Source organism: Pieris rapae, chromosome 24 (genome assembly GCF_905147795.1).
Source record: "Pieris rapae chromosome 24, ilPieRapa1.1, whole genome shotgun sequence".
NCBI classification, from domain to species: Eukaryota; Metazoa; Arthropoda; class Insecta; order Lepidoptera; family Pieridae; genus Pieris; species Pieris rapae.
In genome coordinates this window covers 4,258,221-4,319,477 of record NC_059532.1, presented here as the reverse complement: position 1 = coordinate 4,319,477, position 61,257 = coordinate 4,258,221, and the positions used below count along the sequence as shown (strand labels likewise).

Sequence of the window (61,257 nt, the reverse complement as noted above, 5' to 3'; positions counted from 1 at the left end):
CGGACTTGGTTTCTATGTCTTATTATTCTAAGCTGTGGCTATACGCTCTGCGTAAAGCTAACAAAAAAACCGTCTTGATTGTCAAATGTCAAGTTCTTTCAGGGCTCTAAGCAAACATTTCTATACTCATTACTAAGACATCGATAGTTTGCTTTGTTTGAATAATCAAACAAACGACGAAAACTAAAACGTGAAAAGATAATATAATGTGTGTTTTTAATAAAAATAAGGCGCTATGGATGCTCAAAGAATTGAGATAGGTTATTTGAAATTTGTCGTCTCAGGTGTCACCTCGCCTATTATTTTGGACAATGGTTAATTTCTAGAAAAATCTCATTCTTCAATGGCGTCTGCTACTTTTTTTATTCTGCAAAGAATTTATCCTGTAGTTGGTTTAAGGTACGATGTTTTACTCACGCTAATTTGGAGCATAATACTATACTAAGTATGTTAGTCTTGAATTATTCAAACATTCTCGCAATGTCTTATCTTGTTACACAGCGTCTGCAGTCATTTGTTAAACTTGCAGGTTAACAATCATGTGTGACAATTTAAGTTGGACCAAAAGTCGTTTTCATTTTAAACATTATTCAGGATGACAAATTAAAATATGAACTCTCAAGTGTTGTTAAATGTTTTCTTAGTGGCTTATGGATGATAGGGTGCAAGTTGTATGGGCTGTCTTAGCATTTTGGTGTTCATTTGGCTGGCACATAGTTTTATTGCCCGCAATGCCATAGTGTCCCTTCACCCAACAAGTCTTTGTCGAGTCCTGCATTATGTGTGTTGCTATTATATTTTTGTTTTTGTCTTGAGTCCCTTCACCCAACAGAAAAATAAGTCTGTGTCCAGACCTGTATTATGTGTGTTGTTTTTTTGTCTTGTGTTGACCACTAATGGCACACCCATGATGTTATGAGAGATTATTAACTCAAGTCATAGTTTCTTAGTTCATTTTGTAAATTATACTAAAATTAGAACATAATTAAAATGCTAAATTGCAAAAGAGAATCTGTAAACCCCTTACTTCCCCACACTCTTATAGCTCCATCTGATTTTGCCTAATCTCACAGTAACATGTGAAGGTCTTTTTGCTGCTTGCAGTCTCCTGCGAATGGTTACTATAATCGTGCATTATAAATGTGTAGTGAAAGTGGGTTTTCAACCCTAAAACTTCAAAAAAACTACATGCCTGCCTGCTCTAAAACTGTCTGAAAGTTAGTTTAGTCTCTTGAAAATGAGAATAACTTTATGTAAATTCCAATTTCCTGATATTTCTTTCAGAATGGAAACACAGATTTGATAAAGCTTCTGTGGAAACTAATTTACTTGGGGTATTATGGAGGGGGTTTATAGGTTGACTACCCATATTTGTAACAACATTTTGCAGTTTAAAAAGTTTGTTGATTCAGGGAAAAACAACAATGACCACCCTAAATCCTTTTTTGGTTATTTGTAAGCATACAATTTTGTCCTGTGGGGTCGTTCCAATCCTCAAAGAAGTTTTTATATGGTCCTACTAGGTTTTATCCATTTTAAATTGTCTTTCAAGAACTGTATAAGTGTTCTTTAGTTTTTATTTATTTATACCTAACTGGTGACCTAGCTGTTGAGATTCTTTAACATCTTTTCCCCAACTGTTGTTATATAGTGCACTTGCCCAGCCAGCTTGCAACTAAATCTCTCTAATTTGGAGTTCGGCATCAACAACTGGCTCGGTGTTTATGGAGAAAGTATCCTTCCTGTTTCTACAGAGCTCTGCATTATTACCCCCTAAAACAAAACCTACATCTATCTTCATTAATTGTAGGATGTGTGTTGTTAAATGATTTCAAGTTGGTTATTATGTGTTCAATGTGTTGAGTGAATGTATCCATTGTACTGTGTTTTTGTATTATATTATTTATACATTATATGGATTGATGTTAAATCTGTAGCAGGTTTCCTCGTGTTTATAAATCTTGGGCAATTTCTGGTGAGATGTTGTAAGTCTTGTATTGACGGGCAAATGTTATTGTCATTAATGTGAAATCTATGTACATACGTGTACTCAAAAGAGTATCTTGTGGTGAATTTTGTCATCTGGAAAGTGATAGGACTGGCGTTTACGAATGTACCTATGTCGTTTAGGGTAGGGAAAACGCAAGATCGAATAAAACAAATTCTACGTCATATAGACATTTTGTTCGACTGGGTAGATTCCACTGCCATGAGAACCACTTATTGCATTGGCGGGGACAGCTGCTCAAATCCATGCCTTGGGTATTAGCTGACCCGAGTTGTACCGATTGAGTTTTTTTTGTGGATTGGTGTGCATCAAACTATATTACACTCATTATGCTATGTACAAGTTAGCATGTCGGTTAAGTAATTAGTGATCAGCTTGAATATATTTTTACGGCATTTAATTTGTCGCAGCAGTATACGGCGGGTCACCACGCGTTATCAAATTTAATGTCTAGGGATATTGCAATTACTTGGTGTTTGTTTATTTTGGCTGTTTTAAAAAGGCAATAAAAAAAAGAAAGATAAAAATTAAGATTTATAAAACAAATTTTATGTCCTTTTCATCAATGTTAAATACCAGATCTTTTTACAATAAGTATGGTCATCGTGATTTAGTTCTATAATATCACAATCGCTATCATTTGTATCTTGAATCGTTGGTTGGCCTCTTCCTTATGCAGCAAATGTTTTTGATGCTACTTAGCATAATTGGACAAATCATGCTTTTATTTTTTTTGTTTAAAAACTTATTTTTATCCGTCTAGATCATAATCCGCTTCCTTGTTTCCAAAAGGTTCCATTTTTGAATCAAGTATAAACACCAACAAGAAACTGGTTCGTTATCGTTGGTTATTACACTTAGGCTTTCCGTCGTACTCAAGCCCTTCCTGAAACCGATCTGGGATTTTGCAAGGATATTTTTATTTTCACAAAACCATTCTTAACGATTTTTAAAAGGGTAGAAGACAAAGCAATAGGTCTGTATGAAGAGAAATCTGATGGGTCTTTGCCAGGTGTAAGAAGTGGAATGACGATTTGTCTGTTCCATGAGTCAGGAATCAAATCATTTCGTGTCGTGCTTATGATGTAGATGATTTTGCGCTGTGTATATTCTTAATACATGTTTTAACCACACTCCGCGATAACCTAAACAAGTCAATGCCTAAATAATGGTCATTGTATGTCCGAGCAGCGCGATACAGAACTGAGTTTTTTGCGTAATTAGTATTCATGTGAGGAACATGAAACAAAGGTATGTTTGTACATAATCAGAATTAGCATCTATATTATTTTATTTTATTTATTTATTTACACTTCGTTGCTAAAGAAATACAAATAACACAGTATATATAAATTACAAGGGATGCAACGGGCGGCCTTATCGCTAAACAAGCGATATTAGGTTCAGGATCATAGTCTATAATTTCGTTGTGGTCCACGGGCTCTTTAATCTCTCCTCATTCAAATCTAAATCAATATCTTCGAGAGATTTTCCTTTGTAAGCGTCTGTCTTCCATTTTCCATAAGAATGAGAAGCTTTGATATCTTACCAGTTCACCTGTAAGATTTTGTATGCACTCCATTAGTATGGCCCATGAATGTAGCCAGCTGCTCCATATCATTTTCAGACATGCTAAAACATTGTAATAATGTGGTTCTTAGCCTTGTAGAGGATATTGCTTTAGGCTGTTCGCCCCTGATAAGTATTGTTATAACCGGGATTACCAAACCAAAGATTTTAAGAATTACTGTTTTACAATATTGTATGCGCGGAATAACGTTTACACTACTTTACCTCGTAAGTTATACCACTTTTCGTACTTTTCAACCAATATTAATAGTTGTATGATTTTTTTAAATAAATGGTAACTCGAGTTGAAACGGATACTAACTCGGTTTGCCTTATGCGTCGCGTCGCCTTGTCGTCCGTCCGAATCAAAATATGAGGGGTAGCTCCCCCGCGACGGCCCAAGCCGAGGTTCGAGTCTCACAGGAGACGCCCTTGTGCGAGTCGCGGGAAACCCCCCCTTTCCGGCTGAGCTAATATTCTACTATGGAGTAAGGAATTATTATTTTGGCCTGATTCTATTATTGGTACATTAATTAGAACTAAGGATTTAAATAACAGTACCGCAAATAATGATATTTATCATAATTTAGAAATATCGTAAGTCGATGTGAGACCCTATGACTACGGTGGTCGATATTAGACTCATTATATCTTTAATAAGCTCCTTACATCTAAAGTGCCTTACATCATCAAAAGCTTACAAAGTTAAACACTTGAAGTATTATTAGTATTAATGCTGACAGTGCGTTCTAAGTATGGTGGTGACAATGTAACTAGGTAGACATAATAAACTCGACGGTCAACCAGCAAAAACATAGATGTTCGAATTGGATTTGTTGCTAGATGTGGCATTGATGGCATAGTCTGAATTCATTTTCGTTCTACGTATATAAAGTAACTGTATCTCTGTTAAGTTTTTTCCGTCCACTGCTTGTACAACTGCGAAATTATAAATATAAAGTTGTCTGCTGTAATAGGTTATTTGATCTGGTAGTTTTGGAAGAACCTGTTTTTTTTTTGGCAGTCGAATGATAGTGTGATCATTCCCTCTTTTCTTTGATTTAGTAGTTGGTAAAATTTTTTTGCTTTGCGTTTATGATAGGTCTTTTCTATGAGGAGCCTCCCACTCTTAACCTTATTGGCGGAAGTAACGAGACACAGGAGGAACATCTCCCCCAATCCCCGGCCCCCATGTCTCATGATCTTTCCTGGCTAAATGGCCGCCACTGGGCACTCTCCCATGGCACCCAGCGCCTCTACAACATTCTCCTCAGTGATGCTGTCATCAAGTCAGTCATCGCGCACTTGACGGGCCTCCCCACCTCCGATAGAACCACCCTCAATTTACGGAGCCCTTGGAGGCCCCATGGTGGCCGTGGTCTAATGCCACCAGCGGGGGGCGCAACACAGGCTCAGGGAGCAGCCTGTCCCTAATCCCCGCCAACTTCGTATCAAACATGCCACCCACAGCCCCATCAGGCTCTCCTTTATCCCGTCTAAAAGCCCCTCCATCATTTGACGGAGGGCATCCGACGTGATGGTACTCTCCACCGAGACGGGATCCCTGTGGTCCCCCTTCGATTGCGCAGTGCGCTCATGGAACTCCCTTCCGAGGGCCGCAAGCTCCAGGCCCAGCTCCTTGACCTGGGCCCTATGCTTCTCTCGGCGAGATCCTCTCCGATTTCCTTTGCCGTAACCTTCAGGTCGCGAAGATACATATCTTTTAGGTTTCCCGACTTCGCCGCAATCTCTAATATTTGGCGAACCCGGGAAACCGATCAGTCTTGGATTTCATCAGACTCCTGGGCAGTACCAGGACAACATAAGCACAAAGCTACTCACTCAGCATGTCTCGCACAAGGATTCTCATCCAGCCAGAGGTTCGTTAGATGAGGAAGACGTTTCAGGTGCCTGATCTCAGCCAAATCCTGGATCTCATTCTTCCTAACGGACAGCTCACGTAGGTGACGGCCTACGGATCTTGTTTAAGCTGAAAAATACCAATTTTATTTTAACCTTACTTTCAAACACAAACATATTTGTAATTAATTCTAAGTATTTGTTTTGTGTCCTGTTACCTGCCACATCCGCCTCGCAGATTTCCAATGTCCGACGTCTACAAGTAGACCGCTCTCCTCCCCTTCCGCGGACTCCATTTGGGCATCGCCGCATTCGACACCCTTCGGAGACTTAGACTAAGTCTACCAGCACCATCATCCACATCCCCAGTACCAGTGGGCGCACACCACCCCTCTACAATGGCCACCTCCTCCGCAATCTGGCGGTCAAGTCGGTGAATTGACCAACGGGGGAAACTTCTGACTCTGGGGAGTCTGCCCCAGCACTGCCTACCTCATCACTGCTCACCTCTTACGTCTCCCTCAAGTGGGAGACCGCGCATTAAGGTCTCTCATGAGGATAAGGTGGGCGGAACTGCCCTCTGCACGGCCAGGCCCATGGCGTCCAGGAAACCCTCGAAATGGCCAGACGCTCATTGGGCAAAAAATTCGCTCCGACAAGCGTCCAGTCCCCCCAATCAGCAAGAACAAACCCGGAACCTCTCTCTCTTAGAAAGAGAGGAGGTCCATGCGGCCGAGCAATGACAGCCGCATCGAAGGTCCCCCACCCACGAACTCTACCGCGACACGTAGTAGGGCTCAGTGACAACGGCCACTCCGCCATCGACTGCAGGAACAAGTCCTTAGCCGCAGCGGAGCGACTTAAATTCCATTGAAGGAGGCTAGTGAGGTTATCAGACATGCTATTTGTTTGACAGCTCTACACCAACCTCCATGGGAATGATCCCCACCACCGTGCCGGACGCTTCAGGGGCATGCGGGGCCCTCCCTTGCCTTGGAGGGTTGCAGGCCTTTTCTGCCATCTTGTTGTTCGCCGGCTCGCTCGGCCCCTGCACACACCAAACAATGCAGCTCTTTCAACTGCATTTATAAGCCTTATGGCCCGCAACCCCACATCGGTGGCAAGCCTCCGCTGAGTCACATGTTGCACGCACATGACCCAGCTTTTGGCACTTAAAGCACCTCAAAGGGCGGTGCTCTTGGATTTCCACCCGACAGGAATTCCACCCAATGAGGAGCCTCCCACTCTTAACCTTAGTGGCGGAAGTAACCGGACACGAGGAACATCTCCCCCAATCCCCGGCCCCCATGTCTCATGATCTTTCCTGGCTTAATGGCCGCCACTGTGCACTCTCCCATGGCAGCCACCGCCTCTACAACATTCTCCTCAATGATGCTGTCATCAAGGTCCCAGATGCGGAGGTCCGTGCACTTGACGGGCCTCTCCACCTCCGATAGAACCACCCTGAATTTACGGAGCCCTTGGAGGCCCCATGGTGGCCGCGGTCTAAAGCCACCAGCGGGGGGCGCAACACAGGCTCAGGGAGCAGCCTGTCCCTAATCCCCGCCAACTTCGTATCAAACATGCCACCCACAGCCCCATCAGGCTCTCCTTTATCCCGTCTATTAGCCCCTCCATCATTTGACGGAGGGCATCCGACGTGATGGTACTCTCCACCGAGACGGGATCCCTGTGGTCCCCCTTCAATTGCGCAGTGCGCTCATGGAACTCCCTTCCAAGGGCCGCAAGCTCCAGGCCCAGCACCTTGACCTGGGCCCTATGCATCTCTCGGCGAGATCCTCCACGATCTCTCCGATTTCCTTTGCCGTAACCTTCAGGTCGCGAAGATACATATCTTTTAGGTTTCCCGACTTCGCCGCAATCTCTAATATTTGGCGAACCCGGGAAACCGATCAGTCTTGGATTTCAACAGACTCCTGTGCAGTACCAGGACAACATAAGCACAAAGCTACTCACTCAGCATGTCTCGCACAAGGATTCTCATCCAGCCAGAGGTTCGTTAGATGAAGAAGACGTTTCAGGTGCCTGATCTCAGCCAAATCCTGGATCTCGTTTTTCCTAACGGACAGCTCACGTAGGTGACGGCCTACGGATCTTGTTTAAGCTGAAAAATACCAATTTTATTTTAACGTTACTTTCAAACACAAACATATTTATAGTTAATTCGAAGTTTTTGTTATGTGCCCTGTTATGGCAAAGGCGTCAAAAGTCTCTGCCTTCGCTGTATCAGCTGTTTCCTTGGTCTACCCACCTTCTAAATTTTATAATATTATGCGATTATCGTACCCTGGGCACCACTTTAATACCTCCTCTACTATTCTGTTGTTCCTCTTTATTACATAACACTCGCTATAATAAAGCATTTTCCGAGATGCAAGGCCTAAGCAAATCAGAGGGTCTCTGCGGTAATTGAACAATCAGCGAATTTGCATTAGGAAATAGCCGATTGACGACAATACAATCTTAATTCTAACTTAAATCTCAATTATAATCAATAATTAAAACTAAGATTAATGTCTATCCACTTCGGTGAAAACTTGCAACGCCCACTCGGTGCACCGTATGACGTCCGACCTTCAAATGTCCCCCAGACGACCGACGCCTCACAATGCCGTCCTTGGCACCAAACTTGTAAACAACAAGATGGCGTCGTATATTGTCTAGCGATATAATGATGCATAGACCTATATCTCCGTTTTCCCTGTCCCAATCACAACAATCAGGTATCCAGTGGAATCGCCTGATCACGGCGGAGACGATGGTACCATATTTTGGTAATTAAACCTCCCGCCGAGTTGTAGTGGTTAAAAAACCACCTCCACTTAATAATATTTATGGCCAACTCTGTGAGCTGATTTTAAAACAAAAAGTACTCACATGTACGTGACAATTCACACCACACAAAAACAATGAAAAATTGATATGTAGTCGCGACAAAAACATCGAGACAATTTCCCTCACTTCTTTCTGTTATATATTACAATGTATTTAATATATAATGATAACACAAAATCCGTAGCACACTAGTGCGGTTATTTCGACACACCTCACAGTATTTTCCGGCACCAGAAAGACCCTCAAGGAATTTTAGTACGCGGAGCGCAAACAGGCACTGTTGTCGCTAAGAAGGCTCAACGCGTACCAAAGGAATGTTGGGCGTATTGCCCCTACTATCAATGCACCAGCGCGGGGCGTAGCCAGATCGTCAAACCGCCTTTCAATAAGTATGTTACCAAGGCAACTTCTTGTACGCCAGTATATATAACTTCACACTCTCAAGATTTTAGAGAATATATGTATGTAAATTCTTTAAACCCAATTGTAAGGCAAGTTCTTTTAATCTAGGGCATTACAATGGTTTTGTTAGCATGTCGGCTTACTATAGCTCTGTGGAAACATGTTCTACTTTTGACTGTAAAGTCATACATACAAGTACAATAAATAAAGTAAGTACATTGCTAACACATTATCTAATGAAGAAATGTTTTATGTGCTTAGTACGTTTATGGTCCTCATAGTGTGGATTGAGTGCGAGCTTGACAGTTTATTCATTTTCTAACTTCAATAATGGACTTTCGTTAGTTTCTGTAAGTTGGCGAAGTAGATAATATAACCATAATATTTCTTAAAGAGAGATAGATCAGTTTGAAAGATTTTATTTATTTAAAAAAAAATACAAAACTTTTCACAAGTACTTGTGGAGGCTCCACCTTGCTGATGGCCACCAGCGCCACTCTTTTTCTCTCCAGGAAGAGCCTCAAGAGCACGTAACTCTTCCTCTGCCTCCTTTAAACCTTCCTTGTGGGAAGCCACTTTCTTTGGCAGCTCACCCTTAGAAGGAGGAGACACGTCCTCGTCCCTATTCCTCATAGGGTTTTTAAAAAAGCCCGCTTCCTCGAGTTTGAGCGAGCCCTGGTCGCATTTTCGTCCTCGCTGTTTGAGGCCACCGAAGGCTTTATTCTCCTCTTTCGCATGTTACCCAAGACTCTATTTCTCCTCCCTACAAATATATAAATAAATATATATTGAAGAATAGAGAAACAAAATATTATAATACAAAATACAATCTTAATTCTAACTTAACTTTAAAATATATACAAAAAAGTTAAAGTTACTGTGCAATACCAGGACAACATAAGCACAAAGCTACTCACTCAGCATGTCTCGCACAAGGATTCTCATCCAGCCAGAGGTTCGTTAGATGAAGAAGACGTTTCAGGTGCCTGATCTCAGCCAAATCCTGGATCTCATTCTTCCTAACAGCTCACGTAGGTGATGGCCTACGGATCTTGTTTAAGCTGAAAAATACCAATTTTATTTTAACCTTACTTTCAAACACAAACATATTTATAGTTAATTCAATCAGGTATCCAGTGGAATCGTCTGATCACGGCGGAGACGATGGTACCATATTTTGGTAATTAAACCTCCCGCCGAGTTGTAGTGGTTAAAAAACCACCTCCACTTTGTAAAATATTTATGGCCAACTCTGTGAGCTGATTTTAAAACAAAAAGTACTCACATGTACGTGACAATCCACACCACACAAAAACAATGAAAAATTTTAATGTAGTCGCGACAAAAACATCAAGTCTAATTTCCCTCACTTCTTTCTGTTATATATTACAATGTATTTAATATATAATGATAACATAAAAGCCGTAGCACACTAGTGCGGTTATTTCGACACCCCTCACAGTATTTTCCGGCACCGGAAAGACCCTCAAGGAATTTTAGTACGCGGAGCGCAAACGTGCACTGTTGTCGCTAAGAAGGCTCAACGCGTACCAAAGGAATGTTGGGCGTATTGCCCCTACTATCAATGCACCAGCGCGGGGCGTAGCCAGATCGTCAAACCGCCTTTCAATAAGCATGTCACCAAGGCAACTTCTTGTACGCCAGTTGTATTACTTCACACCCTCAAGATTTTAGAGAATGTATGTATGTAATTCTTTAAACCCAATTGTAAGCCAAGTTCTTTTAATCTAGGGCATTACAATGGTTTTGTTAGCAAGTCGGCTTACTATAGCTCCGTGGAAACATGTTCTACTTTTGACTGTAAAGTCTACATTGCTAGCACATTATCTAATGAAGAAATGTTTTATGTGCTTAGTACGTTTATGGTACTTACAGTGTGGATTTAGTGCGAGCTTGACAGTTTATTCATTTTCTAACTTCAATAATGGACTTTCGTTAGTTTCTGTAAGTTGGCGAAGTAGATAATTTAACCATAATAAATAGGGTTTTTAAAAAAGGCCGCTTCCTCGAGTTTGAGCGAGCCCTGGTCACATCTTCGTCCTCGCTGTTTAAGGCCACCGAAGGCTTTACTCTCCTCTTTCGCATGTTACCCAAGACTATTTCTCCTCCCAACAAATATATAAATAAATATATATTGAAGAATAGAGAAACAAAATATTATAATACAAAATACAATCTTAATTCTAACTTAACTTTAAAATATATTCAAAAAAATTAAAACTACGATTAAAGTCTCAATCCACTTCGGTCCAAACTTGCAACGCCCACTCACTGCGGTGTGAGAGACGTCCAACCTCTAGATGTCCGCCAAACGACCGAAGCTTCACGATGTCGTCCTTGGCACCAAACTTGTAAACAACAAGATGGCGTCGTATATTGTCTAACAATAATAAAAGATGCTTAGACTTATATCTCCGTCCTCCCTGTCCCAATCACAACTATCAGGTATTCAATCGAACTGCCTGATCACGACGAAGACGATGGTACTGATCCTTAAACCTCCCGCCGAGATGTAGTGGTTGAAAAACCACCTCCAGTAAGTAAAATATTTTCAAAAATATGTAATAAGGTTATTATATACGACTCCTTCTCGAAATAAGAACTCAGTTGGGTTTCTGCAATAAAAACAGATTCATTTATTTATTTTCTGTTTACAAGATAAAATTACAAAAGACAGTTAGAAATAGTCTTACCTGCAATAAAAACAGAAAACAACATTAAAAGTTTTTACTCCAGGTGATTTACTTATTATTCCTTATTAAAATTAATAACCTTTAAACCAATAATTGAAATCTTCAATGTTCGATATTTTTAGGTTAGAAAACCGACCATCGAGTATTCATGTTTTACCATCGATAACCCGAGTCTATCACTCTGTGCGAAACGCGGCAAATTCAAACATAAAGTATCATATAAATGAGAGTCGTTATTTTCTTTATAAATATTTATGGCCAATTCTGTGAGCCGATTTTAAAACAAAAAGTACTCACACGTACGTGGCAATCCAGAGAACAAAAATTCAACTTATGTGTCGTCACGACAAAAACAACACAAAATACACCGGGTCAATTTCCCTCACTTCTTTTATATTATATATTTTTTTTTGTCTTTCTATTCACTACGATCTGTCACATACTGGGGGACATTAAGTAGTTGGTAGGTCGGGACTTCATCACTTCAAATCCTACTTTACTTTATTGTTTAAGTATGTCTTGGGGCATTTTCGTTTAAGTCGACGTGATGCGCGAGTTTCATACATCAAGACTTTCGCTAAGCGATTTGGGTGGTTTATAATCCTTTCTTTGTAGGTTTTCGTATGACGCAGAATTTCTTGTTTGACAGTATTGAAGGTCGTGATGCAACTGTTCGTTTGTCACGTACCATGGAGCGTTCCATTCGTAGCATTTTATTCTGGAATCTCTGCACGATTTCAATGTTGGAATGAGAGGCGGTCCCCCACAATTGGATACCATAAGTCCAGATTGGTTTAAGCATAACATTGTACAAAAGAAGTTTGTTGTTCATTGATAGTTGCGAACGGCGACCAATTAACCAATAGTACTTCCCGCTATAACTATTTCTACTCGTATATTGAATATTTCTTATAATATTTAATACTTGATACTGGAATTCAACAATGTCTTCATCTTGGAAGCGTTCCACGCTAGGAGCTATACCTTTAAAAATAGACATCATTCTACTATCGTCATCTTTTTCTAACGATTCCATAAACTTAATCATTTTCTTATCTACAGGGTTTATTTCTTCGGTTTTCTTTCTTTTGGTGACATAATCCACTTCAGATTTTTTTTCTACCGGCAGGTTTAATTCATATTGGGATTTTTTTTTATTCGAGGTGGAAATGCATTTGCGCATCCCCTGCCCTAGAAAGTTGCAGGGGTATGTGGGACTCGACCCACACCAAAATCTCTGCTATTCAGAGACTGGGTGAACAATACCCACTAAAAACACCTCGCCAAATACCTACAAAGCCGCGTTACAGAGGCTCCGGGTTCGCTATCGCATTCTACCGGGACCTCAACGGCATAATTCACTCAAAAAGCTTTGGTGCAATATACTACATAGGAGGTAAGAAATGGGCATATCTTCTCCTATTTCCTCCCCGTCTTCTACCCCTAGGATTCGTCCTAAAGCGCTCCCTTTCTCGTTCTGCTGACTCCTTCTGTAGCATTACATGCTCACAGAAGGATACCACTGCATTCCATACCTCGTCACTGCCGAGCATTTTATTTACAACACAAGGTAAAGCAAGATTATAACCCACCACAGAACAAAGATTATGACGCAACTGAGACCACTGTGGACAATCCTCCAGATTCATATTGGGATGGCCGTGGGGTAATTTTTCAAAAATTTGTATATTATCATAATATTGATATTTATGTACTGGTTTTGCACCTGATGCAGATTTCGATTCACGTATTTTTTTTGTCGAATCTCATCCATGCAGCTCTTATATTCTTCCATTTCTGAGATATTATTTTACCTGAAAAAATAATATTCATTTTATTTCTATAATGTTTTTTCAATTGCAGGTATTTAGCAACCGGAACTTCATTAGCCGATCTTGAATATCGTTTTAGAATGGGAAAATCAACTTTAAACGTAATCATACGAGAAGTATGTTCTTTAATATGGTCTGAACTTCACCCAAAATATAATAGCAAATAAATTCGAAGTATCTGCTAATTTCCCTCATTGTGTCGGTGCTGTAGATGGAAAGCACATCAGAGTAATTAAACCAAATAAAAGTGGATCGATGTTTTTGAACTATAAACATTATTTCTCGATGGTATTGATGGCAGTCGCCGATAGTGGCTACAACTTTATTTATATCAACGTCGGTGATTATGGAAAGGATTGTGATTCAGGTGTATTTAAAAATTATGTTGCTTATTGTTCTCTCGAATGCTTTAAAGTTTGATATCTCCTTTCTAAGGAGCTCCCGAAGTTTCTCGTTGGATTTCGGGGCTTCTGCTTGCTGTAATAATTCATATGTAACATTAGACGATGTTTGCTGTTGACTAGGCTGATCACCTTCATTATACTGTGTTGCTACGTCTGGAGTCACGATGGTTGCTGCTGGCTTATTAGCTGACAGTAGAGAGCCTGTGCGATCCCTTACACCAGAAATAGATGCCTTTACTAATATAGGATGTTGGACAGAACCTCTTACTTGTATCTGCTTGATTAATGCCTTTGTAGATTCATACAAAGTTGTTACCAATTGATAATGTACGGATGCTTTTTGATTTCTTCGTAGGCACAGAACTGTATGTGATTTGCGATCTAACTATATGTACTTATGCTATTTTACAAGGTGTTCGGTTATTTTCCGAACGGTAATTACCTATATTATGATGGGAATAGGAGAACATTAGCGTCTTACATAGAAAATGTAGAAAACGCATTATCACTAATTCATAATGCCGATGATTTAGGTTGTTTATGATTCTTAACGTCGTTTACAAATAACAGCAACAGTCCTAAGTGGGATCCTTGGGGAACACCAGATCGCGGAATGTAGGGAGTAGACTCAGCGCCTCCAACTGACTGAGGCCTGTTATATACTGTAACAATAATGTGTTGTTGATTATTCTTACAACCCATGCCAATACGACAATGTGGAGAAACATTTAATAATGTACATAAAATTAAGACACATAATATACACAATATCGCTACTGTGAATTCACTTTGCGAACATACAAATATATATATATTGTCTGCGACAGCATTTAATAGGCACAACGTCCTGGCCAACGGGGATCTGTGTAACAGACTGGTTCTTGCCTTTGGTATCGCAAATAACATAGGCCCTCGCCGTCACACATATCCCATAAGTACTAAGAAGCCCAGTTCCTGGAGTACACTCTGGTTACACACTATCCCCCCTCAAGACTTTCAGTACGTAGTAGGCTAACTGTAAGTCCCGTCTGGTTTCCAATTTGCTGTACCCCACCATCCCTAACACAAATAATGTTGGGTACATGAAAGGATAGTAAGGATGGACGTCACACAGTGTTATAGAGGTGTCGTGCAAATTTATTCTGTATGCACTCCAACATAAGGCAGTATTTAGCTTTACGCGGAGCCCAAACAGACGAGTTACACTCCAACATACTTCTAACCAGAGCGTTGTGCAAGCTTGAGATGGCTGTAATATTAGTGAACGTTGTTGCCCTTCGAAGCACAAATCCCATCCTTGCGTATGTTTTCTTACAAATGTCCACTACGCACTCCGACGTCTCTTACTGACGTTTCCCGATTCCCTGATACGTTGTACTCATGATGACGAGGCAATTTAAAGGGACTAAATGTCACCATGCAACATTTGTTAATATTTAATCGGAGCTTATTTTTGTTACTCCACTCACATACTCCATCTATATCTGTTTACAAGCGTTCACAGTCGTCCACCCCTTGGATTGACAGGAGTAATTTTAGATCGTCTGCATAGAGAAAGCATCTAGAATGTCTTATTACTTCTGGTAAATCGTTCACCATTATTGCAATCAGAAATTGCCCTAGATAGCTGTCCTGACTCACGCCTGATTTAGTGTAGTACGGTTCCGATTGACACCCTTTGTACTCTATTTAGAGTGATTGATCAGTAGTGTATGTACTGCTGGCGATCTCTCAGATAATTAGCAAAAATATGTAATAGTTTTGGAGTGAATCCAATACTTGCCAACTTTGATAACAGTATGTCATTATCCACGACGTCAAACGCCTTTCTGTAATCAAAGTATGCAGCATAACATAATTGCGTTCAGTAAGTTGCTGCTTGTACTACGCAAGGGTCTAAAGCCGTGCTGGCAGTCTGACAAGTACGGTTCTATTTGTTTAAAAATACTTTGGTGCAGAGCTCCTTCGAATATTTTAGCGGGAGTCGATCCCGCCACCTGTCTGTATTTTCCATCACTTTTAGGTATAGGAATAACTCTTGTGATTTTGTTATGAAGAATTTCAGTAAATTTTCTCCTATTCCATAACCACATAGCTTCTGAATCAGTAAAATTTAGCGACTTTGTCAGTTAAAGGTATTGCTAAAGTCAGTATATATCGCATCAATCTGGCGCCCACGATCTAATCCCACACATGTTTTAGTCACAAAAGACACGGTTAAGGTTCGTTTGAATTGAAAGGCCTCTTCTAAAATCATGTTCCTCATCAATGATACAGCCTACTATCTCTACTAGAAAAGCAACATAAAATACAAATACGGTAATTTTTAAACACGAGACCTTTTCCACTGGGGGCATTCGCCATCGCAGTCACAGTCTCCCGCATCGATCTTGCCGCAGGTGCCTCACCTTCAGACGCAGACAGTTTTGTTGCATCATCCAGGCTGCCTTTGGCTCAACGGACGCAGTTAACCTAGCCGCAACGGTGGACGCTTCCTTGTGCGGTGGTGCTGTTTGTTCCGCCGGAGAGGGTACGGTCCTGGGAGCAGCCTGGTTTGGCTTTACCACAGCCGATTCCCTTTCCTTTGGAGTTTTGGACGCTGCCGAAGGGTGCATCCGTATGTGAGATAGGGGCATCTGAGTGTCGTGCCGCTGGTGACATGCACCGTAGCTCGTCCTGAGACGCAAACCTGGGTTTATTGGTTTGTTTCGCATTCTTGGATGCGGCCTTGTTTTGTTTCAGCTTGTTCTAAAAATTGCCTCTTTATCCATGAGGTTAGAAGAAAAATTTCGCCGTTGGAGCTCTCCACCCGCCACGGAGCCCGCAAGTCGGGGACGTCGCTTGCTCAACAAGCAGACGCCAGAAGTACTCCTCCAAAAGATGTCAATAATGAAAGTATAGTGTTAATCTTTTCATCTATGCCTGTGTTAGCTTTCTCGTTTTGTTGTGTTGAGGATTTAGCCTTCGGGCCTTTAGTTACCTGAGCAAAAGAAACAGTCTTGGAAACTAATTTTGCTCATTTTCACATTTTAGATGAATAATTATTTTCATGTTTTTTCTGAGCTGCTTTTTGAGGACAAAACCTGGATACTAAGTGATCACCTCCAAAGTTAACACACTTTAAAAAATTCAGGTGGTCATTCCTATAAGGAATGCTCACACTTTGAACATACCTGATCGTTTCGACATACTTTCGCACTGTCTAAATCTGGGAGGAATGAAGGTGAAAACTTTGTAACGCCAATTGTCTAAATACACATACTGAGGGAGAACAGTTCCTACAAAGGTAACGCTTATAGTTGTGAGGGGTTCTAGACCATTACCAGTTTTCGACATACTTTCGCACTGTCTAAATCTGGGAGGAATGAAGGTGAAAACTTTGTAACGCCAATTGTCTAAATACACATACTGAGGGAGAACAGTTCCTACAAAGGTAACGCTTATAGTTGTGAGGGGTTCTAGACCATTACCAGTTTTCGACATACTTTCGCACTGTCTAAATCTGGGAGGAATGAAGGTGAAAACTTTGTAACGCCAATTGTCTAAATACACATACTGAGGGAGTACAGTTCCTACAAAGGTAACGCTTATAGTTGTGAGGGGTTCTAGACCATTACCAGTTTTCGACATACTTTCGCACTGTCTAAATCTGGGAGGAATGAAGGTGAAAACTTTGTAACGCCAATTGTCTAAATACACATACTGAGGGAGAACAGTTCCTACAAAGGTAACGCTTATAGTTGTGAGGGGTTCTAGACCATTACCAGTTTTCATAAAACGTCTAACACCAACAATTTCAGAGTCTGCCATGAGTTTGTGGTATAAATCTACGTTACTGCATTCCTTAAGAAAACTAATTTTACCCACTCGCTCCACCGAAGAGGCTGGTACAAAATCTTTCATATGATTGTCACGTAAGCCCATATGACTCAGAAAATGATTGGCAGCTGCAGCTAGTTTGAAAACCAGCATAATTTTTGCCGCATTGACTCGAAGACATTCCTTGATGCCCTTCACGTTTTTGAAAAATTTTGACAAAAGCAAAGGATTTTTATTACCGATCTTATCTTCCGGTTTAATTCCCTGTACGTATTTCTGTTATCCGGGTAGGATCGCTTATACTCGGGTTTAGAGTACGGTTTATACTTATCATCGTTCGATTTTACAATAGCATCTAGTCGCCTCTTTTTCGAGTCTACTGGTGACTTCATCACCATCACTCTCGGAAGACATTTTTCTATTTTAAAATTACTCATCTTGTAATAAACAATTTAATTTAATATAAAATAAAATTTTATTTGAAAAACGCGGCTATCCTTTTCCCGCCAAAAAGGAAGTCAACAGTGACGTGTCAGGGTTGCCAACATAAACTAAAGATGTACTAGTAATAAGAGTTATTAAACTAGGGTTCAATTTTTCTAATTTCAACTAGCCCTTTAAAATAAAAAAATAACCGAACCTAACAGCTAACTAGCGGCACATCGCCTGATCAGACAAAACCAAAGTCTTCCCTCCTATCCGATTATGCTTAAATTTAGTGTAATATTCGTTGTTTGGTTATCTTACCTAGATCTGTTTGCCAATCGGCAAAGGCCTCATCCAACCTTTTCCATTCCTTTCCTTCTTGAGCTACTCTGTTCCATGTGACTCCTGCCACTTGTCTAACATCATCGTTCCACCTTTTCTCTGGTCGGACTCTTTTCCGTTCGCCTTCCCTTGGGTACCACCATCTCACCCTGTTGTTTAATAATAAATCCTTCCCCATATTGGCCTTGCGTCTCCCCTATTTGATATAGTAAATAGTCTGGATGGCAAGTAGTTCTTTCACCCATTATTCTCACTTCGCTCAAACCAATTATGTCCAATTTAATAGATTTTAACGCATATGTCAGTTCCGTAAGATTTTTTTCTTTTCTCAAGGTGAGTACATTGAGAAAAGAAGAGTACGTTCTGATGCCGGAAACGGAAACCTGACTTTATATATAAGTAGTTTGTTATCTAAAGAAAGTCTTGAGTTTCTTCCTAGCATCCAGGGCGCATACATGGGCGCTGTGGGGCAGAATACATTGGTCCAACTTGACAGGTGGGCAGTCTCCTCGTCTCAGGGTAAAGGTCACATGTACTGACTTTGCGGCACTAGTTTTTATTTTCCATTTTTGCAGCCATTCACTAACTTTGTCAAGGCCCTTCTGCAAATCCTCTGTTTCAAGTAGTGGGTCTTTATTGCTTGCTAATATAGCGGTGTCGTCTGCAAATGTTGCTGTAGTTATTCCTGGCAATAGCGGTAGGTCAGCGGTGTACAACATGTAGAGCATGGGTTTGAGAACTGATCCCTGTGGTACCCCAGCACCAACTAATATTTTCAGCCATAATATTTTTTTTTAGAGCCCACATTTTATGTTTATGGTGTCTATCTTCTTCAAATTTCCACCTTTTTTCATTCTCTTTCATTTCTTTCATTTTAAGCTTTAACTCCTCTTCTAAATTTTTTTTTAATTGTTGCTACCTCTAGTTTTGTTCTGCTAATTTTTCAAATGACCTTTTAGGTTTTGATTTACCTAGAAAAAGAAAGAAAAACCATTATGCATTATCTAGTTAGTTCAATTTACCTGCCTCAATGGTGTAGTGGTTGAAGTAGTCGGCTGCGCAACATATGGGTAGGGCAAGATGTCAAAAAAAGGGCTTTTTCTAATCAATGAACTTCCTTCAAACTGTCTGCCCCCTATTATATTAGGAATAATTTATTGAGTTTTTATTCATTGAGAATTTTTATACAAATATGGAAACTTACATAGGGCAGGATGTTTTTTGATCGCAAAGATGTTGGCTTTCACTGTGACCATTTTTTGTCCCTTTCAAAGGACTCGTCAGTCACATTTTCCTTTGTTGGGACTTGGGATGGGTTCAATTGGTTACCGCCTGAAAATTAGTAAGTAATTTCATGATGTTATGTTAGTACCTATATGGCAGATGAAAATATAATACAATGCTACTTACATAGAAAATTGGCAAAAGAAGTAGAGGACGTCAATACAGAAGATGGGAAGACGAACTAAAACTGACAGCAGGTCAAAACTGGAGGAGAGTCGCCTTGGACAGAACACAGTGGAAAGAATAGGAGGCCTTTGCCGAAAGGCACACTGTAATTAGGGATATTTTATAATTTTAATTTATATATACTAACTTTAAAACTTACAGTAATAAAGGCTATTTTATTTATACTTACATAGAGTTTGTCTCGGACAAACTGCTGTTGGGGATTCTGGCAAGACTATGGGATCTCCAAATTGTTGGTGTAGGTCAGTGTGGTCCATACCTAAAAAAAAACAATGTTTAAAAGAGGCCTATAGATACCTTAGATGCACAGCCAGTTCAGTCATTTTTCATCATTATTGATTGGTGCAACGATTTCTTCACTTACTTTAAATGTTTTCTGTGTTATTAGCATTTGTTTCCTCTGTGTCATAATAATATAGTATGTCCGGCTGTGTAGAAACTGCAAATAAACCATAATGTGAGATGAAATTAAATAATTACAATGCAGTTGAAAATGCAGATACATATAATTATTCGATACATGAATACAATTGGCTCTTACAACATGGAATCAAAGTCACTCTTCATACCATCAACAGACAAAAAAATCATGTCTTTAAGTTTAAGCTCAGTGTCTGTGAGTGTTGTATGTTTCAGCACGAATACAAGCTGATTTTTTTCGAGTCTCACTTGAGGCCTTCATATTTTGTTTTTAGGTTTTTTGCAGAACGATAGGTAACTCCACTAGTGCTATTGAACTTAGCTTCAATGGTTTTCCAGCAGGACTTTCTCCTGCCAAGTAACTGCATCACTTTTTTTGTTCTCAAGAACATGTTTATGTTCTTGTATAATGTTTATTAAGAGATCCATTTCATCTCTAGAAAAATTTACACCCCTTTCACGTTTACTTTCTATTTTAGACATGTTTTATTTACTTACACAGTGAACGCATATAAACTTTATTTACGTTATCACAAAAGACAGGAAAACTGAAAACAAACACCCGTTTGACAGTTGACACTCGACACTCGACTAAAACGTTCCATAATCACGCAAAGAGCATTATCATAGATATTTAGGGATGCTTGGTTGCGATAAATAAAACTCCCTAATAACTTGTAGAGAAGATTTGAAGACGGAACTGAATGTATATTCATTTACTAAACTAGGTACGTTTGTGTAGAAAACTTAACCTATGCTTAAAAGTAGTAATAACATGTTGTGTTAAAACGGTTAGCCAATACGCGCAGGGTGTGTACGAAAGGGATCTTTCGCTACCTGACTCGTGTTCTCCTGAAAATACTTCGATATCCTTGTAGCCTATGCGATAACGCTGACAAAACTGTTCTTTTCAGAACACCCTCGTATCATAACGAAAACGTATAAACTGTTCTTTTCAGAATACACTTGTATCTTAGGAAAACGTATAAAACTGTTCTTTTCAGAACACACTTGTATCATAACGAAAACGTATAAACTGTTCTTTTCAGAACAATTTATTCTTGTATCAACGATATAACGTTAACAGCTTATTTAGTCACCTACAGATACATACAATTTTCTGCTATAAAAATGTAAAGATGACATTATTTTACAATACATAATCAAAAAGATTGTATAGCCGATATTAATAAAGATATTATATTATGGTAAAATACTGTTTTTCTACTTAAATTTTCTTCCAAGATTTTTATTTCTAATGATATATTTTCATTACAAAATAGTCCGTGGATCGAAATGTCACAAAGCGACGTTGCCGGATTGACTTCCAACTAATAGCCCAGTCATATTAGGGCTTTCACCTCGGAATGAAAGATAATAAGCTGCAAATTGGTATGAACCTTTGTTTTGTCATTCTAAATGTTGTCTCAAAAGTCACCATCGTTATCGTGTCCGCGTCTCAAGATATTCAAGGTCAAAGGTCACAAAAATCGGTTTTTCGCGAATATCTGGCTTCCTATCGGTTGAATGAGATTTGCATTTATTATAAAAGTTGTAGGCTATAAAATTCCCTACAACTTTTGTATAAACTTTTTTTTCATACGACCAACCGTTTTGAAGGTAGAGCGCGAAGTGCACATCGTACAGTCATATACGGCCTAATGCAAAGTCAAGCGTGAGTTATGGTTATCAGTACGTTATAAAGTCAATTATTTACTTGGAAATTATAATTATTAAACAATGCCTATTATTTATGTACTAACTATTAATTATTTATATTTAATTAAAGTAAGTAACTTGATTATTTATATATAATTATTCATATTTAACTATTTAAGTATAAAATATTATTTATTCTGGATTATATATTTTAGTTTTATTTTAAGTTAAAATGATAGTAAGAGTATATATTTTACACATATTTTTATTTATTATTAAATACGGCATAATATACATTTATCAAAATGTGAGTTCAAATATCAAAAGTATCTTTGTTGATTTTAATTGTAATGAAATTGGAAATGGAAGCTAATTATCTTCTTCTTCTTCGTCTTCTTCTTCTTCTTGTCGCTCAAAAATGTTCGATTCATTGTCATTATCCTCATTATCTGTCATGTTCATCTCCAAACCTTCCAGAATATCGGGATCATATGTATTTTCTTCATCGGGATTACTTGGATACAGTGAAGCGTTGAGGCAAGCTCGTCCGTTGCACTGGCCGCAAGCTAAAGAACATTGTAGCGCTGATTTTCTGCATCCACAGCGGGGGAACCACAACCATTTTTGCAATTGCAAAATATTACGTTTAGTAGTTCGGCTGGTGCTGGAGGTAATAACGTTCGTATGGGCTCCAGGATTTCATTTTCAAGCATCCAGCCCCATTCTTGAGGTTCTAAGTCCTTCCCTAACGTTTGAATCTGGTAGTAGACACGTTTTATGTGTTGATGAGCTGCTACACTTGTTGGTGGAAGTGTTGACAGTTGTACAGGTTTATTTAGTTTTGTAAATTTGATGAATTGCGTGTAGCGGAAATGATCAATGTTGTCCTCAGATTTTGGAGCATTATATAATGCCAACAAGATGCGCACTCCATTTTCTAATAATGTTTGTTTTGGGCAGAATTAATAATATTTTATACTTAAATAGTTAAATATGAATAATTATATATAAATAATCAAGTTACTTACTTTAATTAAATATAAATAATTAATAGTTAGTACATAAATAATAGGCATTGTTTAATAATTATAATTTCCAAGTAAATAATTGACTTTATAACGTACTGATAACCATAACTCACGCTTAACCTTGCATTAGGCCGTATATGACTGTACGATGTGCACTTCGCGCTCTACCTTCAAAACGGTTGGTCGTATGAAAAAAAAGTTTAAACAAAAGTTGTAGGGAATTTTATAGCCTACAACTTTTATAATAAATGCAAATCTCATTCAACCGATAGGAAGCCAGATATTCGCGAAAAACCAATTTTTGTGACCTTTGACCTTGAATATCTTAAGACGCGGACACGATAACGATGGTGACTTTTGAGACAACATTTAGAATGACAAAACAAAGGTTCATACCAATTTGCAGCTTATTATCTTTCATTCCGAGGTTGACCCCTTTTCTTACCTAATATGACTGGGCTATAAAGCCCCGGGGCCCGGGTAACTACGTAACAGGTAAATGTATGAGCATTTTTTTTGTGAAACACAAAAGTATTTAACAGAAGGTTTAATCTCCTTGGTATTTTATTATTAAACGGTTTTATTTTGCTCACCCCGTTTGTTTTATTTATTATTCTTGGGTCAAATTTCACCCTCTTCCTGTCAACCGAGTAATCTGAAATTTTGTATACACTTTGGATTTTGGTGAGATTATGTTTATTCATTATCATAATAAATTCAAGATGGCCGCCGCTACAAAATGGCGGATAATTTATGTTTTATTAATCCCATCAATATGGGTATCAAATGAAAGGGCTCAACAAGCAGAATACAATATACTATTTTTAGCAACCAGAAGTGATAATTAAATAAAAAAAAAACAATTCGAAATAACCTTAATAACCTTAAGAAGCGGTTATTTTATGAACAAACCTAACAAATGTATGAAAACGCGATAATTTCAAAATCACACTAAAATTATCTTAAAACTGACTTATACAAACAAAACAACACCACTTCAGATATTCTAAAGACACAACTGAATAAAAATAACATGGAACCAACCACCACTTTAGTCAACGTCCGGGCAGCGAATGCTAGCGTGTCAATCGTTGCTCTTGTGTATCCGCTCTTCTGTGAGGCGGACAACAGCCAGTTCGGGCTGAGCCCACGCTGGCGGTGTGGTTGTTCGCGTCCTGCCGATGCAGAACGGTACTGGGGCGGGCGTATAGCCCTTGGTGTGGCGGAGACGAGGAGCGTCGGGCTCGACTCGTCTCAATCGTCTTCTTTTGTTTCCTCATCCGTTGTGGGGGGCGTCGGGCAGCGTCGCGGCTCGCTGTCTAGTCCCGCCGAGAGCGGCGAGATGACCTGCGGGTGATGCTGCGTTGACCGTCCGTGCCCCGGTGTCTGCTACGGTGGGGGTACCCGCGCGAATCAGTTCGCGCGGATACGGAAATCTTGTGTCTGGAGGTCTGGAGTGCCACGGCGCGAGTTGCTGCAAGTGCGGGAAGCGGGACGCGTCCGCTTGCTCGAACATGTTCTTCGCCGCCTGTGCTACGAAGTCGTCGATGCTCTCTAGGCGTAGGTCGCGTGCGATGGTGGCGTTTCTCACGTAGCGCTGCGCGTTTACTGCGCGCCGGAGTGTCGTATTCTGCACGGTGCGCAGTCGTTGGCGGCTCGTTTCTGAGGTGAGCGCGAACCATGCTGGCGCCGCGTACGGTAGGTGCGGGCGGATGTACATTTTGTAGAGCTTGGTGCGCAGCGGTAAGTTGCCCGACACTAGCGGGCGAAGCTTCCTCAGCGCCCACTTAGCCCTGCCGGCAGCCATAGAGACGTGTTTTGACATGGTTAGCCTCCGATCTACCTGTACTCCCAGGTAGGTGACCGTGCTCTGCCATGTCAGGTCCTCGTTGAGAAAGCGTAGCGGTGGCGGTGTACGCTTAGCACCGAAGGTTATTGCTTGGGTCTTCCTTGGGTTCGCGGCGAGTCTCCACTTGTCCAGCCATTCAGGGAGCAGGTCGAGTGAACGCTGGACTTTTTTGGCGGCGTGTTGGTGGTTGAGAGACGTCGCTATATACGCCGTGTCGTCGGCGTAGAGCGCGAGTTTGCATCCCTCAGCGCACGGGACGTCGTCGGTGTAGAGGGCGTAGAGGGCCGGCGCGATGACGCTGCCCTGCGGGACGCCCGCCGTTATCTTGCGTTGGCTCGACGTCGCCTTACCGACCGCCACCGTAAAGCGACGGTCCTCGAGGTAGGAGCGGAGCACCGCTACGATGCGGCGAGGCAGTGGAGATTCTGCGAGCTTGAGCACCAGGCCGGCGTGCCAGACGCGGTCGAACGCCTTTTCCATGTCTAGCATGACGGCGACTGCCGCCTCTTTCCTGTTAAGGGCGGTCGCGGTGGTGTAGATGATTCTTGTTAGCTGCTGCGTGGTGCTGTGTTCGCTGCGGAATCCAAATTGTTCGGGCCTCGGCTCTATGTGCTTGTTGTAGTGTCGCAGCAGAAGCCTCTCAAACATTTTAGACTGGGTCGACAGTAGGGTGATGGGCCGGTAGCTCTCCGGCCTGGTGGTGTCTTTGCCTGGTTTGGGGATTGTGATTAGTTTTCCTTCCTTCCAAGAGCTCGGGAAGAGCCCGTGTCGGACGATCCCGGTGAAGAGACGTGCGAGCGCCGCTAGCCAGCGCATCGGGAGGTGGCGGAGTGCTCGGTGAGTGATGCCGTCGGGTCCGGGAGCCTTCTTTAGTGGCAGCGAGGTGATCACTTTCCGTACCTGTGTGGGCGAAAAAAAGATTGCTTCTTCGTCATGCGGCGGCGGCCTCGAGGCTAGCGCACGGGCTGTGCTCTCGACCTCTTCGATGCGGCTAGGAGAGACCGCGGGATTTGGCGAAAACTGGTCCTTGAAGTGGGATGCTACCAGTTCGGCTCGCCCGGCGTCGTCGTAGATGTAGACGCCGTCGCGGTCGCGCAGCGGGCGTATGGGCTCGGGAGTTCTGTAAAGTCTGCGGCAGAGGCCATAGAGTCGCTCTTGCTCCACGGTGGCTTCTCCGAGGATCCTCTCCCAGGTCAGCCTCTGGTGTTTGGTCAGCTCCACCTTGACGTGGTCGGTCGCCTGGTAGAGTTTGGCTTTGATCCTCGGGCAACGGGTGCGCTGCCATTGCCTCCTAAGGGCGCGTTTCGCGCGAATCAGCCGGCTTATGTAGGCTGGCAGCGGCGGTGCGGATGTCGGAGGGTCGCGTTCGCTCGTGGCACTCCGTAGCGCGTTTTGGATGGCGGCCGTGATGGTATCGGCCATCGCGTTCACTTCTGCGGCTGTGGTTGGCGGTCCTGGAGTCGGTGCGCTCTCCATGATGGCGGTGAATGCGTCCCAGTCCGTTACCTGCACCGATGAACGTGCAGGCGGAATGGGTGGCCCCGTGACAATGCAGAGCACCGGCTGGTGGTCAGACTGGAGGTTGTCCATCAGGACCTGCTGTTCGATGTGAGACGCCACTCCCTTGTGCGCGATGAGGTCGATTGTGTCCGGTGTTTGGTTGTCGTCGTAGGGGTAGTGTGTCGGTGAGTCCGGCCCCTCTACCGTGAAACCTAGAGCCTCGGCGTTGTGCGCCAGCCTGTTACCGCGGGAATTGCAAAGATTAGAGTGCCAATCGGTGTGTTTTGCGTTCCAGTCGCCCGCGATAATCGTCGGCTGGTCGTGGTTGAGTAGCGTGCGCAGCGCCTCCGGTGTGAATTTTTCTGCTGGCGGGCAGTAGAGAGCTAAGAGGCGGGTGGGTTGTCCGGCGATTGTCAGCTCCACGCCCAACGTGTGAAACTGTTGGTGGTTGCAGGCTGGTATTGTGCGGTGCGCGATTGAGCGCCGGATGAATATAGCCAGGCCACGGTAGGCTTTACCATCTGTGGGGCACACATTATTTTCCCTATATACTATATACCCCGGTGCGCTCAGACGGTCTGTGGCGCGTAGCATGTGCTCGCTGATGAGTGCCATATCGATGTTATATTCGCGTAGGACGTGGCGTAGTAGGACGACCTTTCGTCTCAGGCCGTCGGCGTTCCAATGTAGAAGGCGTAGGTTCATTGTGTAAACCTTACGCCTTGGCTGCGCGACCTACGTCCCCCGGATGGCTGGGGGTGATCTGCGTTTTTGGTGGCGAGCAGTTGTTTAACTGCTTTGTCCACAACCCTGCTTACTTCTACTCTTACTTGTTGGTGGTGTTGCTGTTGGTGAGCCACGGTTCCGCCGCGTCGGTTTCGCGCCTCATCCTTCAGTACCGGGCACGTGGAGTGGTTAGCAGGATGTGGGCCCTGGCAATTGGCACACTTGGGTGTGCTTCCTTTCGGTAGGAGGCAATCAGCCGCGCGGTGGCCTTCCCCACAGCGGACGCATGCAATGCGTCGGTAGCATTGGTGGGACGAGTGCCGGAAGCCTTGGCAGCGGTAGCACTGCGCGGGGCCCCGCTTGCCTCTCCAGACTTCTATGGTCACCCCCGGCATGCAGAGTAGCTCCTTGACATTATAGATGGCCGGAGTTAGCTCGGGAGTGCGGCGCAGGATTGCGAGGAATATACACCCCGGTCTTCCTTTCGCAGCACGGATGGGCTGCACATGTTCAGGCTCGAAGCCGAGGTTGCGTAGCTCGGCGAGGATCAGCTCTGGGTCGGTGTCCACAGGGATGCCGCGGATAGCGACCTTAAGTTGACGTTCTGCGGGCAGAGAATATGAGAAGTATACGACCTGTACACCTTTTTTCTCTAAGTCTGCCAGATACCGCTGGACGACTCGGTATTCGTCCCCGTCCTCCGGCGAGATTTCGAGGCCCGTTCCGAACGCTCTGGCGTTGATTGTTCGTCCCAGGCGATTCTTCATTTCCTTGACGTGGCTTAGCCAGTCAGGCAGAGACTCAATGATGAATGGCGGGTACTTGGGCGCCTGTGCTGTTGCCGATGTTGTTGCCGTTGTTGGAGGCAGAGGCGCAAGTGTTGGACGCTTTGCCACAGCTGGGGCAGTGGCCATTACAGCGTACGTGGGTGCAACTGAAACAGGCACAGGCATCACAGTCACAGGCGCGGGCGTCACAGGCGCAGGTGTCATCGTCACTGGCGTCGCAGGCGCGGCGGGTTCCGAGGAGGCTGTAGTACACTCTTCGGGTGTTAGCGTCTCCATCAGGCGGCGGCGGCGCGGGTCTCGTTGAGACAGTTGCGCCGGCTGTGGCTGTGAGAGCGGCGGCGTTATGACCGCACACTTGCGCTTGGGGGTCGCCCGGGCTTCGTCTTCGTCCGAGTCGGGTGGCGGTGGCCGACGTAGCGATGGTTGCTGGCTGGCTATAGGCACCGTAATTCGCTCGTCCCTGGAAATAGGTGTCGCTGTTAAAGGTATTCCTTCACTTTGTTTCAGGCTGTGGTGTGTGTGTGCTAGGTAGTAGCACATGGCTTTAGCGAGCCCCGGCGTTACAACTTGATCACGGAGCGTTTTCGTAACGAATATCACGTCGCTCTCGTATCCGGCGCGGGGAGACACTGGCTGTGGTGGCTGTAAGTCACCTTCTAGCCTCGCGAGCAACTCTTCTGGGTTGCAGACGCGGACGAGGTCTACCTGTGAATTATTATTATTATTATTATTACGCGACACTCCTACGACCGTATGTGACACTATAGGCGATGGCAACGGCGGCGCGGCTCGTCCGCGAGAGCGGGAGCGTTCATTGGCACGCGGGCCAGAATCACAAAGTACGGTTTCGGTCGTACATGGCACTACATTAGAAGGCGGCGGTGGCGACGCGACTCGACCGCGAGAGCGGGAGCGAGCAATGGCGCGCGGGTCAGAATCGCGACGTACTCTTTGCTCCATTCGGAGAGCAGAAATCGGGCTAGGCCCAGGCACTTTTATGTTTGCTTGGGTGCAGGCATCCTACATGGCACGAAGGAGCGCAACACAACACAAGCGAACACTAAGCACTGGTACTGGCACTAAAACACTGGAGCGGCGGAGCGGAGACGTCCGCACTGGTCGGCGGTCGGACTGCGAATGCTAGCGTGCCACACTGAGGCCTTTCTTTTATAGTAAGCGGGTGGGGATCGAAACCACCTACTGCCCTCTGTTCAGTTTCTGCTTATACGGCCTCTCCTTACCGTGCACCGTCCTCGGATGCACTGGTGATCTCTTCATCGGGAAAGCTGGTGGAAGGCACGGTGGCACCTTGCTCGCCGTGTTCATATGTGATTCAGATTCAGATGGTCCCCGTGCGTCGCGGACGCCAAGTGCGCCATGGGTGCCGTGTGAGCTGGGCGCGCCAGGTGCGCCATATGCGCCGCGGGCGCCAAATATGCCCTGCGCGCCACGTCCGCCGCCAGCGCCAGGCGCGCCATGTGCGCCGCGACCACCGCGACGTCGACCGCGCGCCTCAGAGGCGCCCATGCCCCGTGCTGCTAGTGCCACGGTGCCAGCGCGCTTGTTGCGCGCCTCCTCCTTCAGCACAGGACATGTGCTGTGGCCGGATGCGCCCCCTTGCAATTGGCGCATCTCGGCGTGGCCCCCTTAGGTAGGGGGCCACGGGTACTCAGCTAGCTAGCTAGCGTGCTAGCGTGGCACACTGAGGCCTTTCTTTTATAGTAAGCGGGTGGGGATCGAAACCACCTACTGCCCTCTGTTCAGTTTCTGCTTATAATACTATCTTGTAATATCAAAACATATACAGTAATACCCCGGAGTTACGCGATAGGTGGGACTGAGCGCTATCCGCGTAAGTCGAATTCGCGTAAGTCGGGGTACAAATTTGCATATAAAGACATACAAAGTATGTTTAATTGGGACTGGAGACTAAATAAAACAATAATTTAGGAAATAATTAGTATCTCATTCTAGATAATATGACAAACTATTTTAATAGAGTGTATAAACGCAATCCGAAGTTAGTTTGATGTAGAAGGTTTCATAAATTGTAATTACAAAGTCGTTTTCTTCTCCCGTATATCTCCTCGTAGCATCCTAGTAATTTTTTAATTCCATGTTTTGTAACAAAAATGCGCTCTTCATTGGAGTCTATGCTTTCCAAAATTGTTAACCCTTTTTCAATCGAACTCAGGGCTTCTGTCAAGTTTCCAACTGTCATTTGATCTTCCAATTGAACTGGATCATGACTTGTTCACGCATTGATATGAGCTCATCATTTGTGACCTCCTCATTGTGTGAATCCACAAGCTCTTGAACATCATCACTATCCTACACAGTTTACATCACTACACGTCTGTGCCTGTTGTAAACTGAACGAATAATAATGCGAGCGGGGGGAGTCATAAACAAACGCCGCCGCTTGACTTTAACTGCGCGGCGTTCAAACAAAAAACGAATAGACGAGAAAATTAAATCGCGTAACTCCGAATTCGCGTAAGTCGAGGTAGCGTAAGTCGGGGTATTACTGTACATTATTTATAAAAGTATCTATGAAGTAAAAAAAAATATTGTAAGTATATGTTTATAAAATTGTGTAAGTTGTAGGATGTTGGTATTCGCTCTGTGGTCGCAATACATTTTACACGTCTAAGAACAAAAAAAAATTAAATTCAATTAATAATTGTATAAATTGACGTGTTTTTATTTTAAATCATAAAAAATCATTTATTTCAGACCAATTAATAAGTCCATATATTGTTAGTATAGTAAAACTAATAACTATGTTAATAGACAGAATGTTCTGATTTTCTTTGTAACTAATCAAAAAAAAATTACTTACCTAGATCGTTCTTTTTTTCTTCGGATTTTTATTAGATAATATTAACACCAATTCTTTCAAAGACCTACGTTTTAAATCCTTTGGGCATATTCAGGTGATTCCCAATACCATATCGCTGGTCTTTTTTTCTATTTGGTCCATAAACAATTCCGTTTAAGACTCTAACATACGCCGATGACTTTGAGGATTTGACCTCTACTACAAACAATAATTTACTAACGCCATCTAGTCTAACAAAATAGTGAATAGTCTAACAAAACTACGTGAATACGAAACCAATTATTAGCTAAATATAAAAATTTATAAATAAATATTGGTCTAGAAAAAATGGTGGCTGCCAATTATTTAACTAGTACATACATGATTTTTTTACATGTTTAATTCGTTCTGAGGTTAAAACTTTTTAATGTCAGTATTGCTAAAATACCGAAACCGAGGCATCATCATCAGCTGACGATGGACTGTGATGGTTGGTACTGGATCTCGAGGATGGTAAGCAGTAGACATACCGTCATTGAGCTTGTTGTAATCAGCTCAGCGAAACGATACTACAAATGTGACTATATGAACCTGATGATGGACTCCGAAGGTGGGTACTCGGTCTCGAGGATGGTAAGCAGTAGACATACCGTCATTGAGCTCGTTGTAATCAGCTCAGCGAGACGATACAAGAAATGTGACTATATGAACCTGATGATGGACTCCGAAGGTGGGTACTGGATCTCGAGGATGGTTAGCAGTAGACATTCCGTCATTGAGCTCGTTGTAATCAGCTCAGCAAGACGATACTAGAAATGTGACTATATGAACCTGATGATGAACTCCGAAGGTGGGTACTGGATCTCGAGGATGGTAAGCAGTAGACATACCGTCATTGAGCTCGTTGTAATCAGCTTAGCGAAACGATACTAGAAATGTGACTATATGAACCTGATGATGGACTCCGAAGGTGGATACTGAGTCTCGAGGATGGTAAACAGTAGACATACCGTCATTGACCTCGTTGTAATCAGCTCAGCGAGACGATACAAGAAATTTTACTATATGAACCTGATAATGGTCTCCGAAGGTGGGGACCGGATCTCGAGGATGGTAAACAGTAGACATACCATCATTGAGCTCGTTGTAATCAGCTCAGCGAGACGATACTAGAAATGTGACTATATGAACTTATTAATATTTATATTAAATAAATATTAGGTAATATTTACTATAATACCACTATATTTCTTTGAGTTTATTGAAAAAATAATCAATCTCAACGATTCGTCTTCCAGTTGAAATTTTAAATATTTTTCTTGGTTCTGAAACCTACGAGTGCAGCATGTTATATCTAAGCCCGAAAATGAAATCAGAGTCAATCAGACCCAGTACCCACCTTCGGAGTCCACCATCAGGTTCATATAACACATTTCTAGTATCGTCTCACTGAGCTGATTACAACGAGCTCAATGACGGCATGTCTACTGCTTACCATCCTCGAGATCCGGTCCCCACCTTCGGAGACCATTATCAGGTTCATATAGTCAAATTTCTTGTATCGTCTCGCTGAGCTGATTACAACGAGCTCAATGACGGTATGTCTACTGTTTACCATCCTCGAGATCCGGTCCCCACCTTCGGAGACCATTATCAGGTTCATATAGTAAAATTTCTTGTATCGTCTCGCTGAGCTGATTACAACGAGCTCAATGACGGTATGTCTACTGTTTACCATCCTCGAGACTCAGTATCCACCTTCGGAGTCCATCATCAGGTTCATATAGTCACATTTCTAGTATCGTCTCGCTGAGCTGATTACAACGAGCTCAATGACGGTATGTTTACTGCTTGCCATCCTCGAGACCCAGTACCCACCTTCGGGGTCCATCATCAGGTTCATTTAGTCACATTTCTAGTATCGTCTCGCTGAGCTGATTACAACGAGCTCAATGACGGTATGTCTACTGCTTACCATCCTCGAGATCCAGTACCCACTTTCAGATTCCATCAGGTATCAGGTTCAGCGACTTATTTTACTTGGTTGTACAAGTTGCACTTGAAACTTGACAACTCTAAATTTGAGTTTTGTTTGGGTAAGTACTTATATACATATACTTATAACATACAATAATTTCCGAAGTTCATGTCCTCGCCTCACTTGATATTTCTTTTTATATTTTGGCATTTCTAAAAAAATCCGCGGGTAAAAACTAAAATACGCAAATATTTAATTATTATTGGCTTCGACACACAAGCGTAGTCCTCCCGTCGCAAAGCGTTGAGGTGGACTGAAGACAAGCCGCATGCAGGGCTCGCGGGTGTGAAATTGCGGAGGGAAGCCCATTGCGCTTGAGTTTATTTACCTTTTATTACTTTCCATGCCCAGGAAACGAATTAATACAATTTTTTTTTTATCAAAATAATAATATATGCTATATCTAATAATACGTGTAAGATTAAAATAAATCGCATAAACCGTTTTGGAGCGAATTTGTAATTTATGTCTAATCTACGGTTCGATGGTAAATTTTTTTTTTTGGGAAATTGGTATTGCTTTTATCTTTTTTGATTTTATCAATCGATGCAGTAGGCTTCAACCCACAATATATATTTTTTTCAAATGCATATGAGCGACAGTTCTTCCAACAATTTAATTTAAACTAGGGCTAGTTGACCGATTTGAGCACTGTTCAAGCCTTAAAAATTAAACGCAACAAGGCGAAGGCGTCACTAGTAATACGCGCGAGTCTAGGGTGCTAGATGCGCGCGATGCTCGTAGAAGCGATGTATTAGCTCCCAGTACTTCGCCAAAGCGCGTATGAAATCGCGCCAAACGATTCGCGGCGAATTCTCCCCTTAACAAGCTTGGTTGACAAGACAAGTTGGACAAGCAAGCAAACCGGTCTTTGTCGAGCTGGTGGTAATTAAATAAAACAACTTCCCTCTCTATAAATTTATTCGCTTAGATATCGGGCTCGACATTACACTGGCTGCAATGCGGGCATCTACGCGTGGGACGGCGTCCGCGACGATTGTTCGTGTCGCGTAGCGGATAGGCACGCGCTTTTGAGCGCGAACGCGATCTGTAAAATAACTGTAACTTAATAGGATCAGTGATTAGATTTATTTATTTATTTATTTAGTACCTACTCCTATAGCTAACATAAATTATATATATAATAATATTCGGGTTTCTAGTAAAATAAGACTTAATTGTGTTTTTCTGTAAGACAAAAAAACAACATTTAATGCCCTTACTTCAGGTATTGATACTATATAAAATCAAAAACATAACCCATTCAATCTTCGCAAACACATTCACCCACTGACAGTTACAATGACATGAGACATACCAACTACATGGCGCCAAACTCAAAATAGAGAATTAGAATAAGAATCAAATTAATTAAGAAAAACAATATCAATAATAGTGGTTTTCTTTACATATATAATTACAAACAAATATACTGAGAATATAGCCAAAGATGGAATACATCATACATTTAACAGCAAAAATATTTAAAAAAGGGAACAAACAAACAAAATTATTTAAAACATTTGACTAATTGTGATTTATTTAACTAAGCCTAAATTAGTTGTGTTGTGTGATAATGTAAAAGTGTGGGTGTGTACGTGATGGTGTGTATGTGGGGTGTGCTCATGATGTGTGTGATTTTGCGCTATGGATATTCTTAATACATTTTTTAACATTCCGCGATAACCTAAACAATTCAAGGCCCAAATAGTGGTCATTGTATGTCCGGGCAGCGCGATACAAAACTGAGTTTTTAGCATAATTAGTATTGATTTGAGGAACGTGAAACAAAGCACGCATTGTATATGCATTTTCGATGTAATTCTCTCAATTTCCGTAGCGCTGATATTAACGCGTGGTACAAAGATTTGACGAAGGCTAGCAATCAATATTGAAAGTTACAGATAGGTGCAGTTTTATTGATCAAAATTTGTGTTACTTTGTTCCTGATTACAATATGAAGACCCAAGCTGATTATTATTACGCCAATTATACAAAAAAAATTACATACATGTGAGATTTTTTTTAAACTGTAGAAAAACTAGATTTGCTTTTTTTTAAAGAACAGAGAGCAAAGGGGCGGTTGCCCCCTGTTCTATAACCTAACCTGATGTTATGTACTAAAACCGCTCCCCATGGACACTCAATACTAGAGGGCTCGCGAGTATGAGGCCTATTAATTTCAAGATTTTAATTTGTTTCACTGACCATCTTATATGTATACTTTATACTCTGTCTGATACCTGTCAACATTGCAATTAAGTAATGCTGTATGAGGAGTTAATGAGATAACCAGTAGGAATAAGGTAGGTCCTTGGAAAGACCAAAAGAAGTACCTACACTTTTACAGCAGGTTTGCAAAAGGAAATTCCTAGTTTGTGTGTGCATTTTTTTCAGTAATCAAGCTGATCCGAAGAAAAACGGTACTAAGTATTATTAATACCGCGTAAATATGGAAAAAAATATTTCAAAAGCCTCACACACCAACCTCACCTAGTTACGAATCCAAAACACCACTATATATATACATCTTCTAAGTAAAAAACGTATTGAACTTGACGCACGGAAGTCATACCGGTGTCTTCTCTGAATCTACACTAATATTATAAAGAGGAAAACTTTGTTTGTTTGATTGTAATGTATAGGCTCATAAACTACTGGACTGATTTTAAAAATTCTTTCACCATTCAAAAGCTACATTATCCACGAGTAATATAGGCTATATTTAATTTTGAACAAAAATAGCGTTCCGTAAGATATTAGGGTTTTTCGGACACAAGGTGTAAAAAATCAACCAAAAAAGTTACTTATTTTGCGTACCCTGCCTAAACTATTAAAGATAGAACCATAAAATGTTCAAAGTAATTGTAGATCTTATAAATATCTACAAAAAAGTCCGCGACACACTATACCTATCTATGTCGAGTGAGGCATAAATGATATACATGGAAAAACGACGTTTGCCAGTTCAGCTAGTCTTACATATAGACACAAGGAACGAAAGACAAAGATCATGTCTGTTTAATTGATTGGTCTTGTTCCAGACACACTGAACTCCAAGTGCCAGTTTCCTGACGATATCTACCTTTAACGTACGAGCGTGTATTTTGGTATTGCGTATAAAACCCGCATGTGCCGGTTTCTATTACAATCGCCATAAAATAAATACCTTGAACGAGACCTGGATAGTGATCTGGACCTTCGCGAGGTAGTCTGCCAGTTTGGCTCATCTCTCATTTTAAACAGCACATCTTTATATTGGTACACGAGGTAAATCAGTGTCAGCAACGCAGCCAACTGAAACATATACACGTCAAATGGTTATGGTTTAAATTCCTAATCTTTAAACTTTATGGAAACTTAAAGAAAACGGTAATATAATAAGGACATATCAAAATCAAATTTGCAGATAGCAATAGAATATAAAAAAATAAAGAACACAGCTTTAAAACCACTCTTTTGTACGTGGGTACTACAGTACCTAACCAAAAAAATTATGGCCGCATTCGTACATGGTTACTACAGTACCCAAAACGAAGAGTTTAAGATAATGACATCTAGTTCAAACTGAGGTTAGAAATAAACGTTTTTATCGACGTAGAACGATAGCTTACGAAATACTTTACCCAACAAACTACAGATGGCAATGAAATATGAAGAGTTCTTTGTAAAAAAAAAATTCCAAAGTCGGTTAAGTGGTGCTTGTGAATTTTGTCAACAATTGTTTCCGAATGTCGGCAATTATGTCGTAAGTTTTATATTATATTTCTTTAATTATCATACACCAAAATAAACTAGAATATTTGTACTTTATGATTATGATAATATTTTATAGTTTTAAATGTGAAATTGAGTTTGATTTCAACTTTAAAATATTGTTGTCTCGGGCATCTCATTATTAAAAAATGTATTTTAATCTATAACAGATGTTACAATAAAATTAAACTAAAGTGGAAATGGATGCGGTACATGGCAAGAGGAACAGAAAAATAGAGCAAAAAACTACTGAACCGGTGCCCAAGGTACACCAAACATAAAATAGGAAGACAAGTTAGAAAATGAATAGACCAAAAGAAAGAAACAGCAGGTACATGGCAGAGAGTGGCACAATGGAGAGAGAAATTTGGATGAGGCCTTTTCCATTGAAGGACACACAGATACAGTTAAATACGATTGAAATAGAAACGTGTTAAAATGTAAATGTGTTTTTTTTAAATACATAAGAACGAGAATTTATAACGTGTACTAATTACACGAAAATGCATGAATTAAGAATATGTGTGATGCGACATAATGGATTATTCATACATACATACATCAGTGGTGCTACAACCACTTTTTAGGTCTTGACCTCAGATTATTTAATCTGTTTCGTGATCATTTTAAATCTAATAGGTGATCAGCCTCCAGTGCCTAACACACGTCGTCGACTTTATGAGTCTAAGACATGTTAGTTTCCTCACGTTGTTTTCCTTCACCGTTCGAGCAAATGCGCACATAGAAAGTCCATTGGTGCACAGCTGGGGATCGAACCTACGACCTCAGGTATGAGAGTCGCACGCTGAAGCCACTAGGCCAACACTACTCTTGGAGTATTCAGCGCTCAAAATATTAAATTATTAGCCCCATATTTATTACCACAAATACACCAAGTATTTATATCAAATTTATTTAAAATTCTTTTAGTTTTAGAGGAAATGGACTTGTAAACTAGTGATTACTAAATGAAATCTAGCAATGGATTGTGTGGGGTTATGTTCCCAACAAAAATGTCTCGACAATGTAAGATTGAGAAATGATACTCCGGTACTATCGGTCCGGTATTATCGGTGGAAAGGAGATATCGAAGGTTATAATGAACTGGTTCATGAGCCAGCAAAAGAGAAACAAATAGGACGTGATGACGGCAGTGGCGGATTGATCTTGGATCCTGAGAAGTGTAGAGCGGGCTGGAGGCCTAATATCAAAAACAGTAAACGTAATTTAAGTATTATAAGATAAAGTCTTACCGCAATGTTGAGCTGACGAACCCTTATAAAATCGTAAATCCCGTTTATTAAGTAATCCATCATCATCAACAAAATATATACGAAATTTCGAAGAGACCACGCTGCATAGTGTTACAAAGAATTTTTTACTTTATAGAAAGGTTGGATTTTTTTAAAAATTTCTATACTTGCAGCTACATTATGAAAATTGACGGTGTCAAACAAACTTTACTTTTTCTGTTAACAGCCAGTTTTTGTAGACTATTTTATTTAGAAAAATCTCTTCGCTGGTTCTTAGTTACAAGTAAGGAATATAAAATATCGTTGCATATTATATTTTTATAAATCCATCGTTGTTAATTTTATTCTTCCTATGTCCCTAAGGTATTTATGGTTTATCTATAGGTGGAGATTTGTAATTAGTAATGTCTTTATTTTATTGTAATCATAATTTTTAAAGTCAAAAATAACTTATTCATATAGGTAACACTTATGAACGTCAAAAAAAGAAATATACATTAAATGCTTCTTATTTTGCACTTACTGCCAGTTCTGAAATCAAGGGCGTAGAACGGAAGAGAAGACCTGGAAAATAATTTTCCACCACTCTTTTTAATCGCCATGTTTTTCTTATACAACGTTTGTAAGGAGCTGCAACCATTACACCATGTTACATATGACATCTTGAGTAATCAAGAATAATAAAATAAAAACAAAGATTTGTCCTCTAACAAGCATGGTGAAATAAGAGCACGCACTTACATACTTTCTTTGTAATCCTATATTTACTCGATGATAAAGCAGAATAGAAGGAAGGTTAAGAATACCTTATTTTCTAAGAACAATTGATTATAAATTAAAGATGATGTTTCCTTTAACAGAGGGGTAATCAGAATAACCAAGTTATATTGAATATTAATAAACGCCTTGTTCTGCTTGTCGTTGATATGACATCTGCTGCGCAGTTGCTATTAAATATTTTCAGGCGCTATGCACCAACACTTGAATTAAAAGTCTTTGAAACGTACCTACGGCTCGCTCATCTGCTACTCTTAAGGGCCCAGTGAACTCATATAACTTGATTACAAACAACGATGAAAATATTATGTTTTACAACAGTCTTTTTTTTTTACTTTTTTTTATAGAACCGGGGGCAAACGGGCAGGAGGCTCACCTGATGTTAAGTGATACCGCCGCCCATGGACACTCAATGCCAGAGGGCTCGCGAGTGCGTTGCCGACCTTTTAAGAATTGGTACGCTCTTACATGGGGAAATGCATTGCGCATACCCTTCCGCGGCGCGACTGCTTGGTAGAGAAAGGTTATGTGGGACTCGCCATTGTGCATACCCACTAAAACCCCAAGGTGCTACCAACAATCGCCTTATGCTGGATGCGGTAACAGCAGAGCCTTATCCGCTTCCCGACATGCGATGCGGCGGTTGCGTCCGCCTCTTCCCGTCCATTGTTGGTTTCTGAGGATGCATGATACAGCAAGCATCTTTCACAGACCGGCCCATACGCATTTACAACATTCTGCCAACTTACCATAACGTTAAATTTCTTTTGAAGTAGACCTATGTTTGTACACTGGCTGAGTTCTCAAGAGTTGCTATATTGTAAGTTATAAGATTTAGGGCCTGATTCACAATGTATGGATAAAGTAGCAAATAGCTATGCAACACATAAATTATCGAAAGATAAAAATTCCAAATAAGATACTTCGCGTTTCATAACGAATAGCGCTATCTGACAGTCGTGAAACACAAAAAAAATACTGTTTATCCTACCAATAAGTAATAAATAGCTTATTTGGAACTTATCCGGACATTGTAAAACAGATAGGCATATAATTTTTTAATGTTTTTTATGTACGATAATGGGTGTGGGTATTATTTTGGCGTTCTATCGAATTAGTAGTAACTGTTAAGGTAAAATAATATAGTGGAATAATAATAATAAGAGTCAAGTAGTAGTCAAGAGACACTTGTGTTGGGTTTGACTCGCTACTTCCCTTATCTAAACAAACTTTAACTAAATCTAAATTAACTTAATCTATGAATGCGTGTTTGTGTGTGTATGTGTGCGTGTGTGTGTATGTGTGCATGTGTGTGCTGTGTGTGATTAATATATAATTGTGGAATAAATAAATAAATTAATAGTTAAGGCAAGAACAATGTGTGTCGGTTCCGTTAGTTTTAAAATAGATAGATCAAATTTAATAAATAAAAAAAATGACTCCTCAGAACAATTTAATCCCTATTATCGATGTTACAGTGGGTGCAGTACTGGCACAGACGACCTGGATGGAGTCCGCGATAACAGTTCTTGTCACATGGATAACGTTTGCAGCAGGAACGAGACCTGAAGTTTCACCCAACGGTTTAAGCGCGTAAAATAAATATCTCCGAGTGACATACTTCTATTTTTATTCTTTTAATAAATAGATTTTTTGATGTGAAACATCTATAGCCGCACGTAAAACCGATTTCTGGCGTGGCGACGCATGCCGTGGCGACGCGTCGCCACGCTATATGATATACAGTCTAAATGCAGTAGTAAATTTTACATTAAAAATATTTAATGAAAATAATGTTTATTCAACAAATAGTCATCGTCATCTGGAAAAAAATCGTAATATTTTATTTTATCATTATGACATATTTAGTTTCTATCACAATCTGTTCTTTTCTGCATATTACATTTACAAAATAATGTCGATGTTTCACATCTGCCAGGCGTGCTGTGACGGCTCACATTTTTTTTATGTAATAGAAGGCTCATCTGATGTTACAGGATACCGCCCATTGTTCATTGCCAGAAGACGCGCGGGTGAGTCTTGAATGAACCTCACGGCCGAACCCAATAGTTAATCCACAATCTGAGATTGAAAGCAATCTGAGATCAGACCGTGACAGTCGATCGAACTCCTACCTGCTTCCCAGTAACTAAACCCTATGAAGAAACCCCAAAAAAAAAGCAAGTCATTAAGCTATGGAGCAGTAAAAAATTATACCTCGAGCGAGACCTGTGTAATGAGTTCTTGCAAACTGGCTGGTCTATCATCGTAACCAGCACATCTTTGTATTGGTACACGAGATAGAGAAAAGTCAGCACTACAGCCACCTGAAGCAAGATAAAAATAGATTAACAAATATTACAAAGAAATAAGATTTAGTTCCAACACACTAATACAAAATTAAGTTTATGAATAATCTAAATCGAAATTAATCTAATCTCATTTTGAAAGATTTTAGGTGAAATTTGATAGATGCTGAGTGTATGCCTTTTCAATAGCACATTGCAGTATTTTTGTTGTCTTTATTGTATGTAACCTTGTGCTGCTGAATAAAATTATTTATAATTCAGCAAGCATTCACAACAATTTAGTCACCTCATCACCTACCTGGCTATTAACAATAATCACAAAAATGCAGTTTTTTTTCTGTACACTAATTTTCGGTTATTAAGTAATACTCATTGCCTTTGCGTGCTCGTAATTATACACGACATTTAACAATTAAGTGATAACATCTTTCAGTTAAATGTGTAATTGATCTCAATCAAATGTTTAAATGTATTATATAGGACGTTGTAAATATTAGGACTTATTCTTTATATATATAAGCCTCTAACCTTATAGATAAGTATAAAAGTGATTCAAATAAATACTTGTTTATTAAACATAATATCCAAAAATGCCTATCGAAAAGTAATATACCAATTTTGATGCATTGACCTGGACTCGTAATCTAGAACTTCATTTCCATGTTTTCTAGTCATTAGTAGTAGTTTAGTAGTCAACAATTACAAACATACAAACGTATTCACGCACATTCTTAAAAGCGCAGATAAATCACTATATATTATAAAACAAAGTCGCTTTCTCTGTCCCTATGTCCCTCTGTATGCTTAAATCTTTGAAACTACGGAACGGATTTTCATACAGTTTTTTTAAATAGATAGAGTGATTCAAGAGAAAGGTTTATAATATGTATAATAACATCCATTAAATAGTGGAAAAGTACTGTTATTTTTGAGGTTTGTAATGTGATGTCGTAAATATTTTTTTCCGTCCATTCATTCCGTCACTTATTCCACGTCAATCAATTCGAACCTGTAGGCATCCCTACTCATCGGCAAAGAAGACAGAGGGTGTAGGCCGAGAGAAAAAGCCGGCGTAAAAAACTCTCGGTACTCTTTTATACACACCATATATACATTTTAGAAAGAGCGCTTCCACGGATGTGAAAGATAATTCGTGTTCCGAACTTTATGCCTTACTTTATCAATAGCTTCAATAAAGTCTAAATGGGTTGAATGTAAGTTTTATTTTTATAAACTTTATCACTAGAAACAATCCAACAGTTCGTCCGAATTGATATTCACCATGGAGAATATTTAGAAGACTTTGGAGTAATATTTTTTATTTTATTTTAATACCGGCAGTGTCTTCAGTTTCGTCAACGGACTTCAAGGCAGAATACGAAATTCCACCCATATAGCCTCGACGTCCGTCGTTCTAAAACTGAGCGTATACCAAGGTTGTTTTTGTGTATACCACCTCTATCTGGACTACGTCAGTAGTATTTCCGAATCAATTCTACTTAGGGTCCTTCAAGAAAAGAGCGTACCAATTCTTAATAGCATTTCGCAATCATCTATTGTCTCTCACTATCATTTAACATCAGATATTCTCCTTCCCGTTTGCACGTTGTTCTATTAAATAACTGCTTTTCATGTTAAGCCTTACTCTTTTTTTGAAGTATTATACATTTACAGATATCGAATGGCACCTACCACTATGTTCACTTGGCGAGCTGTTATGAAATCAATGGTGGCACTTATCAAGGAATCCATCTTGTTCACCAGCTCTTTATACACAAAATTTTGCGAGGAAACAACATTACACGGATTAAAGCATACTGTAACAAAGAATTTTAATATTATAGAAAGGTAACTTTATAAAGAAGAAATCATTAACAAACTTGAAGTGAACTGTCACATTTAAACGTAGTTTATAAATAATGATGTAGGTAAATTATTTTTTTTCAAACGCGGCTTTCACAGTCTATTTTTTCCTGGTTTTTATAGAACAGGCTCGCCTGATGTTATGTGATACCGCCGACCATGGACACCCTCAATGCCAGAGGGCTCACGAGTGCGTTGCCTGCCTTTTAAGAATCGGTACGCACTTTTCATGAAGGATACTAAGTCGAATCAGTTCGGAATAGCTTCAATGGTTCCACATGCTGGCAGGCCTGAAAAACCGAGTTGATTTGAAAGCTTCTGATCTAAATGTAAAGGTTTATCATAGAAGGATTTACAGGAGTTTTTCAAATTTACCTGCAACGGTATCATCATCAGATATCGATACAAAACACGTACCACCTCGACACCTGTCATTCCACAACAGAGCGGTTTAAAGGTAGTTTTTGCCGTGCACAACGACTATGTCGAACCAGCTACCCTAGCTAACAAAAGATTACTATTCTTCAAACCCCAGCAACGCACTCACGAGCCTTTTGGCATTGTGTCCATGGGCGAGACCATGGCATGCCCGTTTTCGTCCTATAAAATAATACACGAAAGCCATATATATATGAATCAAATCACTGCTTTGTCACACCCTGAAACGCATTACTACAAAATATTTCCAGCTGAGCATATAAATAACTTCTGGCCAGTCAGTGGTTGAACTGACCAGAATCCCTTTAGGTTCATAACATAATGATGCACAGTTTGTCTCGTATGTCAAAATCCGACACGTTTTTGACATACGGGATTCTTACAAAGTCAAAATCATTTATTCCTATTGGTTACGTACACTTATGAATTAAAAATTAAATATACATATTAAAATTTACAGTTTGCTTTATTTATATATATATAAATAATATATTTTTTTAACTAGCTTATCCCTTTGTTTCCTTTTGACGTGTTTCTTTATTTTTTTTCTCGCGTTTAGATTCCCTACCGTTTACTTGAAGCTGGCATAAAGTTATAACTATTGCCATTAAAGCAAAAGATTTTTTTCCATTAACTGCCAGTTCTCAAATCACGGGCGTAGAACGGAAGAGAAGGACTGTAAATCTACTCTCCGCCACTCTTTTTAATTACGAAGGTTTTTTTAACAAAATTTTTGTAAGCTGCAACCAAAAATAGGAGCACGCACTTACATTCTCGTGGGAACAATACACGAATACATAGTCGAAATAACTAACATCACCGCATATGTAGCACCCGTTCAAGAGTATAACGCACAACGTAAAGCCTAAATCAGATGGTCAGATGGTAATTATTTCAGATTACTTTGGTTCATATTAATTTGTATGGCCTTCACTGGCGCGATCTATTGCGCTATCAGCCAACTAGCGAGGTACAATTCGGAACCAGTTGTGGTCTCACTGCAGCGGGATTACCGAAGCTGGTCTTTTACATTTCCAGCTGTGACGGCTTGCTTCTTGGAGCGAAGGGACCAGGAGAAAATGAAGGCAGTAATACAACGGTAACTTGATTTATAGCGTCGTCAAAGCTGTCATACATGACATGGCATCAAAACTGTCTAGTTGTCAAATGAGAATGCGAATTGTCAAAATACTTGTTTTTATTCTTGTACTTTTGTATACTAATAAACGACAAAAACTGCCCCTGAATTTAACATCATAGCGAGTCAGTCTAGATTTAGAGAAACAAATCTGTTATTTTTACATTTGTTAATGCAGAAAATACACAATAGACAAAAGAGTCTCATCAAATTGTGCACTCTTCTAAAGTAAAAATACTAGAATATACAACTTGAACATAGTTATCGATTTCCAAACCACCTGGACCTTTACGATTTCGAATTTAGGTGTTGGTGTGCGTAACCGTAAAAATTCTCTCATCATTTTTCTCAATCGCGCCAAAAGAAGTATAACTTCAAAAATCTCAAAGGCCGGCAGTGCCCACTAAAATGGATGCATAGGCTGCGATGATTGCTCTTCAATTTATGAATTGTATGAAACAAATTCTAAATAACTCTAGAAACAATATTAAAAAAATAAAATAAAAATATGAAAAGCTTAAACTTTTTCATTCTTCAGATTCTGGAACGTAACAGAAGATAACCCAGAAAAATTCCAATATTACCAGGAGTTTATGGAACTGATAACCGATATATCATTCCGCGAGAACTTGCAGAACTTCTGGAAGTACCAGAACGATGCCAGCTTGATGGGAATCGATCTTCTGCAATTGGCGATTGACGTTCATCCAGATTTCGCCCTCAATGTCACTTTATCTCATCACGTTGAGGTTTGAAACGGAGAAACTAACCTAACCTAACCTAACCATAGGCCTCGTGCGCCTAAACATTTTTTAGTTAATATTTTGGAAACAAATATAACCCTTAATCAAGAATAACTTTGCATTGTTATGGTAGAAAAATTTGCAACCCGGCCATTGATGCTCTCATCGGCCAGAAATCTGGAGATCCCATTTTTTTTTTTATAGAACTGGGGGCAAACGGGCAGAAGTCTCACCTGATGTTAAGTGATACCGCCGCCCATGGACACTCGATGCTGTTGCATAATTTCTTCGAGAGAAGCTCTTTATGGTTCTCTTATCTCAGTAAATATAATTTAAAGGTACAATGGATTCCAGTTATGACTGAAGAGGGTCTCTGCATGACATTCAATTCAGAGTACGCGCAGTTCCAACAGACCTCCGATGTGAGGAGACGCCAAAAGCTGATGATGTGTCATTATCATAGCGAATTCTGCTTCGTTCGGATCGATGCTTCGACCCAGGGTGTCAGGGTAATATTATTCACAAAAAATAATACACTATCCTTACAGTAATAAACCAATACGATTATGTCAAAAATGTAATATCTTATCTTATATCTTTAAATGAGCAAATCTTGCATATATATATATATATAATTGAAATCTCGGAATCGCCTCCAACGATTTTCATGAAATTTAATATACGTGGGTTTTCGGAGGCGATAAATCGATTTAGCTAGGAATAATTTCTAGAAAATGTCATTTTTATTTGTGTTTTATCAACTTAAACATAGAATTGCTCGTTTAAAGATGTCAGTCAAATAAAAACTTAAATATGAATATAATTATCTTTATTCGACAATTATATTCATATTTCATCATTTTATTAGTATGTAATTCGTACTTAAATAAAATTTCCAAAAAACACGATTTATAAAAAAAAATCACGAGCTAAGCTCGGTCATCCAGGTCCTAATACATAATATGCACAATATGCATAATGCACGATACTGTTAACGCACTCTGTGAACATAAAAAGATGTCGAAAATGTCTACAGCATTCAGAAAGCGAAACGTCTTTAATGGCTATCTGGACTGACTTCTGAAGACTGTTTCTTCTTTAAGACGGCCTTGGTATCGCAAAGAATATCTGCCTTCACCGTCGCACATTTTTAACTCGTTTTGTTTTCATGACTTCTCTAAGCGTCCAAAAGTTCTTCCATGCTTTTGCTATTTATGCGATTTATATTATTGTCGCATGGATATTGTCTGGCCGAAGCTGATTCAGCTACGTATTTTATAATAGTATTATTTCCTTTCTAGAATTGGTCATACTTAAACATACTTTTAACAATTGACTTAATTAATATTACTAAAAATTGGTGCTCTCCCACGAAAATTGTTTTCTTAACTTCGTTGCAGAAACAAAATAGTATTACGTAAGTCGATTTACTGCACTTTATCCCCCCCAATAAAATTTAAATACTTAAATACAATCATATAAAACCCTCATTATAAGTATATTACAATATATATACAGTCAAAATATATTATAACGACACCGTCTATTCATATTTGGTTGTAAAAACCGATAGTCGTTACAGACGTTGTTATTAAGTACCTAATATATACTTAGTTACTTATGATTGAATGTGTGATCAATATACTCATGTATAAAATATATGAAAATTATAATAAAAAAACATTACTCTTCTTCTTCTTATTCGGTACGCTCTTGACAGAGCTGTCAGCATCGCTATGTGGTAGAAGGCGCAGATGTGATGCGCTTCACATCATCATTTACATATGTATGTTTTTCAGTACTTTATCCATTCGCCATACGACATCGCGACAGCTATATCCAACCCGACAGGGGAAATATATCCAGGGGATGAACTAAACACGGATTTCAAGGTATTTATTTTATTTATGTGTACACCACATCATATATATATTTATTAAGGAGACTAAAAGGTCAGATATTTTTAATCCGTTATTTGCAAAGTCTAGTTTTTTAGAGTTATATGGTTTTTATCACATCAGATGGTGGAGATTGTAGCTGCCGATAGAATAAAGAGTTTGCGGCCTGAACAAAGGCGATGCAAGTATCCGGATGAGTGGCTTGCTGATTCTATTAAGGTAAATAAAACTTTTTTTAACATGTAATGTGCCTACACTAAATAACCCTCTCTGTTAAAAAAAATAACAGATCTTTAAAAAAAAACGAGTGTTATGACCACAAGACTGAAGTGAAACTTCTTTCGCTCCATCTGTATATGTGTGTGTGTCAGTGGCGAAGGGTGAAATTTTGGCAAAGGGAAGCCGGTCCAAAAAAATGTTGAACAGCACTCTATATGAATTAAAGCCATAATAATAAACAAAATCCACAGTATTTAACCAAATCTGCGATTAAATTACCTTACAGAATCAGTCACAGTTTAAATAACACAAATATTAAAATATAACAAACGAAATTATCACGCACCAGTGGTATAGGAACATATGTCACATACTAAAAATAATCTATTTTCAACCAAACGAAATGGAACGCGAAAATATGCCAAAATAAAAAGAATATGACTTGCGAAGGATTTCATTATAACGCTAATTCTTTTTAATTTTGTCGTGTTTTCATTCTCCCGTGCCGTGGTTCAATAACAATAATTTCTTTGTCTCTTTCTAATAGAGGAGAGGAGAGAACTGCAAGCCGGTCGCGATCAGCCTTATCTTTCTTTAAATTTTACGTACAGTTAGCGAGCATTAGAAAGAGATGGTTTGACACGCTCTGTCTCTTTTCGCCTCATAGTAAAACGTTGGCCGAGATAAGCTGTAATTCGTCGAGTTACCTTTAATGTAATTTAGGTACGAAAAATTGACGCGCTGATTAATTTACGACTATAAAATGAAATGTGATACTTAGGGTATTGCTAAGAATTACTATTGCTATTGTAAATCGCGCAGGCATTTAATTAATAATACTTTGTTAATGAAATAGAATGTAAATACTTTTGTATGAATATGGAACTGATTTTTGAAAGGTAACCCGGTGGGAATCGGCTTGTATGGACTCTTCGCCACTGGTGTGTGTACAATATACATATATATTAATTTTCTACAAATATTTAAATTTATTTCATGTTTTTATTGGTAAAATTATATTTTTGCATAGATCTTTTTTATTATTCATTATTAGATACATCAGTAATTGCTGTGGTTGATTGTAAAACCGACACAATAGGCTTATGGTAAAGAAATAAGATACATGTATTTCCTTATTAAAATTAGATAGATATCTAGAAAAAACTGCATCGATTGTTGTTCCATGTCTTGTAGTTGGCTCATTACGGTTATTATTCATTTGTAGTTATAAAATTTGGCTATGAGATGAAGAGATAAAGAAAATGTGCGCGCGCACTGCTGTCTCTTGCTTATATCCCCCACACAACTTCCGTTCGCCTTGCCCGATCACACTTTTCGTAACGCTTACGTCAGCTTACTCCCCAAGTCAAGCGTGCGTAAAGAAGTTTCACTTCAAAAAGAAAAAGAAATGTAAAATCTATAGTTGCAATATTTAACTGTCAAGAGATACAATTAACTCTCTGATTTAACTACTTTACTGACATAACTACATAATGATATCTGCTGCATTGTTTTTATAACACCATGCTTCCTTACTTTATAAAAATCGTTTTTTTCATTCCAATTCTTCACATATCAGATTAATGTATACAAAATATTGTAAAAACTATTTAAAAGAGTAATTATGGAGGTGCCTATTCTATATATGAATCTAACGTTTGGGGCAACTAGAGTAATTAAAAAAAATAACTTGTAATTTAGATTTTCAAAAATGCTCTTTCATAGGCCTTATTGAAATAAATGATTTAACTATGAAGTAATGCATAGTAAAATTTGCACAAGAACTTCTATGTTGAACCAGCTACCTTTCCGAACCAATTCGACTTGGGGTACTTCAAAAAAAGAGCATATGAGTTCTTAGAAGGCAAAACCCGGTAAGGCGGTGTCACTTAACATCAGATGAGCATGCTGACCTTTTGTAATGTTTTTTTTTTAATTTTTCGATAATCGCCTATTAATGCTGTATAGATAATGTTAATGCATATACCAAACGGCGCGAACGATTTCCATACTCTATAGTCTATACTTTATAAACTGTGGTATTTAACAGGCTTATAGTTTTGGCCTGTGTCAAATGCACTGCAGAACTAAGATGGCGATAATGTTCTGTGGCTGTCGACCATATTTTCATACTAAAGGGGGTGAGAATATTTTTTTTTATATTTAAATTACTAGTACTAAAACTAGGTAAGATTATCTTTTTTTATATAATAGGGGGGCAAACGAGCCTGCGAGTAGCCCAAAAAGGCAGTCATCGCAGCGCATAGACACCCATTTTTAGTGGGTGCGTTGCCGGGGTTTAAGGGAGGAGTACGCTCGAATTTTGAATTGTTGGAGGTCTTATCTCTCAGGGAAGAACCCCGCCAGTTGTCGATTCGACAGTTCGCTAGTTCGCAAAAGAAAATGCCTAAAAATGCAAACAAATCTTTCTGTGTTAACTTTATAGTAAAGAGAAAATAAGAATAAATAAACATTTTTTATATTTTTTTATTTCACTATTGACAAAACTCTATGGCACGCTAGACAATCAACTTTTATTTTTTACACCTGTCAACACTGACAATTTTGTAACGTAGCTGTCAAAACGTGAATTCAAAATAGAAAAGTGATAATGTTTTGAAATTCAAATGCGTTGATAATATATAAAAGATGGCGACGTCTGCGATTCGGACGGCATGGCGTGCATCGGGCGAAACGTGGAGATTCTTGTCAATCTCCCAAAGAACCTCGCCAAGTGCACCTGTATACCTCAGTGTGCCGAGCTCAATTACTACTCTCATACAAAGAAGATCCTTGTTCGGTAAGTCACCATAATAATGAGCCAGAATTACATCCATCTATCAAAATGCAGACCAGGACCTTGGGCAGACTGGACAGGTTTTTGATTTATTACAATATTTTCATTCTGATCACGGAACAGATATAGAAATCTGAGTCCTAGAACTAAAAGGTTGTAGTGCCATTGGAAAATGAGCAAGCGTGACTAAGAGGCGGAAATCATTTCTTGATGTTAGGCGTTAAGAGTTGTCTATGTGTAGATCATAGTTAGGATAACGCGTCTGAGTTTTCTAGATGTTCGTGGTACGTGTCTACATTTCTGTACGTATTTTTTAATCCTTTAAATTTATTGAAGTGAAACTTCTTTAGAATCGTTGTGATTTCAAACCGGATGCAACGGAAAAGCGACAGTAAAAAGAGACAGAAACATTAATTCATATGATTTAACGTGGGAGAAAATGAGATAGATAAACTTCTATAGAATCGTCGTGATTTCAAACCGGATGCAGCGGTAAAGAGAGACAGAAACATCAATTCATAAGATTTAACGTGGGAGAAAATGAGAGAGGAGGCATTATACAGCCTCTCTTTACTGCCGCTTTTTCATTTGATCGAATTTCAAACTTTCGCTGTTTTAGTTTTTGCCAAATTAAAGATTTATATTAAACTTATAAATTAAAATGTATCATTAAAATATACTGTTTTTAAAGAACACACACATTTAGATAGTGGAAAATGATTAATTTATATTTGATTAATTATAAAAACTTTGTTTTTGAAGGTTTCACTTCTACCATGTGTGAATTGCACATTATATGTTTTTTATTAAATATATATACGTACGTATATTTATATATAAGTACGTATATTTATTTTCACTATCAATCCTTTCTTCAAAACTTAAAGTAAGATTCAGAAACGATGCTTGGCGCTACGTCTAATGCCCGTATGTCAAATATATACACAGAGTCACTCAAATATGATTTACATATGTCAAACATGGATTTGACATACGACAGACACTAGTACTTCGCGCTAGATCTCGACTTTAAATCTTACTTTGGATTAATAAGATTTTTTCTAATCAAACATGAACGAGACGGATGAAGAGCCGGATGCTGTTGTAAAGTTTACGCTGATGCCGCCAAAGTTTCGTCTTCACAGAGATGTCATCTTTAGCCTGGATGATCTGTTTGGTGCGTTTTTCACGCTTTGAATGTTGTGCACACGCCTTATTATCGTAAAAAGCTTAAAACTGCTAGTCTGTGTTATGTGGAAGCCGATACTATTCTCTATTAATTCGTACCTACCGTTGGACGGTACAGTGAATAGTCGATGAATTGACACCTTTTAAACTCAAATAATTAAGAAGTATATGTCGAGTTATTTGTGTCTATGACGTTGAAAAATGGCACAGTTGTGGTCTATGGTTTTCCATATTATGGTTCATGTTCAATTTTAGTTTTTAAAATGTATTCTATTATTCAGACAAAATATGTTATACATATTCATATATAACTTATGTGAATTATTGAAATTATGCGTATGCGTATGTATGATGCAAATAGTAATACTGCCCGACGCTAGTGCGCAAAAATGCCGCAGTTCTGTTTAACTATTTTTTGTTAAATTAGGGCCTGTTTCACAATGTCCGGATAAGTTCCAAATAAGCTATTTGTTACTTATTGGTATGATAAATAGTATTTTTGCGTTTCACGACTGTCAGATAGCGCTATACGTCATGAAATTCGAAGTAACTTATTTGGAACTTTTATCATTATATAAATTAACACAAATTATTATCAACACATAATAATTTATGTGTTGCATAGCTATTTGGCACTTTATCCATACATTGTGAAACAGGCCCTAAGACTAACATCATATGTGACGTATATAAAATCTTTTTAATTTTAATACCTTCATAATGCACGAATTAAAGAAATTGAAACTCGGTTTAACGTAATATTATGTGAATGCGAATTACTGGCTCTCTCTAAAAGGTAAGTCTCGTACGTCAAAAATGATATTTCAAAAGGCTAAAATCCAAAAGAGGCATTTGTATTCATTCCCAATTTGATGATTTTTCCACAGTTCAAAAAAAAAAATACGAGTCAAGATTGTATTGTTAAATTTTGCTCAAATTTCCTTTTAGCATCCCTCGGAGGAACCACGGCTCTCTTCGTCGGTGCCAGTGTTTTGACAGTTGTTGAAACCATTCTTTTTATCATTCGATACACAATATCGTACATTATCGATAAACGTCATCAGAAGACTATAGCTTTTAAACATTAGCACATATAAGACAGGAAATAAATACTGCACATTGTTTGTTAGCTAAATATATTACACAACTTAGTCAAAATATGTAGTTTTTAAAAACTTAAGCAATTAATTTTCGAAGGCACATTTTAGAAATTAAGACATTTCACCATGATAGTACGAGGTGAGTGCTTCTTATATAAAATAATAATATTTTAAGGTAATACAAGAAATAAAGTAGTCAAAAGTGTGCAATAAAATCTGTATGTAGACTTTGTAATATCATTTCGTTCACATTTTCAGAAAACTGACAATATATTTGACAATTGACAACTGTAACTTCTTATGTCAATAGACCCCGCCTTTGATTCGATTTAATTAATTTCGATTTTCGATAATGTTACGAAAGTAGTATTACTTACGAAATTAATTTATAATAAATAACTGAACTATCGAACGAAAATATGATTTTAACGACGTTAACTATTTTTTATAACAGCATATATTACGCAATAACATTCTTATTAACATTTTTTATATATTTACATTCAGTTTTGCCGTTTGGTTTGGATGTTGGAATATTAGGTGTTGCGGCGTATTTTTATACAAAATTACCAAAGCCAGAATCAAATAATGTTAGTAGTATATTTGGGCCCGAAGCTGGGTCGAAGGAGAGTGAGAAACATCCTGACCGAGTTGTTAAATGCATTGCTCATAGAGGAGCTGGATTGGACGCTCCAGAGAATACAATGCAGGCTTTTAAATACGTAAGTAACAATATTCCGTTAATATGATAAAAACAGTGAGTTTATTTTTCCTACATTAATTATATATTATACTTTTTTAAACACTATAAAAAATAATAGTATTTCATTTCAGTAAACATGTGTTATTATTTACTATATCTTCAAAAAGTATGAAGGCCATATTATAGTAGTAAACAAACTTAAACATACAATTATTATTATACATTAAATATTTAGTGAAATATTATTTTTAATTAATTGCTAATATCAACCTCGACTCTTATAGTAACAATCAAGGATACTAGATCATATATTTATATAAAAGTTAGAATAATTTCACATATTAATTAAATGTAAATGTGTATATATAAAGCTAATGATATTAAACATCTGTCATAACAACATTGCAGGGACTGATTAGTCCATTAATATAACCCATAGTCGTAACAGCCTATTGAGAACATAATACTTCAGCTGGGACCTTTGGTTTTGTACAGTATAACAAGTATATTGTTCTAATCATTGTCTTGTAAACAGTTATGAATGTATTTCATAAAAAAATATTATTAATTAGTATTCCCCTGACCCAGGCACAGTTTATACAGTTTATTTAACTTAAAATTTTGTTAAAATTGTCTATTTTGGGTTTCAGTGTGTTGCTATGGAGTGCAATTTTGTAGAGATGGATGTGAGATCATCTCGTGATGGTCAGCTGGTGCTCCTTCATGATCAGGGTCTGGAACGGCTCACTGGAACTGACATTGCCGATGTAAGGATCATGGACTGGGATAGCATTAAGAATATCAATGTTGGTGCAACACATCCTAATAGGTAACCTTTACATTTTAGTTAATAAAAAACTAGTCATATCTATATCAATTAACATGTTGAATCTGAAAATCCAGTATTGGCCTAGTGGCTTTTGTGTGAGATGCAAGCCTGAGGTTGGGAATTCAATTCTAAGCTGTGCACTGATACTTATGCACAGTGGAGGTAAACATTTATATATAGTTTGATGTTTTTATTGTCACCTCTATCAATTACTATGAATGCAAAAGAGAATTTTAATGGAACCTCGTTAAATGCTTAAGACAGTGATCAGGAATATTGCTTATTTAATAGTATTGCATATCTCTGAAGCTTATTTGCTTATAAATCACATAATTCTTATAATAAAAGTAATAAAAGGTATACATCCAAGGTATGGGGTGTTAAAGCTGTTAAAAAGTGTTTTCTTTACATTTTTATATTTAAAAATTCAATCTATCTAATCTAATGAAGCTGTGTATTATTGTAAACTTAAAATTATTTAAACGTCAGATAAATTTAAAATTATGTTTAAATAATTTTAAGTTTACAATAAAACGTAGCTTTTAGCTATAGTTTTATTTAAATGTGTAAAAGTTATAATAAAAGACAATACTATATTAAAATGTGTTAGTAGCCAAATTCCTCTGACGGACTGATGTTTATTATTTTTTTATGTAGATTTAAGAATGTAGATGACAGTTAAAGTTAAAAATAAAACATTCAATGTGACAGAACGCTAAGATAGTCTGTAGTTTAAAAAATTTCAGATTTGTGTACTTACAAGTAGAATAATGTTTTCTTTTCAGGCAACACTACAAAGATGTCACTCTTTGTTTGCTAGATGATGCCATAGATTATCTCTTAGCCAATAAAGTCAGGATGATAATTGACGTCAAGGGTGAAGACAAGCAGGTGAGGCTTCATTTAGTATTTATAACAAGGGTTATTTAACAAAAATAAAATCTATACTTATATACTAATATTATAAAGAGGAAAGATTTGTATGTTTGTAAGTTGTTATCAATTGGCCCTAAAAGTACCAGACCGAATTAAAAATTATTTTATAATTTGAATATAGGAAAATAGAAATAAAGGGTATATTAATTGCAAAAATAAAATAAGGATCCCTATTTAAACTACAATAATATTACCCAAGGTGTAAAAAACTACCTATAAAATATTTTTCAATAGAAAACTATTGATGATAAAAAAAAAATAAAAAATGAATGTCAGGCCGTGTGACAGGCGGATAATATGAGATAATTGCAAATACAAGAAGTTTTCAAAAAAATATTTTCGATTTGTAATGATTAAAGGCCTTTTATGTTGAACAGTTACTGCTTGAATGACAATTGACATATATTAACATTCAATAGACAATATTTTTAATTCACATCATTCAATTTGCAAAAAATTAAATTTCCACCCAAAACGTGGAATAATGAAGTATAACCTAATGAAGTATTCCTGAACGGACTTAGGGTTTTAATTAAGGAGCGTTCTTATTCTTAAAAGGCCGGGAACGCACAAAATATGGTCCGGATGGATGGATCGTATGAATTGAATATGAATATATACAATATATATATATGAATTGGGGCGGGGGGGCTTCCACTAGTAAAACGTTACGATTCGAGGCCGGTATTGAATTATGAGTAATTTTTAATATTATTTTCGACTTTCCGATACTTTACCCCACATAAATGGCAAGTTTTAGGTTTGATAAGTCACTGGGTGGGAACGAAAGGGGGGGGGGGGGGTTTGAATCTCCAAAAATTGTGTGACGTAATTGGCGCTTCTCTTACTTAAATATTGTTTACAGGTAATAAATGGTATTGTTCGTGTGTTCTCGTCCAATCCAATATTGCATGAATACGCGGTGGTGACCACATTCAACCCTTTCATACTATATCAGGTGAGTTTTTTTAATAAATATAGTCTTTAGCTACTAAGATACTAATATTATAGATAAAGTATATATGTTTGTAACAAATAATCTAAATAATGAATAATTCTACTATTAGGATGTAACATAGCTTTGTTATTAAACTTTTTTTTTTATTTTTTTCTTTACAAAATATGAACACAGTATGTTACATTAGAACCTCTGTGGTTTGTATTAATGTAAACATAGCGATCTTGTTTATGAGCGCGGCAAATGCATATAAAAGTAGTTTTTTTTAAATTTACAGTTATGTTGGTTAGTGTTAGGCTATCTATTATCTGATCCTTGGGTAGAATGCCTAGCGAACCCCGAGGGCCTATCTTAAGGGCGTGTGATGGACTGAGGTGTTTTTTAGTGGGTGGGGTCTCGCTACCCCTCTGAATAGCAGAGGGTTTTGAGTGTAGACCCAACCCCACAGTCCCCGCGTCAAATTCGATATTCTTGATGCGGGCCTGAATTAGTGCATTTCCACCTTATTAAAAAAAATCTATTATCTGATTGTGTAGACGTTTATTTGCCGCGAAAATACCGCAACGATCTGTCGACATCGTTTTTTGTCATCTCGAAAAAAGTTAAAACATTTATACATAAAGATTAGAAAACATTTTTTTTATTTTTTCTGTTATTGGCAGTATGTTGCATAATTTCCAAATTTATCTTCAATATCAATGTTTATCTATCAATTTTTAACCGGAACCAAAATCCTTCCACCAAAACATTTTTCTTGAGGTAATTCCATATTAAATCCATCCCATAAAAAAAATATTTCTGGGACCTTGATTTTTTTACGTTTTTGAACTTCCACGCATGTGTGGTAATAAAAAAGGCGATTTAATTTTAGATACGAAAAAAAGATCCCAATATTGTTGGAGCCATTAGCTATCGTCCATACTGCTTCAGTGCTTTGAACTATGATGCCGAGAACGGACCCACAAATCCTCGGTAAGTCAGTTTTTTGAGGGATTTTTAACGATGAAACGTCACGAATGTGTGCAGCGTTTTTGGAGAAAAGAGAGAGAGCGATTGAAAGAGAGAGTTAGAAAGGAAGATCGAGAATAAATACACGCTATAGGTTGATGTATTCGTTTAGTAGTTACATTATAGAAGAATTTCTTCTTATGTTAAACAATACCACCGCCCATGGACACTCTTAATACCAGAGTGCTTGCGATTGCGTTTTCGGCCTTTTAAACAAACCTTACTCACTTTGATGATTATTTGATGATCATAGGCTATATCTTAAAGTAAATTATAATTCTTTTTCGTGGTGGTCGTTTCTTTCAAATAAGAAGAAAAGAGAGTACGAATTCAGCCACGCCAGCAACGCACCCGCGTTCCACATGGCAATGTGTGGGTGGGTATAACGTAACATCAGATGAGCCTCCAGCCCCTATGCCGCCTGTTATATATGAACCATGTGAATTAGAGTGCGGGTACCCGCATTCCCTGTGTTATTTTCGAAAGGTCCTTCAAGAAAAGAGCGTACCAATTCTTAAAAGGCCGGCAGCGCACTCGCGAACCCTCTGGCATTGAGTGTCCATGGGCGGCGGTATCACTTAACATCAGGTGAGTCTCTTGCCCGTTTGCCCCCTGTTCTATATAAAAAAAACATTTGTGCAATTCACACATGGTAGAAGTGAAACCTTCAAAAATAAATATAAATTAATGATTTTCCACTATCTAAATGTGTGTGTTCTTTAAAAACAGTATATTTTAATTATACATTTTAATTTATAAGTTTAATATAAATTTTTAATTTGGGAAAAACTAAAACATCGAAAGTTTGAAATTCGATCAAATGAAAAAGCGGCAGTAAAGAGAGGCTGTATAATGCCTGCTATCTCATTTTCTCCCACGTTAAATCATATGAATTAATGTTTCTGTCTCTTTTTACTGTCGCTTTTTCGTTGCATCCGGTTTGAAATCACAACGATTCTAAAGAAGTTTCACTTAAAAAAAAACTTCTGCTCTTCTCTCTTTAAGCTTTAACCTCTACTTTAAGATGGTAATATAGATTCTAAAAGAAGGTGAGGTCTTGAAGTTGGATGCTTTTCTAGATTCGCTGGTCGGTTGGCAATGCAAGTATTCGTTCGCTTGTTGGACGTGATTCACTCGGCACTGTGGCGATGGACAGCACGTTGGTGTTCAGTTAGCGCAGTTCTTCTTCACAAGGATATCGTCAGTCCGTGAGTGATATTTAGAATATATGTATATAAAATCATTATTTTATATTTAATTTATTTTTGAATTATTTATATAAGCTCTCCGGTTTTCTCCCGATGTTTTCCGTTCGAGCGAATGTTAAATGGGCATGACAGAGTCTTTTTTGCTGCCGGAGATCGAATCTACGACCCCAGGAGTGAGAAGTCCGATAAAACTACTAAAGCACCAGCATAATATATATATACACTAAGGTTTTTGTTATATTACATAGTAGTAAGCTATTCAAGGGAAAGGAGAAGAAGCTTATGTGAATTATCATAATATATAATGTTAGAATTTTATCAAATAATAAACAAATATACAACTGTACCTGACATTTGTTGTATCTTTTGGAGTTAACAGATAATTGTGACTGTCAATTAATTAGACAAATGATTTGCGACTGTAATTAAAGATCTAAGGTTTCCTATCTCTTAAGTTGGACCAGAATGCTCACGGTGTGCCAATTTAATTTAAAATCGGTTAAGTAGTTTAGGAGTTAATCGCGGACAAACATCGTGACAGGAGATTTATATTTATTAAGATTATTAATTACTTAAGATGTCATGTAATACATGGTGTGATGTTTGCATCTCCTTACAAACGTTGTATACAATAAAAAAAACTTGGTGAATAAAAAGAGTAGTGGAGAGTTTATGGCTTGTTCTTCTCTTCTGTTCAACGCCCTTGATTTGAGAACTGACAGTAAATGTTAAATAAGAAGCATTTAAATGTATATATATATGTACATCTTAATATATATATTTCTTGTGTGCGTGTGTATGTGACTGAACTCCTCCTAAACGACTGGACCGATTTAGACGAAATTTTTTGTGTGTGTTCAAGAGGATCTGGGAATGGTTTAGATTCACAATTTTGTCCGCTGGACAATGTTTTTTTAATTAATTTTCAATTTATTAGTTGTTGTTGATTTTGGAATGTTTTACATTGGATCCGACAGACGGCGCTACCATCGCAGTGTCAAATTTTAAATAATATTCTAATTTTAATTTTAGTCTGTCCCGAGATTTAAAAAAAGTTTTGTTATCATTGTGTTATATCGTGTGTGACCATGTGCTGGATCGTTAGATATTGTCATAACATTTGAATAATAATTTTCATCAAAATGGCTTATTAAAAATTGAAATTTTGAAATTAAAGACGTGTAGACAGGACAACGTCTGTCGGATCCGCTAGTATATATATAAATAAATAAAATAAATAAATATTTGTCCTGATCTGATCTAAATCGCTTGGTATTTTCAATCCAAATAAAATGATTATTAGTGAATTTTGAAGAGGTTTTTTAGCCGTGAAGTGGAGTACTGGCGCGGTCTGGGCATTCGCGTGGCAGGGTGGTGCGTCAATAGGCCAGTCGAGAAGTTGTACTGGCGGGCTGTTCTAAGGGCGCCCTATTTAGCCAACACCCTGATGGGGGAGCCAGAGGTAATTTGCTGTTTTGCTGGTTATCAGTTTGTACTTGTGTGTGTATGGTCACAAATTTCTCGGAAACTCAATTAAAAGTTGTTAAGTTTTTGTGTTATGAGTAACGCACTATTGAACACATTTCGGTATATTGTTGACAAATATTTAATTTTTTTTTTAAATTTAATTTTTCTGGTGTGGCGACGCATGTCGCATATGATGATATATATGTACAGTCTATATGCAGTATATGCTGTATTTATTATATATTTTGATAATGTTATGTCCAATACTTTCGTAACATGCTTCAGTTATCAACGACCAATTGTCACAGTAATACCGTCAGAGGCAATCGAATAACTATGACAGAAAAAAAAGTCACTGATTAAACGAATTTAGTATGTATTTGAAATAAATTCGTAAATTTTCGTATTTAAAGAAAATCAATGTTTATTCAATAAATTGTCATCGTTATCTGGAAAAAATAGTAATATTTTATTTTATCATTATGACGTAGTTCCTATCACAATCTGTTCTTTTCTGCATATTACAAAATAATGTAAGGCGTAAAAACGGCTCACAGTTTTTTATGTTCATGTGTCATCAAGAATTATTTTCTCGCTTAATATATTTTTTGCTATAGCAACACTGACTTTCAGTGACAGATGACAGTTGACAGTTGACCATTTGATTTTACAGATTGAAAAGAAAGTTATGCACCAAGATGAGTATTCGGATCCGGAGCGTCCAATTCGTTCCATGGAGCTGGAGAAAAAATTATCTTCCGGTCAGAATTAATATAATAATATTATAATTATTATTACGTAACTTCTAGTTTCAGATGTGCTTCGAAGACTGTTTATATCTCTTAAAGTACCCTTTTGAGTGCTCTTTCGTCTCCTCTCCTGTTTATGCTGTAAAGAGTTTACTGGTGAAGTTTAAATTCTTTAATAATAAACGGGTACCTAAATTTGGTCGATTTTTGATACTTTAAGTAATTTTTTTTAAATGTATTTTTGACAAGTCATTTACAGGGGACGAGTAAATAAGCAACCAAGTGTCTTACTTACGATACCAACAGAACTGTATGTAGAATAACTAATTTTTGATAAAAATTTGTCGACACGAACTGTCATTTATATACAAAAGTTTTTGACTTTCTACATACACTACTGTTAAGGCATCTTGACTAATCCCCTGATTCGTTGAGTCAGCGTCTAGATCGTATGTGTCAAGTGTCAATTGTCACTGACTAGTGACACTTTACAAATGACGCATTACACGTGGTATCTGATACTTTTAAATTGACAATTTTATTATTACTATTACTGATTTTTTAACATAAATAACAATTTAAACTTTACCAGTTTCCATCAATAAGCGTTTCTCGTAAGCGTTAAGTAACTTAGTTATTTACGATGTACCCAAAGCTATATTTAAATAGTATTATTTACCAAATATATTTTGTTTCTCCAGAGTAAAGAATGAAAATTTGAAGAAACTGAATTGTGGGGTTAGATTTTTTTATTTTTTTAGTTTTAGACATGTAGTTACCATAGATTTTTGTAATGATTTGACACTTGTAGTCGATAGAATTGTCAATGACAACGATATGAATTTTTGACAGTTGACATTGTCTGTGAACAAAAGCTAGAACAATGTGGGGCGTGAGACAAAAACTATTTGAGATTTGGGTGACCCTACTCAAGTATTTATTATAACTATGTATTAATTCTAATACATATTATTATAAAAAGGAGTGTGTACTTATGTAGGTACATGCGTTAGAAGTTATACTTCTTTGGCGTATGGAAAAAATATCTAAAGTAGTGATTAACGATAAATATTAAAATTAATCAAAAATATTTTATTTAAATAAATAAATTATTAGTAAATACTATCACCGTCGTATATGAAATTGATTTAAAACACCAAAATAATATTTATTTATTCACACTGTTTAATTGTACTGTTACGAAACACGTGTTTTAAATATAAAAGTACTGGAATATACAACTTGAACATAGTTATCAATTTTCATACCACCTAGAACTAACTTCATGCTGTAGGTGTCGGTGTGCGCGCGCTATGTAAAAATTCACTCTCATCATTTTTCTCCATCACGCCAAAAGAAGTATAACTTAAAAACTTTATTTCCACAGCA

At 38.5% G+C, this 61,257-nt stretch overlaps 1 protein-coding gene, 3 long non-coding RNA genes and 1 pseudogene across 7 annotated transcripts; 2 read left to right on the top strand and 3 right to left on the bottom strand.

The window, feature by feature from the left end:
- Positions 1-16,667: 16,667 nt before the first annotated feature.
- On the bottom strand, positions 16,668-17,994 carry LOC123690389 (annotated as a pseudogene).
- Positions 17,995-19,871: 1,877 nt separating this feature from the next.
- Positions 19,872-20,679, bottom strand: LOC111002048. The gene is made up of 3 exons (XR_002600502.2): positions 20,244-20,679; positions 20,067-20,141; positions 19,872-19,961 (listed from the first exon to the last, which is right to left on the bottom strand). It is a non-coding gene; the product is annotated as an uncharacterized LOC111002048 (long non-coding RNA).
- Positions 20,680-35,656: 14,977 nt separating this feature from the next.
- LOC123690381 lies at positions 35,657-36,732 on the top strand. Its single transcript, XR_006751052.1, has 2 exons — positions 35,657-35,739; positions 36,458-36,732. It is a non-coding gene; the product is annotated as an uncharacterized LOC123690381 (long non-coding RNA).
- A 2,974-nt stretch (positions 36,733-39,706) lies between these two features.
- On the bottom strand, positions 39,707-42,498 carry LOC123690380. Its single transcript, XR_006751051.1, has 3 exons — positions 42,319-42,498; positions 40,535-40,644; positions 39,707-39,882 (listed from the first exon to the last, which is right to left on the bottom strand). It is a non-coding gene; the product is annotated as an uncharacterized LOC123690380 (long non-coding RNA).
- A 1,387-nt stretch (positions 42,499-43,885) lies between these two features.
- Positions 43,886-60,914, top strand: LOC110996062 (glycerophosphodiester phosphodiesterase 1). Of its 4 annotated transcripts, XM_022263580.2 has the most exons (16): positions 43,886-44,026; positions 44,604-44,814; positions 45,147-45,317; positions 46,608-46,700; positions 46,830-46,925; positions 48,976-49,066; positions 49,575-49,725; positions 52,518-52,732; positions 53,364-53,542; positions 54,328-54,433; positions 55,344-55,436; positions 56,308-56,408; positions 57,524-57,652; positions 58,979-59,114; positions 59,793-59,880; positions 60,570-60,914. In XM_022263580.2, exons 7-16 carry the CDS (start codon positions 49,575-49,577, stop codon positions 60,572-60,574), a joined length of 1,203 nt encoding a protein of 400 aa, XP_022119272.2. In that variant the 5' UTR covers positions 43,886-44,026; positions 44,604-44,814; positions 45,147-45,317; positions 46,608-46,700; positions 46,830-46,925; positions 48,976-49,066; the 3' UTR covers positions 60,575-60,914. The 4 variants fall into 4 exon arrangements, with proteins under 4 accessions (XP_022119272.2, XP_045489660.1, XP_022119264.2 ...); XM_045633704.1 differs by having other exon boundaries at positions 43,887-44,026; positions 59,793-60,914; XM_022263572.2 differs by lacking the exons at positions 43,886-44,026; positions 44,604-44,814; positions 45,147-45,317; ... (1 more) ...; positions 46,830-46,925; positions 48,976-49,066 and having other exon boundaries at positions 49,516-49,725; positions 59,793-60,914.
- The last annotated feature ends 343 nt before the right edge of the window (positions 60,915-61,257 follow it).

Coding starts and splice junctions, on each gene's coding strand:
- LOC110996062 (XM_045633704.1), top strand. CDS start 49,575: ATGGCGACGTCTGCGATTCGGACGGCATGGCGTGCATCGGGCGAAACG. Junction 49,726..52,517: donor ACAAAGAAGATCCTTGTTCG/GTAAGTCACCAT, acceptor ATTTACATTCAG/TTTTGCCGTTTGGTTTGGAT. Junction 54,434..55,343: donor TCAAGGGTGAAGACAAGCAG/GTGAGGCTTCAT, acceptor TATTGTTTACAG/GTAATAAATGGTATTGTTCG.